General features: G+C 45.6%; 1 protein-coding gene, 1 non-coding gene and 1 pseudogene across 2 annotated transcripts; all 3 read right to left on the reverse strand.

Moving 5' to 3' along the window:
• Positions 1–28,451: 28,451 nt before the first annotated feature.
• Positions 28,452–29,627, reverse strand: LOC136458246 (uncharacterized). Its single transcript, XM_066458224.1, has one exon. The coding sequence runs from the start codon at positions 29,625–29,627 to the stop codon at positions 28,452–28,454; it is 1,176 nt and encodes a 391-aa protein (XP_066314321.1).
• Positions 29,628–31,334: 1,707 nt separating this feature from the next.
• LOC136486309 (uncharacterized) lies at positions 31,335–34,852 on the reverse strand (annotated as a pseudogene).
• A 35,054-nt stretch (positions 34,853–69,906) lies between these two features.
• On the reverse strand, positions 69,907–70,015 carry LOC136511790 (small nucleolar RNA R71). Its single transcript, XR_010772853.1, has one exon. It is a non-coding gene; the product is annotated as a small nucleolar RNA R71 (small nucleolar RNA).
• Between the last annotated feature and the right edge of the window lie 2,074 nt (positions 70,016–72,089).

Here is a 72,089-nt window from a genome sequence, read left to right on the forward strand (position 1 = left end):
TATATCTCTATTTCTACTAATGATTTAATGTGTATTTGAAGCAAAGAGCATTTAACTACCCTTATGTTAAGTCTATTCTAAAGCTACAAAAATTACAGTGAGCACAAAATAATACCATGAAGCTACTGTAAAATTTTTGAAGCTAAAGCTATCACCATTTTGCCACAAAAATTTCTACAATATTTAACCTAATAATATTAAGCACTCTCAAATGATTTAATAGCTCCTGATATCGATAAGTATATATATGAACTAAATATACTAACAGATAGAGCACAATTTTAGAAACTTAATAAAATTGGTTTCATAATTTTTGGATACCTACATTATTTTATATTAATTACCAATGGTTCAACTTAGAATTAAAATAAAAATCTATTTCTATTCTCCACGAAAAAGCTAAACTGATTTTGGCCCAACGCGGCCCACGCGGCGCAACACGCGTGCGAGCGCGCAGTGGCTCACAAACGAGGCGTGGCCCACGTGCGGAGGTGGCCCGCGGCAAGGAAGCCTATGTGCGCTGGCACTCTTGCAAAAACGCCCTCATGTTATCTAAAAATTATGCGAACACTACACATACTATTTCTATAGGCAATGACTTTGCAATGGAACCCTCAAATCTTCTCCTCTTTACAACGGCAAGGCCCTCGACCATCCCCTCGCGGGCCAGCACAGCGAGCGATGACACTGGCGCTTACGCCGGCCACACAGGACCCACGCTGACCTATCTACGAGGCCGACGCTCACCTAGGGTTCGACGCAAGACGATGGGCGGCGGTTGCACGAGCTAGGACACCATAGAAGGACCTCTCCACGACGGTGGGCATCCTGCAGCAATGGCGATGGCATTTAGGTGAGCCACAGCAACAACAAGGTGGTAGGGGTAGCGGGTGAGCAATGACAACTCACCAGTGACCTTACCGAGAAGCCAGCTCGGCCGGAGATGAACCGAGCGAGGCTAGCCACATGCGTGTTGTGAGGTGAATGGCGGACCGCAAAGGCACGACCACGTTAGAGGCGAGGAGACAACACTAGAGCTACGATTAGTGTGCGCATGATGAAGAGGGAGCCAAGGTGAGCTAGTGGTGTAGAGGAATTGGCACAGGGTGAAGTGGTGGAGACTGGCGACGGCATGGGCGGTGGCGGGCCTTATCGGCACGGCAGCGGGCCTTATCGGCACGGCGGCGGGCAAAGCTCCAAAATTGGAGCTCGGTGTGACGCGAGTCAAGGTGGGGTGGGGTCAGCTAGAGAGGGGACATGAAGGGAAAGACGCGGGCACGAGGCATTGGTGAGAGGTGCTCGCTCTTTGGCTTCACCATGACGTGACACGACGGCGGTGGAAAGCAGAGAGAGAAGAGGGAAAGAGAGAAATGGAGCGTGACAGTGGGCTTGGCTCGTCCTTGCCTTGGCGGGATGTGAGCGGCGGGATCGGGAGGCCCATGCGCCAACACTAGCCGATAGGTGCGCATGCGTTCGATCGACATGGCCCACGTGCGGACCGCACCCAACCGGGCCAGGGAGGGGCGTCGCAATGCAGCGCGTGTATTGGAGCAACACAATGTCAGCGGTAGCATCATGATGTGAGGCAGCAGTGGTGGACGCGACGGCAGTGCAGTACGGGATGAAGCAGGCAGCAGCCGAGCCATGGCCAGGCCAGAGGCAGGCATGGCTGGCTGCCCATGGCTGCGAGTGCACACGCACACGCATGCATGACCAACACGGCGATGCCGAGTGCCCAGGTGCGGTGATCGTGGCCACGTGACCAACCAGCCCGAGACAGTGACGCACATGAATTTTAAAGCATTCATCACGACCAAACTGTCACTACTAAACCTAAACCGTCTTCACCATGTACAAGATGGCACATGAGACTACCAAATCAAGCTATAACACTACACCACTCCTTAACCCAATCTCTCACAATAAATTGCCAAACATAGCAGTGTCTAACTATCGACAGACTTGAAAATTTCTAAGTTTTTGAGCTGAATTTGATTTCCATTTGCGATTTCTAAGCTAGTGGACATATTAGCTATAGTTATATCATTTTTCGACCGCAAGTATTTCACTATCATCTATAAAGTTTGTACTTCAAACTTTATTTAAGTATCACATACATGTTCTATAGCATTTTTGCTTAATAAAAATTGGTTTTAAACCCTAAGTGATATAACATGACTATCGACTCAACTTTCGTTTCGCATTTTAGTTGATCGTTTCGAGTTACAGAAATGGATCTACACACTTTATCGCATTCATTAACACATAAACATAATGCTCATGACATGTTTTAGTAAATGATTTATGGTGTAACACCGAGGGTGTTACAAAGGTAGTACATGTGCTTACCTAGAATGGTTAGCTAATGAAGTAATCATGACTGCTAATTAAACTTGATCTTAAGGACGTACTTCTAGTAATGCTTTTCGCAAACAAAAGGAAAATAGCATACCCATATTGCGTATCATACCCCTTGGAGTCGAGAAACTATTCCCACTAGTTGGGTAAGTCTTGTGAGTACATTGTGTACTCAGGTTTTATTTTACCCGATTGCAGGCACAGCTTGAGGAGTAACTCTTGTGTGGAGGATTCTTCTGGTGGGCACAGATGAATCCTTGTATCGTTTCTGCTAGATGTTTATTTTTATTTTGCTATTTAATTATCGCACTCTGAACCCTGGTATTGTAATAAATAATTTCCAAGAACTCTTGTTGTATGAAATGGACTAAGTATTGTAAGCTCGTACTCATTATTGGATTTTGGGGGTAAAACGTGGATTGATTCGAGTTCTCCCGTGGGGTGTGCTCAATGGAACTATCTGATGTAGCTAACTTTCGGGGTGTTTAGTGTCTAGTGGAAGACGAGCGCCTCCAAAAGCGTATTATTTCAGGCGGTTCTGCCATAGGACAACACCTTGTGCTAGTTTGAGCTCAAAGGGGTTTTCATAAGGGCACCCCCAATAGTATGAGGTAGTTACTAGCTGAAAGCCCTAGTTTGGTTTTGGATAATTGATGAAACCTAGGGACTAATTCTTGTACTAAGTATGTAGACATGAAAGGATGGTCCCATGCCAAGTGGTGGAGCGAAAGGATGATCATGGTGGATGATGATGACCAAAAGATGATCAAGTGCTCACCTTGGAAAAGAAGAAAGAGAAACAAAAACCAAGGAGATCAAGGCAAAGGTATAAGATAGGTTTTTGTTTTGGCACCTAAGACACCATAAAGGGTGTAAGTGCATTTAGGATCAATAACTGTACTATAAAGAGGGGAAATCTTTGGCTAATCGGTTATCGAGTGCCACTAGGTGACATGATTCTTGCATATACATTTAGAAACCTAGTGTGCTAACTTTGACCCTTGTAAAATGCTTTAAAAAATGCTAACACACGTGCACACAAGTTCTACACTTTGTGGTTAGCAAGTTGGAAGCAAGGGTGAAGCAGTTGAGGACTTAGAAAAAGAAAAACTGGTGAAAGTCCTTGACCGGACGCTAGCCGCGTGGTGACCGTACTCACCCCGGTGTGCCTAGTCATTTATAGGCGGTGGTGCTGTGTTGGCCGAGAGGGGCAAGGAGCGACTGGACGTTGGATTTATAGCACCGGTGTGTCAGGTCACTTTTTGAGAGGTGGCGGTTTGGCGTGATCAGACCCGCAGGGACCACGTTAGGTGGACACTCACATATGCTGACGTCAGCCTTGCCAACACGCCTAGAATTGAGAGTGTTGATTGGATGCTAGGGTGCGTCAGGTCACCCTGGACCTAACATGTTCTGTTAGTGTTTCGAGTTGACACAGACTAGTAGTTTCTAATATTGCACGTCTGGCTCGGATGGTGTGCTAAGAGGACATGAGGTTTATACTGGTTTGGGTAGAATGTCCCTATGTCCAGTTCGTTGCTACTGCTCATGTTACTAGCACTAGAAGTTCATAGTAGGGGTTACAAACGGTCGAGAGAGGGACATGTCCCAAGTCTTTGGTGAGAGGAGCGAATGGGTGCCGAGAGCTCGGTCGCTTCCCTACTGGGTGCTTGTGTGTTCTGATTGGTTCGGAGTTCTATGGGTTCAAGTCCCCTTCATGGGATGCCCTACTTAACCTTTTATAGGCCAAGGGAAAGCATGGGTTACAATGGTGGGAAAAGAGGAGAATGAGAAGGAGAAGTCCTCTAGGATCACCGGGTCCTTCTTTTCCTTCATGTGGGTCTCGTCGACTCTATAGATGTCAATAGAGACAGCTCCATGTCGTGGCCCTATATATCACTGGCGCCATGCGTAGGCATCATCTCCTAGTCATGGCACTCCACTCTATCCTAGCAGACATTGTGGTGAACTGATATGCCTGTCAGCCCTCGTACGAGGGTTAGGCAGAACAGCACCAGTACACCTGATGTTGTTCCTAATATGAATTCCTAGGTATGGCCCATCATGGCCATGTGTTATATCAAGGCGTGTCGGTCACCTCCCTAGTGTCAGAGCTTTGACCCAGGCCCATTCGCTTGGATTTGGAGTGGTCGGACGAGATGGATCCCCTAGCCTCGGGGTTGGTCGAGGCCGAGTCCTCCCCCTAGAGGCTGGGCAAGGCGGAGCACAAACCCAAGGGTTGGGCGAAGGGGAGCCTGCCCTTAGAGGTTGGGTGAGGTGGAGCTAGCCTTTTAGGTTGGGCGAGGCGGAGCCAGCCCTCAGAGGTCGGGTGAGGCGGAGCCCATGACCTCGATGTTGGGCGAGGCAGAGCCCGCCCTCAGAGGTTGGGCGAGGCGGAGCCCGTAGCCTCGGTGTCCGGTGAGGTAGAGCCTGCCCTCCGAGGTCAGGCAAGGCAGAGCATAACCCCAAGGGTCGGGTGAGGCAAAGCCTACCCCATAGGTCAGGTGATGGGGAGCCCGCCTTCAGAGGCCGGGCGAGGTAGAGCTAGCCCTTAGAGGTCAGGCGAGATGGAGCCCCATGGCCTCGGTGTTGGGTGAGGCAGAGCCTGCCCTCGGAGGCCGGGCAAGGTGGAGCCCACCCTCAAAGGTCGGGCTAGGTGGAGCCCATAGCCTCGGGGTTAGGCGAGGCAGAGCGCAAACCCAAGGGTCGGGTGAGATGGAGCCTACCCTTAGAGGCCAGGCGAGGCGGTGCCAGCCCTCAGAGGTCAGGCGAGGCAGAGCACAAACCCAAGGGTAGGCGGTGCTTGCACACCTAGGGTCAGTTGGAGCTATTATCGTGCTCTTGATTGCTCGGATGAATCAATGATGATGGTTATTAGCTCCTCCTCTTCGGGTACCCTAGTATTGGTCCCCGATAGTAGCCCCTGAGCCTACGGAGGAGTAGAATACTCCTTTAGAGACTTTTCTGAATGGGAGGACTCTGAGGGCCTCGGCCTTCTTTTGTTGCCCACAGCATGACCTAGGGGCGGTGATTCCCTTTCCTTGAGCCCCCTCCCATAGCAGGGACCCGGTCAAGGATTGGTTCATCTTTGTGATTGTCTCCCCTCAAGTATTCTTTTCGATAAAAATAGAGGGGCCGAGCCGTGCCATGATTTTCCTCTAAGGATGAATCATGGCACCTGGTGAGCTGTTAATGGGCTAGTCTAAGTGGGGCCTCAGCATCCCATTCATGGGGATCCGAATTGGGTTAGCTTGGTGACTAACCCCATTTTCTTAGCGGTCAATCCATATAGTTCTTGGGTCCATTCAACCAGTCCCAAGGGCTAAGTGCCTTTCTTCAAAAAAATGATGGATCATAACCGGCCGAGACTCGAACATAGGCTAGGATGCCCATGGTGCTCATGCGCCTAGGTACTGGCCGCTAGTGGGCCCATCCCTTTCCACCTCTCACCCTAAAGGCACCTGGAGTGGTTGTCGAACCCATCGTTGGGCTGACCTACGAACTCCTGGGCCTAGTCGGGCCTAGTCATGATGAGTCATGGCCCATCTAGAGAGGCAAAATGTTCGGCGAGTTTTCCGAGGGAACAGACAGAGATTGCGTGCGCACGTCCCATGATAGGACATTATGGTAGATCATGGCAGGCATGGAGATCTAGGCGGTTGGTTGGTTTCCTTGCATCCATCGCCCTTATAAAAGCAAAGGGTTTGCCCCCTAAATTCCATACCTTGCATCCTTGCCTCTGCAGCCATGACTACCACCGCTAATTGCTCAGGTTTCCTATCTCCGCATCTCCGCCGCCATTGAGCTCGCATCCACATGCCCGCATCTCTAATGGATCCGTGGTGCCGCTCTGACATCACCTTCCAATGCATGGATGGCCTCGTCCATCATGGTCTTCTCCGCGCACAGACCGTGGCCAAAGAGTGGCTGCTGCCCAGCGAGGAGGACGTGCCGTCACCGCCTGATGGCTATGTGTTGTCATTCGCCCACTTCCATGAGTGTGGGTTTGTGACCCCCACCCACAGATTTCTTCGAGGGCTGCTGCACTACTACAAGATCGAAGTGCAGCATCTCAATCCCAATGGGATCCAGCATATGGTGGCGTTCGTCGCCCTGTGTGAGGGGTTCCTGGGGATTAGCCCCCACTTCGATTTGTGGAGGTACTTTTCACCGTCACCCTCTAGAAGAAGAGGGAAAAGAGAAGCAGACAGGAGCTGCACATGTCGATGGGGTGCGCTGGCATCTAGCTCTGGAACAATTAGGTCGGCGAGTACTTATCGATGCGGCTATCAACGTCCAACTAGGGGTGGCATTCATAGTGGTTCTACCTCAAGAACGACGCCATCGCCCCTATGCCTGATCGAAGAGGCCCTGGAGTCATGGAGGAAGTGGGGCATCCCAGAGAAGGACAAGAAGAAGATCTAAGACCACATCACCGCCATCCACATCCTCAAAGAGAATGGCTTGAAGGGGTTAGGCATCATCGGGGCCTACCACTCAAGGAGGGTGGTGCCGTTGATGACACGTGTGCTCTCACTATACACGATGGTGCCCAAGGCATCATTCGATGGAATGGTGCTCACCGAGGGGGGCGCTCCCCAACTCTAAGATCGCGCAATGCATCAAGGAGGCAATGGAGCTCTCATGGGACGACATGGGTACCCCCCTCGATTTTGTCTACCCGGTGCTGGGACATCCTCCGATGTGGCTAGAACCAGGCCACGCCATGTTCATAAGTTTACCTTTTTCATGCCTTCTTTTCAATAGATTTCCTGACCTCTTGATACTAACTTTAAGAGGGGTGAGACCAGCCGAGGGACCTCATCTTAATGGATCACCCAGTGCCATTGCTAAGGGATTCATCTGTGAGGGCAGCAAATCATGCCAAGGGTGAGCGGCTGAGGAAGGCAAAGGAGGACAAGAAGAGGAAGAGCCAGTAGAAGCTGTAGGCATGGGAATGGGGGGAGGACACCAATAGCGATGATGAAGATGACGATGGCAATGATGACAAGGTAGCCAATGATGTCTAGTGGGATATCCTAGAGAACGAGGATGTGTTGATAGGTATTGGTTCATCCTTTTAGGAGTCGGGACCCTTCCCATTCCATGGAGGGGAGGGTACGTTCGGGGAGTCGGTAGAGGCGAGGCATACTGTTGGCCTCCCTTAGGAGTCAACATGGGTAGGTGGCTCTACTACCATGCCTAAGATGTCGGCGGAGGCAGGAGGCTCCACCGTCATGCCCCAAGAGTCAAGGGGAGTGAGCCCCTCTGCCTAGGAGGAGGGTGTGGGCTCAAAGTGGCCTCGTTCCGATGAGGCAGAGCAAAGGTTAGGGGGTTAGGCCCCTAAACGCATCTACTGCCCGACGACGCTGAGGTGAGTTATCAGTTCCTCTATTTTTCGTATTTTAGTCAGATTTCATCATGACTTATGCTTGTCATCCCTTGCAGCGTCGGCAGGCAACACAATCCTTTGGCGCTGGCGCCAAAGAAGAACATCGCCCTCCAATTGAGGCAGCAACCGCTGGCTAGTGTCGTGCCCATTTTGGGCGGGCGAGGCACCAGTGCTACTGTGTCGTGGGCCAGTTGGATGCTGCCCATGGTGGTGCCCATGCCCTCGGTGGGACTGGTAGACTCAGGGGCTCAAAGGGTAGCTTCGGAGGTCACGGGGCAGACAGTGATGGTTGTGATACCACTACTGACGATGGGGTAGATGGGGCTACCGATCGTGCTCATGGCGCCGACCGTGGCGAGCGCGACATAGCCGATCATGACCCTACCAACGCAGGTGGAGGTGGCGGCGACCGTGACAGATGGGTCACAACCAGGTACAACCACAGAGGCGCCTAAGGCACCGACACGACCCACGCCATTGGTGGCCCAAGCGACGGCGCCTGGTGTGGGCTGAACGGAGGGGGACGCAGCCGATGGGTCCCCGGGAGTCGTGGTGTTGTAGAGAGGTCCGTGTTCACACCGCAAACCCATTTCATCGTCGGAGGGGGTCCCTTGGTGGGGACGTCATGGCGAGAGGGGTCAGCAGCACTTAGGACTAGTGGGGAGTCATCTCTAGCCCTGACGTCGGTATGCAGCGACTCACCCACGTAGGGTGAGCCCCTGCTTCGGTGGACAAATCCGTAGGATCTGGCATCAACGCTCTTCACCCTTGACACCGCCGCCGGGAGTATGGAGCGGGAGAGCCTCGACTTGGGGATCGTGACCGTGCTAGAAGCCTTGAACCATGCTAGGGGTGCCTTACGCGACGTTGTCGTTCCCTCCGGCCAGGTATTTACCTAATCCTGCTTCTTGCCCTTTTCTTTTTTTATATACTTTTTGTATTCTAACCATCGTTTCCCTATAGTCCCTCATAGCTCGCAGCTGGGGGAAGTCCTGGTTCCTTTGTCAATAGAATGAGACCTAGGACCACCTTGTTGAGGTGGTGTGGCTATGTAGGGAGGTGATCGCTCAGCTTGTTGTCGCCGAGCAAAGCATGGCCAAGCTGACTCCCCTCGTCAAGGAAGTAGACAGTCTTTAGTCGTGGGTGGCCGAGGCCTATCGGGATGCTGACAAGGCCAAGAAGGTGTTCAAGGCCTTGTTGGCGAGGTCGTGGAGGAGGTTGCCCAGGTTAGGAAGGAGCAGGATGAGCTACTCCAGAAGGATGCCGAGACCCACCAGTGGATCCTTGACCTTCTGGCCGAGGTTGAGAAGGAAAGGGAGCTGAAGCTAGGGGCTGAGGAGAAGCTCGCAGCCCTAGAGAAGAGGGTGAGCCTTGATGCCGCGGTGGTCACTCGGTTGCGCAAGGAGCAGGATGAGCTGCTCTAAACCACAGAGAGGCTCCACTCGTAACACGGCGTGGCTCGCGAGGAGCGTGACTAGGCCTTTTGAGAGCATGACCAGGCCTACCTGTAGTGCGATGATGCGCAGCAGAAGGTCGGCTCCCTCTAGGCTGAGTTGGAAACGCGATGACCCAGAAGCTGGAGGCCGAATGCGTTTCTATCGGGCTAGCCGTGGACCTCGTCTAGGCGAGGAGGAGTCTTTAGGTGGAGATCGACAAGCTCGAGTCCTAAGTGCTACCCTCAGAGTGGTCTACGATGACCTTGAGGTGGTGCGGCCGGAGGGGACCAGTTCACTCGCGGCCCGTGCCGTCGAGATCACAACACAGGTCCGCCAGCTTGAGAGGAATGCCCTTCATGCCAGGGTCAATCAATCCTTCACGATTGCTCGTTCTCACTATGGGGACAGCTCGATCTAGAGATGATGAGACACGGCTTTGCACCTGGCTATGAAGTCCATGAGCTAGAGGAGATGGAAGCGGCGGTGGCTCCCGTTTCGCAGGACCTAGCGGATTGGATTGAAGGCATAGTTCTCCCCCAGAGGGGATAGTTAGTTCAATAGGTCGGTCAATTATTCTTGTAATTAGACACTTGTGTATCATTTAAACAAACTTGTTATTTTGTTTTGGTGCGAACGGATTTGTGTTTCCTCCCTTTTTATGGGTGAAAAGGGGTTCATGGGTGTTTACACCAAAATTTGGGGAGAAGAACGCGGGAACTCGAAGCTTCCAAAATTGTGTTGATCAATGACTCGATTGCATGAAGATCGATATCAGCTGATTTAGAGGAGGCACTAGAATCAACTCTCTTTGAATGACGTCTGCAGATAACGATAATGTGCTATGGTTGGCGTCGAGAAATACATATTGGACTCTACAAAAAGGGAAAGATTAGGGTCCAAGTTATCTTAAGTTAGGAATGTTCTCTTATATACCAAAGATTGTACTGAATCGTACTTGAATAGGATTCATGTTTAGGCTCTGGGTATAAATACTGAACCTCGGCTATTGTAAAAGATACAATCAATCAAATGCAAGTCATTTACTTTTTTCGGCTCCGGCCAACCCTTAAAAGTAGGAGTAGAGTAGATCTCATTGAGTTCTTCAGCGAGCAGGGCTGCATCGGTCCGGCTGACCTTCGGCTTGTCTATAAGTACCGTCATGGCTTATACTTCTATTCGTATGGCTGCATCGATCTGGTCAACCTCCACTGCAACTCTAGTATAAGCTAGTTAACGACTCTTGTCTAGTTCAAGTATGGCTACATCGATTCGGTTGACCTCCACTGCTCGAACTAGATTAAGATCAAGTTATCAGCTCTACCTAAGAGTGACAATCTTTGGTAGATTCATTAAGTTACCGATCTTGCTGATGTTTTTCATTGTCATTAGTTTGCAGCAACATCAATCTGCCCGATCAAGATCGATTTAGATCGGCCTCATATCCTTTAGGTCCATCGTTCATTTTGTTACAACACAATATTGTTTACCTTGAGCGACGGTTTATGTTTCATCGGCCGTTTTTACTTCGATCTTGATCGCGCATAGTACGCGGTTAAGGCATGAATAATCTTGAAGAGGTTTGCTGGCTACTTAAATCTAGTTTATAGTTCACCATTATGGCTGTAATGATCCGGTCTATCCTCACTGATGGCACTATAGATTGGAGGATGGTAGTTATTAGATTTGTTCCGGATTAGGCGTGACCTTAGCTATTTCCTATGCCTGTATCGGCTAAATAGCCGATTGCCTATGCGTTAACGCCTACAGTGTGCGTCCATGATTCTATTAAGTGTGAGGTGAGCGTTGATGAGGGGACCCTGAGCGTTTACACATTTTTGTGCCGACAATGGGTTCTGACCCTTCCATTTGTTGAGACCATAGAGCTCGAGGTGTAGGAGGGAAACTCTGATGACGTTGGTAAGCAAGAGTGCCATAGCCACCGGGGCGTAGGTTTCTCACAGTCTGACCAGCCTTGCTTAGTCATTCATTTCCGCAGGCCTTGCTACTAGGTTTAACATGAGGGAGGGTGTCGGGTGCGGCGACTATTTTAGAAAGGGTGTATGTATACCCTTATCAACCCCCAAGTGAGACTCGACCCCTTGCCATTGCTGGGGTTAGGTGTCACTAAAGATCAAGGAGAGGATAGCGAAATTAATAGGAGAAAGCGCCTCTTGTTTTCATGTGTACCCCCTCCCTAGGATCTGAACCATTGTTCTACGACCGCACATTTAGTCTCCTTGCAAGTTAAACTTTCCTCGAGCCCCCGTATGTAGTAGGGGTCCGGTCGAGGGCTGGCTCATCTTTGTGATTGTTGCCTGTTTGTGGTTTCCACAACCGGAGGGGTTGAGCTTACATCACTTGCCTCGATGGCTCGAGTGATGTGCTCGGTGAACTCGCTATCAGGCATGTTCAAGTGGAATCTGGGTCCATCGTTCATGACAAGGTTGGCATAGCCCTCATGTGGCATTCCACTACTCCTTAACTCGCCTCCCAATAGATGCCCATGTTGCTTCGGAGAGCAACTCGGGTGGTCCGCTGACCTCTCCTCAATGGAGATTCTGTGGGCTCAGCTCAAGGTTAGGATCGAATGAGAAGGTCGAGATGACCCTATCCACTTCTGAGCGGGTCGGGCAAAGGCCACTGGGGCTCATCTGCATTTTCTCCCCTATCCCTATTCGAAGCGAGGTGGCCTTGAGCCCTTCGCGGGCCAGCCTTCAAACCCCGGTCAGGTGGATTCCTAAGTTTGAGTTGGGCGGCTGGAGCCCTCGAGCCCCATGGGGCTCAGTGGTGGTCGGCCGTGTTTCATGCATCACCCTATCTACGGTTTTTCCAACCAGAGGGGCTGAGCTAATGACACTTACCTCGATGGCTCAAGTGTCACGCTCGACAAGCTCGCTAACGGGCATGTCCAAGTGGAATCCAGGTCTATCATTCACTAACAAGGTCAACACGACCCTCATATGGCAATCCACTACTCCTTAACCCGCCTCCTAGTAGATGCCTGTGTCACTCTGGAGAGCGACTCAAGTGGCCCGCTAACTCAAGTGGCCCGCCTCCTAGTAGATGCCTGTGTCCTCCTAGTCGATGGAGATTCTATGGGCTTGGCTTGAGGTTAGGATCAAATGAGAAAGGTCAAGATATCCCTGTCCGCTTCTGAGAGGGGTCGGGCAAGGGCCACTGGGGCTCATCTCCATTTTTTCTCCCCTGGCTCTGTTTGACGCGAGGTGGCCTCGAGCCCTTCGTGGGCTAGCCTTTGAACCTCAGTCGATCGCCGCTCATGTCGAATGAGACAACTACCACTTCGTGACACGACACAAAGTGTTGTGATGCAATAATTGCATATGCAATGCTTGGATGTATGAGATGATTGTATGGATGAATGTCTGAATGAATGTATGAATGCATGCATGAGAATGGATGAATGAATGCCCATGTACTGGAGAAGTAAAGTGGGGGTTGGTAAAGTTACTTCGATGGCTCGAGTGATGGGTTCGGGGAGCTCTTACCAGATATGTCCATGTGGGGTCCGGGTCCATCATTCATGATGGAGTTGGTGTGACCTGCATGGGACATCCCATTGCTACCTACTCATCTCTCGGCAGCGGCCGGAGCCGTCTGATCGACTTTGGGTGACCTACCGGCCTCTCCTCGATGGAGATTCCGTAAGTGGGCCCCTCCAAACCCTTCCTGAGAAGGCAAAGGCTAAAGCTTAGGGTGTGGGGACAAAAACTCTGATCACGCTGGTGAGCAAAAATGTCGTAGCCACTAGGGCGTAGTGATGTAGACTAGGCCCGATCTTCCGAAAGGTATGATAGCGTCAATTGTTGGAGACTCGATGTTCATGATCTAGGATTCGAACCAAGACTGATTCAGACCCCCACAACTATTACACCACTGCTCCGTTGGTTATCAACCACGCGAACGCAATTGACCTCGCCGAGAAGGCTTTCCTACAAGCGAATCGAGAACACAAGCAAGAACGAGATAAACACAATCTGAAAGTGCAAATAAATATAAGGCTTATGATAATGAGAAAGAGTTCAAGTCTTTATTCGAAAGGACTAATCGCCACAGGCGAACAAGATCAAGAACTGGGGCCCTGGTTCACAGCAAGCGGCCTTGGCGGCGACAGTTGCAGCAAAACTACGTCTGTTTCACAAGAAAATCAAGAACTAAACAAAACCCCAACCCTAAGGAGAGAGACGGCTGCTATTTATAGAGTCTTGGGTGTCACCCCCCTGGGCCCCTGGACACGCCCTCTAATGGGCCCAAACACGATACACGGTCCGACAGACCAAAAGACGGTGTCGTAGCACCCTGGTAGATTCTGGATGCTGACTTGTTTCGATGATTCCTGTTGATTCTAAAGAGCTTTTGATGTCAAACCACTTGGATTGGCTTCCTTATCAAATTAGATTTCCATCCATATGTGGATCATCGAAAACAGAGTCTGGATGCGTCCTGGGTGACTAGTTTAAGACAGACTGGTCCTGGAGGCCGAGATGGACTCGAACTTGATTTGGGCCTCCACCTTGGTGACTCGAACCGGATGAGCTTTAGGCCTCCTTCTTGCTTAGGACACCCTCACTGATCTCCTTGGTCTCCATATGGTTCTCCAGACATGGTCATATGTATGGAGGTCATGTCCTCATCACGTAGGTTTCTTGCGGTCCGACCAGTTTTACTCAGAGTTTGTTTCCGTGCACCTTGATTGTAGTTTTTAGCACGAGGAAGGGATCGGGCATCGAGAATTTCTACCGAATAGACACTCTTGCCATCCCTTGAGCGAGACCTAACCCCTTGCCGTTGCTAGGGTTGGGGGCTCAATAGCAAAAGTAATGCACGTAAAGTACGGGTGACCCATCTCTCGGCAGCGGCCCGAATCGTTTGATCGACTTGGGTGACCCACTGGCACAGGACTTACCTCGATGGCATGAGTGGTGGGTTTAGGGAGCTCTTTCCGAATATGTTCAAGCGGAATCCAGGTCCATCGTTCATAACGGGGTCAACATAACCCACGTGGGGCATCCTACTGCTCCCAACCCGTCCCTCGACCGTGGCTAAGCCATCCGATCAACTTGTATTGCCCCGTCGGGACAGGACTTACCTGCGGAGATAGAGGATGAGAGCATCCCGCACAAGAATTTAGTTAGGCAGATAAGTCAGGAGGCGAACTTGTAATAAATGGACAAGCTCTTAGATTTTGGTATGGCCAAAAAGTGTTTTAGCCCTTCTCCCCCTTTAGTATAAAAAGGTTAGTGCATTCTGACCCCTTCCATCATTAAGGCTGTAAAGCCCGGGGTATGGGTGAACAAACTCTGATCACACTGGTGAGCAAAAATGTCGTAGCCGTCGAGGCGTAGGTTTCTTGCAGTCCGACCAGTTTTACTCAGCGTTCGTTTCTGCAACCCTAGCTTCTAGGTCTCAACGTGAGAGAGGGTCGGGCACAAAGAATGTTTGCCAAGTGGATAGACTCTTAAATGTGTACCAACTCTTTCCGCGGCTAAGGCCAAAAAGCCTGAGGTGCAGAAAAAACTCTAATCACGCTGGTGAGCAAAGACGTCGTAGCCGCCGAGGCATAGGTTTCTCGTAGTCCGACCAGTTTTACTCAGCGTTTGTTTCTACAAACTTTGCTTCTGGGTCTTAATCATGAGAAAGAGTTAGACGTAGAGACTGTCTACTGGATAGATAAGCTCTTATTAGCCCTCGAGTGAGGCCTGACCCTATACCCTTGCTAGGGTCAGACATCACCTAAAGATCAGGGAGTTGATAGCAAAACTGATAAGAGGAAGTGTGCGTATATTATGGGTAAAAGCGACATAGCTGCTTGATGTTCCAGGCACTGATGAAAACTTCACCATCGATGGCCTTGAGCTTGTAGGCGCTTGGTTGGAGCACCTCCATGATGACGTATGGTCCCTCCCACGGTGGAGAGAGCTTGTGGCGGTTCTTGTTGCTCTGGACTAAGCGGAGCACCCGGTCCCCAAAGTTGAAGGCTCAACCCCGCACTCGATGGCTGTGGTACTGGCGCAACGCTTGCTAGTACTTGGCCGAGCGGTGCAGGGCGACATTGCATGCTTCATCTAGCTAGGCTCCTTCCTGTGCTCCCCCTTGTTGGAGCCTCCAAACAAGAACTAGTTCAAGAGGTCGCAGTCCTTGTATAGGTCCTCGATAGGGAAAGGATGGTTGCGGCATGGCCCTTCAAGCAGCTTCTCGAAGTGGTTTGGGGTTCCCTTAGCGGGCTTCCGACTCCCTTTGCAGTCGACGGTGGCCACGAGCAAGCCCTTGCGCCGCTGCCTGTTCTTCTTCTTTCTAGGACGGTTGGAGGCGCCTTCACTGGCGTCTTCGTCCTGCTTCGCCCTACCTTTGAGGTGGTCGAAGATTGCTCCGACCACCTCCTCGCCTGAGGTGTGGCTGGTTGTGATGTCGAGGAGCTCCTTGGTGGTTCATGGACCCTTACGTTCTAGCTTGTGAACCAGGGACTCGTAGGCGGTCCCAGATAGGAAGGCTCCTATGATGTTGTCATCGATGATGTTGGGCAGCTCATTGCTCTGTGGGAGAAGCACCGGATGTATCCACAGAGGGTTTCTCTAGCCTTCTATTGGTAGTTTTTGAGATCCCATGGGTTCCTAGGACGCTTGTACGTGCCCTAGAAGTTTCCCACGAAGATCTTTTTTAGGTTCGCCCAACTTTGGATTCTGTTGGGTGGAAGGTATTCCAACCATAATTGCGCTAAATCGGCTAGGAATAGTGGAAGGTTGCGGATAATGAAATTGTCATTATCCGCTCCACCGGCTTGGCAAGCAAGTCGATAATCCTCAGGCCACAGTCCAGGGTTCGTATCCCTAGAGTATTTTAGGATGTTGACTGGTGGTCGGTACCATGGCGGGAAGGTAGCGTTGAGGACATGTCGACCAAAGGCCTAAGGTCTTGGCAGGCTAGGGCTTGAGCTTCGGTCCTCGTCGCTGTCATAGCATCCACCATGACAAGGGTGGTAGCCATGGCTAGCTCCCTCCCTTGGATCATCATGGACACGGTTGTGGCTGAGATACTGATGTATCGAGACCGTGGTGCGCAACCTGCCACCTTGTGGCGCCTAGTGCACTGACACGTCTTTGTCAGGTCGCTCTAAGGGTGTGCGCTAGCTAGTGTCGAGCTCATGTCGCCAAGACAGCGAGCTCTTGGCTTGCTGTGCCACTGCATGCCCATGTAGCATGCGTATCTCGTGATGGGCCCGATGGTCTTCGGGCGTTGCGGGCCCCGAAAGCCCTCGGAGCAAGGCTGCCGCATCGGCGATGTTCTAGCTCACCCGGGCGAAGTGTAGAAGTGCTTCATCATCATCGATGATCCTCCTATTCACATCGCGGGCCATGGCGCATGCACACCCACCATCTCCATGGCACTCGATCTCTCGATCGAGCTTCACACATTCCTACTCGAGCTGGAGTCGTGCTTCCTTGAGCTCTTGGTGTCAGGTCTTCAGCTGATCCACCCACAGGTGAGGCGGGGCCCCTGCATCCCCCCCCCCCCGACCTCATCATCGAGGTCGTTCATTAGGGTAGCCTCTTCCTCGTGGATGCTTTTGACCTATCCCTCGGGGTACCCACCATGAAACACTCACGAGAGGGGTGATGGCTCCCCCTGCTGGAGTCAGAGCTAGAGGGTGACTCCAATTCTCCCACGAGTAGGTCATGGAAAGACTCCATGACTTATTCGGTCATCCCCATGAACTCATCGTTCATGGGGGATGGAGGCGTGCGTTGTGCCATAGGGTGGTCAACGGTATCCGCGGCGTTGCGGAGATCGAACGGGAGCGCTGTCGTAATGCTCCAAAGGAGGTATTTTGAGGAGAGAGTCTCTCCCCTAGCAAGCTGTGCAATGACATTGGTGAACGAGAAGGTGCGGTGGCACAGGTCCTCCTAGGACGGTCAGGGTCCCAGCAAGGCGCCGAGCTGGCGCTCTAACCTCCCATAATCGAAGCCGAGGAGCTGGCCACTCTCAGGGGAATGGGCCTCCGATGCGTGTAGCCACAGCTCCTCCAATGCCTCAGCGATCACGCTAAGGCCGGTGGAGTGGAGAGGTTGGACGGCGGCGGGAGCCTGCGCTAACTCTCCTTCTATCATGATGATGAACTCCAGATCCCCGAAGCACACGTGCGCGCCCAGGACCTAGCTAACATTGTGACTAGCCATCCGAGGCCTGGTGTGGGTGTCAAGACACGCAAAAGGCTCCTACCTGGCGCACCAACTGTCGGTGTTTCAAGTTGCCACCGACTAGTAAATTTCTAATATTGCATGTCTAGCTCAGATGGTGTGCTAAGAGGACATGAGGTTTATACTAGTTCGGGCAAAATGTCCCTATGTCCAGTTTGTTGCTGCTACATGTGTTACTAGCACTATAAGTTTGTAGTAGGGGTCACAAATGGTCGAGAGAGGGACATGTCCTAAGTATCTGGTGAGAGGAGTGAACGGGTGCCAAGAGCTCAGTCACTTCCTGACTATGTGCTTGTGTGTTCTGATTGGTTCAGGGTTCGATGGGTTTGAGTCCCCTTCATGGGACGTCCTACTTTCCCTTTTATAGGCCAAGTGAAAGCATGTGTTACAATGGAGGGAAAAGAGGAGAATGAGAAGGAGAAGTCCTCTAGGATCACCGGGTCCTTCTTTTCCATCACGCGGGTCCTGCCAACCCTATAGACATCAATAGAGACAGCTCCACATCGTGGCAATGTCCATCACTGGCGCCATGCACAGGCGTTGTCTCTCGGTCGTGGTGCTCCACTCTGTCCTGGTGGACGTCGTGGTGAACTAACACGCCTATCAGCCCTCATACGAGGGATAGGTAGGACAACACCGGTACACCTGATGTTGTTCCTAATGTGAATTCCTAGGTATGGCCCGTCATAGCCATGGGTTATATCGGGGTGTGTCGGTCACCTCCCTAGTGTTAGAGCATTGACCCATGCCCATTCGCTTGGACTTGGAGTGGTTGGTGGCGGTATGGGTCTCTGTCAGGCGAGACGGATCCCCTGGTCTCGGGGTCGGTCGAGGCAAAGTCCTCCCCTAGAGGCCAGGTGAGGTAGAGCGCAAACCCAAGGGTCGAGCAAGATGGAGCCCACCCTTAGAGGCCGAGCGAAGCGAAGCTAGCCCTTAGAGGTCGGGTGAGGTAGAGCCAGCCCTCAGAGGTCGGACGAGGTGGAGCCCGAGGCCTCGGTGTCGGGAGAGGCGGAGCCCATGACCTCGGTGTTGGGTGAAGCAGAGTCCGCCCTCTAAGGTCAGGCGAGACGGTGCTCAACCCCAAGGGCCAGGCAAGGTGGAGCCCACCCTCAGAGGCCGGGCGAGGCGGAGCCAGCCCTCAGAGGTCGGGAGAGGCAGAGCCCGTGGCCTTGGTGTCAGGTGAGGCGGAGCCTGCCCTCAAAGGTCGGGCGAGGCAGAGCGCAAGGGTCAGGCGAGGTGAAGCCCGCCCTCAAAGGCCGGGTGTGGTGGAGCCAGCCCTCAAAGGTCAGGCGAGACGGAGCGCAAACCCAAGGGTTAGGTGAGGCAGAGCTTGCGCACCTGGGGGTCAGTCGGTTGGAGCTGTAGTCGCGCTCTTGACTACTCAGATGAATTAATGCTGATGGTTATTAGCTCCTTCTCTTCAGGTACCCTAGTATTGGCCCTCGACACGTTGGTAGGTAATTTTTGGCTCTGGAACCTTACTATAAATGATCGAATGCTGTGGTGTTGAGAGTCTGGTTACTTGAGCGCTGAGTCCGATCATGACTTAACTGTTCGCGCATTTTGAAAATAGCTGTTGTGGCTGTGGATTTCTTGTTTGTCTTGGTGGTTGCCGCCACCTAATGGCTTGGAGCAACAGAGGATGATTGGCATGAGTTGGTGATTGTTCGTGACCATCTCCCGGTGATTGTGAGGGGTCTTGTACCTTCCCCGACGGAGAGCCGAAAGGTAACTCTAGTGGATTGCTCGTGTCATTGAGTTACCTCACTTTTGAGTAGGTTCTTGCTGTGTCCAATTGTGTGGACGAGGTTTGTGCAACACCTCTTAGCCGCCGAACCACCAAGTGTTGGTCGACACAATGGGGAATAGCATGCCGGCAAGCACATCAACCTCGGGAGAAAAATTGGTTGTCTCTTGCCCTTTGGTATTCTCCCAGTAATTGAATTGGTATTCATCTTGTGATTGGTTCACTCCTCTACGCGGTGGTATAATTACGCCACTTACTCATTTATATTCTCCCAAACTAGTTGTAGCAAGTTTTTTAGTGTAGCTAGAATTGAGAGCTTGCTTTATATTTTAAGTTCTTCTAGTGGAGTTTTTAAGTGTAGCAAGTGTGAGAGCTCTTAGTGAGTAGCGACTTAGCAAATTATGTGCTTGGTGATCACAGCAACTAGAATTGTTGGATAGGTGGCTTGCAACCCTTGTAGAGCTAGAGCAAGTTTGCATTTTACTATTTGTCATACTAATCAAATTACTCTAGTGATCTTTTAGACTTTTAAATAGGCTATTCACCACCCTCTAGCCATATTAGAACCTTTCAGTAATTTTATATACACATTTGGGGGTTTTTTAATTATCTTTCATAAATGGTAAATGTGGTTAATTTAGACAAAAAAAATTAGGGGGTATTCTTAAATTATCTTTCAACATTATTGGGTAACATAGATGTAAGTTGAGGGGGTTATTTTAAATTTTCTTTCATAATGATAAATGTGAGATTGGAAGTGATTCAAAGTGCATTTGCTTGAGTGATTACATCTAGTGGCACTTGGGAGAGATTTTCTTGTTTCTCTTGGTGGTTGCCGTCACCTAGACGGCTTGGAGCAGCGGAGGAGCCTTGGCACGTGTTGGTGATTGTTCGTGGCTGGCTCCGGTGATTGTGAGGGGTCTTGTACATCTCCCGGCAAAGAGCCGAAGGTAGCTCTAGTAATTGCTCTTTGTCATTGAGTTGTCTCACTTGTGGGTAGGTTCTTGAGGTGTCCAATTGTGTGGACGAGGTTCGTGCAACACCTCTTAGCCACCGAACCACCAAGTGTTGGTCAACACAACGGGGACTAGCGTGCCAGCAAGCACGTGAACCTCGAGAGAAAAATCTTATCTCTTGTGTGATTGGATTTCTACCAGTGATTGGATTGACTACATTGTGATTGGTTCGATTCCTCTACTCGGTAGTATAATCTTCATATCCCCTTCTTTACATTGTTGCAAATTAGGTGCCAAACTCTTTAGTGTAGCTAGTATTTGAGAGCTTGTTAGTTCAGTTAGTATGGCTCTTTAGTTAGTCTTTGAGAGCACACTAGCTTAGTAAGTAGTGACTTAGCTCTTGTATGTGCCTAGTGATCATAGAACTAGAATTGTTGTGATAGGTGGCTTACAACATTTGTAGAGCTAGAGCAAAATTGCATTACGCCATTTGTTGTACTAATCAATTGCTCTAGTGTCATGTAGATTTTTTAAATAGGTTATTCACCTCCTCTCTAGCCATATTAGAACCTTTCACTAGCTCTAAGATAATTTCTTAAATCGTATTGGCTTTTAGCACATAGCTCATACATGAATGGCTCCACGTGACATCCTCCCATAATAATATTAAAATATGTGTATGAGACTAGCTTTTATCAAGAGATAGCTTTTCTCCTTTTTATATTAAAATACGAAATAATATGCTTAGTGCTAGCTCATAAAACACCATTTTGGAGCTGCCCTAAGGTTTGGCAAGAGTGATCGATCAGAGATGTACAGGTCCTTAGATAAAAAGAAAGGACTCACACATGCGATTGACGGCATCGGTCGGCAAACTAGTGAGTGAAGGAGGGGCTTCAAACTCACAACCCAATCCAAGAGCACAAATTTTGTATCGAGCTAGGGCATGTGTTAAATGTTTTCAGACCTAATCTTGCAATGCACAATTCTCATAGTGTAGCAGAGATCTAACAGTGAAGCACACATGCGTGCCCTTAAGAGCAAATATAATAAGAGGTTGTAAGCATGCTATATGCTGAGGTGGAGGAGAGAGGGGAGGAAAGATAAGAGAAGTATGTTGTAAGCTTACAACCAACTTATGTATAAAAACCAAGAATTTTGGTAAGACGGATAAGTAGGCTAACTATTATATGAGTGGGCTGATAGGGTTTGACTGTAAGTTTTTCGACAGCCAACAGCTAACTGTATTATTAGCCTTGCTCTAAGCTAAGGGTATATATTACTTACCTTTACCTACCTAAGATGATATAGGGAAAACCGGCCATGCGTCGAAATTCACGGAGGAACAACAGGGAAGAAAACGTAATCCACCTCTTTCCCAAAGAACTTGAGTCCTGTTCCCAAGTTAAACGGAACCTTAGCACACGCTGTTAAACCAAGATTCTTTTCCCCCCCTCCCTTGAACAACATGTGGTGGTGGACTGGTGGGCGGGGGGACCATGCCGTCAGATAGTCATTATCATCATCATTCCAGCGATGGACGATCGACCGGCGTGGTGGGTCCCGGCCGGCACTCGATCGATTGATGGACAGAAACCGGCTCAGTCCCATGGCGCCCTTCTCAGTTCTCACCACCAACCTGGTCGACCGGTTGCCGGCTCCTTTGGGCAACCTCGCCTCGACACAGCCCTAGCAGCAGCAGCTGACCGCTGGCTGCCGTCCTGGAGAGCTTCGCCTTGCCTTGCCTGCCAGTCTCAGGTCCATACGTACACACACACAGGCACAGACGCACGCACATGTCCGTGGAAAAGTGCCGCGACGCTCGCCTCTGGCCTCTGCATGCACGTACGTAACGTACGACGTCGTCATGGATCCGGCAGCCGCGCCGTCGCAGCTTGCCCGAGGCATCATGCATCTCCTTTTCAGACAGCTAGCAGCGCAAAGGGGCTGGCGGGCCGGCCGGCGACGAGCGGCGCCTCTCAGTTACAGTGACGCGCGCGCGCGGCAGTTGGCTACGGCCAGAGCTAGCTTCTCTGATCTGGATCGCCGATCGAACTCGCCGCGCGCGGCGGGGAGACGCATGAGATCCCACACCACACCACACGGATGGATGGATGCCGCACGTGGTCGTCGTCGCAGGCCACCGGCCGCTCCGATCCTTTTGGTTCCTGCCGCGCGCGTGGCTGTGTCTGTGTGAATGGTCAGGCATCAGGGAGGTACTGCCTGCCTGTGTAGGGCTACAGTGCAGCTACGCCGTAGGGGGGTATCCCGTGGGTGGAGAAGAATATGTTGTGTGTGATGGGGTCCTCGAGTGCTACATACTCCGGCGTAAAGGCGACAGCAACGTTCTTGATGCTGAGCCCTTGGATCCATCTAGATTTATTTGATCGTCTAAAATTAATGGGGCAAGGGCAAGTACACGGAACGGCGGAATGCGCTTATATTATCTGGACTAGGTAGTTTGACTTTGCGTTGCTACGGGATAGCTAATAATTTATACTAAAAATATACGGATCGCACGATAAGATAGCAATACTGTAAAAATTAAATATTAACATTAAAGTGATAGTTATTCCAAAAGGCAAAGTCTGTGAAATTAACAATCATGGAGAGCGCGGCATCACAGGCTTACAAACTCTACTTTATAGACCTTTCCGTGGTGCGCCTAAGATAATGTTTTATATCGGCAGAAAGAAATCTCCGATATCCATTTATTTCGTGCGCCAATAAATCCACGAATAAGTTCCGCCGCATCTCCATACCATCATGTACACATGCTCGAGTCTATATGCCAATATTAGTGCCTGTCGCATGGGTAATACTGCGTCTCTTGAAAAATCTTCCACAAAAACTTAAAACAAAGTGTTATACTCACCATATAAATATGTGTGGCTTTTGGTCTATTCCACATAGACATATACTATAGAATAAGATATCCACTTAAGTGTCTGTGGTAAGATTCACGATCAGCGATATATAGAAATAGTTAAATCGTAGGTATTATTATTGCAAGCCATAGTGACTCTGAGTTAGTTACCCATCTATGTCCTCGGCAATGTTTCCTTCCCGTCTGAATTTTCATTTGAAGACATCCCCATTTCATCCAGGAATATGTACATTCACTGTGTCCGTGTACTGCAAGGTAAATCCAAGAGTGTACCTGGCATACATCAGCGCTGGTGTGTCTTTCGAACCATTTGTGCTCTTTCGGGCCTGTCTCCTCCAATATGAAATCTATCTGTTTCCACAATCCACCTCGCTATTTGTTCATAGAAGAACGAATCAATCAGCATTTCTAAAATATAAAATATGTACAAATAGCTGTGTTAGGAAATACCCATAATTTTATTGAGGTCAGCACGTATGAACATCTCGCCCAAAGAGTTCTAGCACCTAGACCTCACGTTTTTCGACGTTTATAACAGAAGGTACCAATGTGTATTTATAACATTTATTGAAAGGAACACCTATCAAATCAAACAATAAACATTTTGCCAGGCATAAAAAATTAACAATGAAAGACCAATATATCATTTAAAAAATGCTACAATGTCACGCTTCAAGTAAGCTAGCACCCTTTGAACTAAACCAGGACGTTGTGAAGTGCCACGGTTAGGGTAATTGGCTTCAATAGTCTCATCCTTTTCTCTATCTCGCTTCATGATTGCAACTAAGCACGCAGTTTCAAGATAGACCGTACCTCCTAGCCTCTTTTTCAAACCCTCCTGGGCCTTCAACAGTTTAATATAAACATCTATGACCACCTCATGGATTCCTCCCGCTCCATGCGCTCCATGGTCTGGCAACTGCAAAGACACACGTACGGTACAGGTAGACAAATTAAATTTGTAAGTAATGCGACTCATGCATGGGTGAACTGCAGACACGTACATGCCACGGAGGCTACAGAGGTCCTCCATCGGGTGTGGCGAGGTCGTGGCGACAAGCCCGGCGATCTCGATGACTATTTCATACGGGAGCACCAGTTGCGTCCGCCGCACCACCCGCGAGGAACCTCTCCAGACGGAATTCGTCTAGGTCTGTCCATACCTTGTTGTTCCTCCCAATCTTGTGTATGTCCATTATGACACTCGCTGGCATGCTGTCGGTGGATGCCAGTGTTCGAGCGATCGCCGCGTCCATGGCATTGACATCGCGTTTGTGAGATACTATTTGTGCAATATTTAATTGAATAAGAAATGTATTGTATGTGTTAGTAATGTCATGTTACCTTGCTTATGGCGTTAGAACCTCCTTAAATACAATATTCTTCGTGAAAGTTCCATCCACTATTGTGGTCTTCTTATCCTTATCTTTTTTATTTGACGCATTCTTATTATTTTCCCTCGGCATTCTTTTTATCATTTATCGACAGAATATCGTCGGTAGTCCATCGAGGGGTATCTCGTGATGGTAGATTTGTCAGTGGGGGTGCGCATAATCAGGAACCGGATGGTGACACAAGGCGCAGAGACAACAATTTAGATAGGTTCGGGCCGTCTGATCAACGTAATACCCTACGTCCTGTGTCTTTGGTGTATTGTATTGAGATGTAGTAGATAGATCTATCCACTAGGGGACCCCTGCCTCTCCTTATATACTCTGGAGGGATAGGGTTACAAGTAAAGTATCCTATTTGGTACTATACAATAGCTTGCGGTGCACGCCGAGCAACGCCGTGCACGCCTTGATTTTGTGGGCCAGGCCACCTTTGATGGTGCAGCCCATGTCTTGTCTTGTGGATACCGGGGGCCATACCCCCATAGCTAGTCCCTGAGACTGATAGAAGGTGACGTAGTCGCATGGTGCCAGGGTCAGAAAGTAGAAGGCCAGCCGAGCAGGTAGCCAGTCTCCGGGCGTAGCCTCGAGATGAGAACAAGCACATTCACCGTAAGGTGAAGTGTGCCCACTTAGTCCCTGAGCCTGCTGGAAGATGAAGAATGAATCTTGTAGCAGGGTCAAAGAAAAAGAAGTCTAAAAGCTTGCTGACGTCATTTGACATGCACGTATCAAGACCCCAGACGTGCTGCCCAAGATCAGCACCCTGATCCGAACAACATGGAGCAGCCTAATAGCACACCGACGAGACGTAGCAAGATCCAACCACCAAGGGAGGACCGAGGAGCCCCCGACGTCGCTGGCGATGACCAAGCATCGACGAGCGAGGAGTCCCCGACGTCGCTGGCGATGACCGAGCACCAAGGAGCGAGGAGTCCCTGGCATCACTGGCGATGACCGAGCATCGAGGAGCGAGGAGTCCCCGGCGTCACTGGCGATGACCGAGCACCGAGGAGCGAGGAGTCCTCGGCGTCGCTGGCGATGACCGAGCACCGAGGTGCGAGGAATCCCCAGCGTCGCTGGCGATGACCGAGCACCGAGGAGCAAGGAGTCCCTGGCATCGCTGGCGATGACCGAGCACCGAGGAGCGAGGAGTCCTCGGCGTCGCTGGCGATGACCGAGCACCGAGGAGTGAGGAGTCCCTGGCGTCACTAGCGATGACCGAGCACCGAGAAGCGAGGAGTCCCCTACATCGCTGGCGATGACCGAGCACCGAGGAGCAAGGAGTCCCTGGCGTCGCTAGCGATGACCGAGCACCGAGGAGCGAGGAGTCCCCGGCATCGCTGGCGACGACCGAGCACCGAGGAGCGAGGAGTCCCCGGCATCGCTGGCGACGATCGAGCACTGAGGAGCGAGGAGTCCCCAGCATCACTGGTGATGTCCAAGCATCGAGGAGCGAGGAGTCCTCGGCGTCGCGGGCGATGTCCGAGCACCGAGGAGCGAGGAGTCCTTAGCATTGCTGGCGATGTCTAAGCACCGAGGAGCGAGGAGTCCCCGGCGTCGCTGGCGATGTCTGAGCATCGACGAGCGAGGAGTCCTCGGCGTCACTGGCGATGACTGAGCACCGAGGAGTCCTCGGCGTAGGTGGCGATGTCCGAGCACCGAGGAGTCCCCGACGAACCTGGCCATGTCCGAGCGTCGAGGAGCGAGGAGTCCCCGGCGTCGCTGGCGATGTCCGAGCACTGAGGAGCGAGGAGTTCCCAGCGTTGCTGGCGATGACTAAGCACTAAGGAGCAAGGAGTCCCCGACATCGCTGGTGATGACCGAGCACCGAGGAGCGAGGAGTCCCCAACGTCGTTGGCGATGACCGAGCACCGAGGAGTCCCCGGTGTAGGCGGCGATGTCCGAGCACTGAGGAGTCCCTAGTGTAGGTGGAAAGGTCCGAGCACCGACGTAGCTGACGACGTCCGCGCAGTGAAGTGTGCCCACTTAGTCCTCGAGCACGAAGTATTCGTGCGCCGAGGAGTAACCGGCGTAGCTGGCGATGAAGCATGAGCAACGAACAATCTGGTCAACTGGTCGGCGGCAAAGTGAGCATTAAGTAGAAGCGACCAACGAATAGTCCGATCAACTGGTCGGCAACGGAGTCCATGAACAAAGCGGTCTGACCAGTTGATTAGTGGAGAAGTCTGAGCACCAGGTGGTCTGATCACCTGGACGATGATCCTACAATACAAACATGCAGAACGGGTAGTACACGATGTAAAAATAAATGAACTCTGGAGAAAAATCAGCAATGGTGATGAAACAGCGTATGCAGTTCGGCGATCAGTTGGCGTGAAGATATATTTATATTTAATATAAATCGCCTGAACAGTTAGTGTGTAGCTGAGTCTCCAACCCTAGCTAGCCATTAACCATAACGCAGAGCGCATAGCTCGTGCACGTGTAGGAGGAATAGGCATGACCAAGGAGCCACTGCCGACCACCCATAACGCAGAGCGCGGAGCCCATAGCACGTGTAGGGAGGAGCCAGAGACAGAGCCGTCTCTAGAGGCGTTCGAGCATCAACATGACTGTTCGAGGGTGCAAAAAATCATTTGGAGAGCAAATATGGAGAAAACAGGTCGAAGAAACATTATGGCGATATACGGAGATTGGAGAATATTTAGAAAAATATTAAAGCATGACTTAGCTTTGGACGGAGCGTCTAGTCGGTGGCGTATGGCATTATCTGGTCGGCGATGCAGGCAGCCCGCTTAGCGGCTTGCTTGACTGCTCGGATGGCTCGCTTGGCGGCTCGATGCAGTCGGACAGCTTGTTGCATGGTGGTGTAGATTAGATCCGAATCGTAGTTGGTAGGAGCAGCTCTATGCATGTATATGCACATACATGAGCACATGCAAATCTTTGTTTGCATGGCTAATGCATATTGCCTTCTTTGGTGATTGCTTGGAGCCTCTTGCGTGTATGCAGAAACTTCGTCGTCAAGGCCTTTTCTGATCTGTAGCCTGGCCCCTTCCTTAGCCGCACGCTATGGCGACATGAGGACCCAGGACTAAGTCTAATCTTGCATACTAGTCAGAGCTAGGCTCTCTGCCTAGTCATGGTGCTTGCCGATGGCGTTGTTGATGATTTGACTGAGTGCTTCACGAACAGGACGAGGCGATCACACCAATCCCTAGCGCTCTGCGTACCGAAGCACGTGAGAAGCTGAATCGTCGCAGATGATGACGATGAGGAGATTCCCATACAGAATCAAAGGTCGATCTTTGAGAACTTAACGTTGATCTTGAGGTACGCCATCTGGCTCACTGGAGGATTAGGCACACACCCCTACCTAGCGCGCCAACTGTCCATCGAGGGGTATCCCGCGATGGTAGATTTGTCGATGGGGGTGCACATAATCAGGAACCAGATGGTGACACAAGGCGCAGAGACAATGATTTAGACATGTTTGGGCCGTCTGATCGACGTAATACCCTACGTCCTATGTCTTTGGTGTATTGTATTGAGATGTAGTAGATAGATCTATCCACTAGGGGACCCCTGCCTCTCCTTATATACTCTGGAGGGGTAGGGTACCAAGTAAAGTATCCTATTTGATACTATACAATAGCTTGCGACGCACACCGAGCAGCGCCGTGCATGCCTTGATCTTGTGGGCCGGGCCACCTCTAATGGTGCGGCCTATGTCTTGTCTTGTGGATACCGGGGGCCATACCCCCACAGCATTTTTCTTCTCCATCTTTTTGGCCTCCTCCTCCTGTGCATCCGCATCAGGCGGGAGGGCAATGATCTTAATATTCATTCTTGACATGACTCTAGAGATCGCAACGTACAACTGACCGTGAGAGAACACCAGTGCGGGTAGGTACACACCCACGTTCAGGATAGTTTGGCCCTGTGACTTGTTGACCATCATGGCAAAGCTCAGCCTGATAGAAAATTACTTCCTCTTAAACTGGAACGGGAACATCTCATCATTAGACGGGCATAACGATATTCAAGGAAGGAATACCCGCTTCCTAGCATGCTGCCCCACCACAATTTTTGCATCGATTGTATTTCTTAGGAACCCCACACCACCGGCCTTGTACCATTGCATAGCCCATTGGTAGGGTCAATATTCCTAAGCAATATGACATGACACCTGAGCTTGAGCTTCAAGACGTGTGGAGGCAGCCCATTGGGGGTCAGACTATTAAGGAACTCCAATAGATAATAGTTATGTGGATCATCTACCGTGGAGTCAAAACTGTGATACACCATCTCACCGCCCTGGAACATATCAATCATTTTCATATTGATCATGTCAACCCAATCGTTACATGTAGATAAAATCGCTCTCGTGGTGATGTAGCCTTTGTCTGCCATATTTGCATTTAGATCTGGAAAGATGATGCCGATCAATCTATGAAGATCTTTCTCGGCATCGCCAGAGTACGGGACACAAATCTCATCTAGAATACATACATTGCCATCTTCGTTAACCTCTTCCGTTCCACCACCAATGCGCAATAGATAATCTGCAAACCTCGAGTCACTCTGAGCCCTCATGTTGCGGACGAGCTTTAGGTGGCGCATGGATTCCCAAAGATACGACCTTCGTAGAGAAGCACCAACTATTTGAGCCATGGATCCTTTTCGCACAACAAGGAGGACCTGTCTAAAATCCCCACCAAGGACAACAGTCTTCCCACCAAATGGTAGGTCTGACCAGCCCATTATATCCCATAGGCTATTGTCTAGTGCTTCCACATTTTGCCTCTTTGTCATAGATGCCTCGTCCCAAATTACGAGAGCTGCTTGCTGCAGCAACTTGGCTGTACCACTCTGTTTTGTGAAGCTACAACAACCACCCTCTTCAATAGTGAGGGGTATCTTGAAACATGAGTGGGCCATCCTCCCACCTAGCATTATGGATGCTGCGACTCCAGATGTAGCTGTAGCCACGACAAGCTTGTCCTGGCTACGTAGTTTTGCGAGAAGTGCCCTATACAAAAAGGTCTTTCTCGTCCTGCCAGGTCCATCCATAAAGAACATCCCACCTTGTTTGCTGTAGATAGTGGCCATTATCTCATCATAGGCAGACCTTTGCTTGGCGTTGAGTGAGTCGCACAATAGCACATCTTCGGGATTCTGCTCGACACTAGCTTCCTCAAATATCTCATAAGGAATATGGCTAGCATCGTCGTATGAGTGAACAATATCAGGAAGAGGAAATGACCTTATGTCCTTCCCCATAGACTGCATCATGTTTCTAATGTCTATCAAAACCATCTGTTGCACCAGATCCAGGGATGGATTATTGCGGCTGTAGTCCTCTGACTTTGCATCATAGTGTTTTTTCCACAACCATATCACATCATTCGGCTCACAGAATACCAATATTGTTACAAATAGCCTTCGCAGAGAGGAAGGCATCTGAAAGAAAGTAGCTTCACTTAGACATTTATCTAGTGTATTGTCTTCTTCGATTAGACCCCTCCTTTCTGTAGCTTCACGAAACAAAGGCAGTGGCATGCCATCAACTGTCCTAAGGTGTTCGTATGAGGTAGCACCAGCAACATTGTTTAAGAGAATACGAAGAAAGTAGCATTCTCCCTCAGCAGGATGGGCCGAGATGACTTGCCAACTTGGAAAACGGAGTTTTTCCTTTTCTGCCAGAATTTACCATCAGACTGCCAGGTAAAATGCTCTGGGAAGTCCCGATACAAGATTTGGCGGGCTTCCTCATGCATCCTATTTGCCTCGAAGTATGCTTTCAGCATTGACTCTTCTACACCTGGCCTATTAACGATCTATTCGACCTTGTCCCATTTATGAAATGCCACCATGTGCATGTTGGGTAGATGAAGCTGCAACTACTGTACTGGTGGATGGTTCTTGCTCAAGTCAAAGCCATATATCCTCCATAGTGCTTCTAGAGGCGTCACCCACTAGGCGTCTCTATACTGCTTGATCTCATCAACATTACCTTTCTCGTCTGCTTTGTCCGTCTCCCTCATCACCATCGACACCCTATCGTGTCCCTTGTATATGTACTTGAACATATACTTTACTGATTTGATGCTCCCACAGGCCTCAACATTTATATGGCAGTTGAAGGTATGTAGTAGGCAAGGGTTGTAAGGAACGACCCATTGATTGTCTAGGTAATGGCCTCGAACTTTTTGCGTACAACCATCATTGCGTCGCCGATAGATGGGGTACGAATCCTTTTCCTATGACGTGGCCTCACAGAATGGGCACGGGTAATGGTTTTTGCATGACCCGTGGCCCACCGTGCACGGACAGTATAGATTAAGCGTCCCACAAGGACCATGCATCATATGCTTCGTGACCATCTTGTATAGTTGAGGGTACTTTTTCTTATTTGGTAGCTCTACAGTGATGATCATGTCATATTGCTCGGGACATGTGAGTTTGTACTTCCGTTCCATTATTAGCAAGAAGTGTGCATGCGACAAGCCCCTCTTCTAGATCTCCACTACATATACATAGGCCTTCACCTTCCCAAGTATGTCTTTCTCCATCAACATTTTTCTCATCGCCTCTAACTTTGCTCTGAAGACTCATGTGACGAGATCTAGGCGGTCATGTGGTGTCTGGCATGGATAAAGTTCATTCTTGATCTCATCCCAGTTAGGGTTGCATGTCATTGTGAGGAAGATATCAGGTTTACCATAATTTCACACCAGACCCATTTCATCCATGTACCGGCGCCTCATATCATGGGGTCCTTCGATGAATGAAGAAGACAGGACAGTACGCCTTCTGACATTCTTAGTAGATCCTTCACCCGAATGCATGCTGTTCACCAGGCCTTGGTATAGGTCAGCCCTCAAAGTATCTTGATCATTCCTCATGTAGTCTAAACATGAGCTCTCAATCTTGATGTAGGTGCTGACGATGAATTGCTGGAAAAGACGCCGGCCATGGAGTATTGGATTAAATATCCCTGGCCACATCTAGAACTTGTAGCAGTTGTAGTCGCTCACGGAGACACATGTATTTGCAACAGGTTCTACAAGGATACATTGTTCGAATTAGTATCATGAGTTAACAGAAAAGAGTTTATATTGCATTTTGAAAAGAGTTCAAGTTACCTCCATCATCATCATCACCATTCTTAGCACGCTTTTTGCGGATTGCTCGAGCTTGATCAACTTGAGCCATAGTCACACCCACTTTTGGAATGCAGTTGTGCCACCCGAGCTCACCCATTAGAAAGAACACCAGGTATGACAGTGGGTCGTAGCATGCATTATATGAGCGGATGCCGTGTATAGACTGATCCTTCGCTTGCAGGAGAACACTATGCTCGAATTGGCCATGATGCTCACTCCCCTCAACCCAGACGGTGGACACCTCTAATGTCAATGGCACGTTATATGTTCTCTGGTCAAGCCGTTGGTCAAGGTTCAACTCGACTCGGTAATCCTCGAGGTTTTCAATGTGTCCCATACTCCTTAGTTGCTGAGAGTAGGGATTCCCATTAAAGATACTAACCAATTGCTCTATAACTTCTCTATCTTTTTGGGTGCATTGCTCACGACACTTGCTCATCCGATGCTCGAGGGACGGATCATTGTCATAAAAATAAAGCTCGAGGTGTCTCTTTTTGACACCATCCTCTTTACCAAATGATCGTATGTTATGGTAAATCTGGCCATGGGCACAGAATGTGTAGACACCATAGATTCGCATGTTAGTGGTCACACGATCTAGGTGGCAGTACAGAGAAGTGAAAGAGAAGTGGTCGTTGAAATATCTGATGTTTGCACGAAAGTGCCTAGCATTCGCGTCCGAGCTTGACCACAACCTCTTGAGCTCTGGTGGTGCCTCAGGAGTTGAAAGATGAATCTTTCCACCCCGACAACAGAATTCGGGCGGTTCACCCTCGAATTTCTTTGCGTTGCAGTGCTCGTAGTTCGGCACCGATGGTAGCATGTGCGACTCTAACAAGACATTAGCGTAAAACCTACCTTATGGATCTAGGACATCAGGCTCACTATTCTCTTCCTCATCCATGTCGAGATTGTGCTCGATGTCGGTTCCCTCCTCATCATCTTCTGACAAAATATTGATGTGTTACACGTTGAAAGAAAGTTTGTGAAAGAATGTTTTGACTATTACACGATGTACCTTGTCCGACAAAAAAGTACGCCTCATCCTCTTCCTCGTCCTCCTCAAATATGACATCCTCATCATAGTCTGTGCAACATAGCCACATATATGATGAGAGAAACATAATGGCATACCAAAAAACAAAAAAGGATAAATTTAATAAAGAAAATACCATCCTCAACCATAGAGTCAAGGGTATGAGCTTGTGCACCGTTTGGAGGCATTGAAGAGGTACCATCAACTACAGACGGTTGTGTCTATGTACCTGTGCAATTATTAGGTCGTGGAACTAGAGTTTCCTAGGTGACACCACCTGTAGTAACAAAAGGTATGAGTTTTTGGAATAGAAGAGCGAAGGTGAAAGTACTGACAATATATACTGATCATGGCTAATTACCATTGTAAACCACACTCGGTTGAGTCAGGTCGTTCGAATCATTGCACTTTCTATCCGCACACCCTCTAGCCCTTCTTCCAATGTTTGCTTCAAAAGCCCGATTGTGACGGGATAGAAGGGCATTTCTCTCTCCAATGGTCACTCGATGCCTATGTATGGTCTGTGCCATAGCCATTTTAGGGCTTTGGACTTCTGGATTTTGAACTACAGACGACGCGATGTCAACAGTTGTGCCCCTCAATTTAGGTATTTCATATCATGTGAAGGCGTTTCAGGAGATTGAGGTGAAGAAGGGAAAATAAGCTGAGGGTTAAAGTGAGGGCTCTCCATGGCTAATGAGTCTGGATGGAAATTGTTTGCTTGGTGTTCATTCACCATCCTATTATAGTTTTTCTTCATCCCTTTTCGCTTCTCCTTCTCTTGTGGAGTCATTTGTAGTTTTCTTGCTGCATTTTTTGCCGCATACAAGTCACGCCGCCTCTTGTTTATTAGCGCCTTTTATTTAGGAGACAGTGTAGTCCGTCGTGCTCTATCTAGTTTGCTCTTATGCTCTTTTGGACACGTGACAATATTATTGGTGGAATTAGATGCATTTGCAGCACCTATATATTGATAAAAAAGTACGGTCTCAAATAAATTATAGAAGGGCACATATTGCAAGAATATTAATTCCTTATTACATTGTCATGAATGACATTTGGGTTGCCCGCTACATTTTTTCTTCTCAAATAGATAACATTAATGAAAAAAACAATGTATTTGGGTTTAGATCAGGTGATGCATCAGTCAAGTCAATTATGCCACTTTGATCTATATATCTATCAGAGCAGTCATCTACATATATATAATAACATGATATTAACCTTGGCCTCGGCATCATACAAACACAACAAAAAATAATTAGTATTAGGAACAAAAGAAATCAAAATGGTACATGTGTTATCTTTATCAATCTGCATGAGTTCGTATGAGTTGTTTCGATGTAGCCAGTCGCTATCTTCATAGCCATCAGTGTTTTCTGTGGTTGATTCAACTCTAACTGGTACACCATAATTACACAACAAATAAGCAAACTAATGACTGATGCAAGTAGGTGGTATCATTCATACACAACAAAAAAAACTTTTCTTAATTTGTAAAGTTTAGTCCATCTGATTTTTTCCTAATTTGCACAAAACTTTTAGCTCAATGTATATACATTTACAACATATACATCACTATACATTAAATAAACTAAAAATGGTAATACTGAATTTAGAAACAGAAAATTAGAATGTGGTGGACCTCTCGACCCAGCAGCTAGTGTTGTTTCTGCCTTTCTCAGAAGATACTTTTCTCTATGTTTTTTTTCATCCCTTTCTTCTTGAGTCATTGCTGCATGTCGTGCTTTTTATCTTTCCCTTTTACGCTGCGCACATTCATCAACTTGTGCTTGTGAATTTGATGTTGTCTGGCCCGCTGTTTGAAAATAAGTTGATAGATATTTACTTAATCACCACAAATAATACAAGTGAAAGCGTCTATGGACATGTGTATAAACAATTACCTCCATTGATGGTGTTTGTCAAGTCTGCAAATGGTGTATGACCTTCATTATTTTGCATAGGTTCCATTATGATGAAACTGAACACAAAATTAATCCCTAGTTTCAATCAGAATTTAATCTCTCAAAGTGGTCGAAGTTAGCAAGCATAATACATGTACATAAATGTAATTAGATCAGATCCGAATACAAATAACCAATTATCTTAAGTTAGGGTTGGGTCCTCAGTTTAGTAAACTATCGTCACTTGTGTCAGTTGTACCCAAGTGGCGATCAACAGGACAAAAGTTATCTGTGTATCTTGATTCCTTCAATTTCCTCACCTCTAAGTTTGATAGACAGCAAAAAGCTTGTCATTGAACAGAATTATGATGTGTACCTACAAATGGTTGTATGTGCTTGATTTTTTAGAAGGAAATCTTGAGAGACCAATAGCAGGAGTTGCCTAACCTGAACATCAAAGGCATATACAAATTTAGAGTAGTTCATATTTGTGGCTGCAGCTACTGGTTGTCAAAGGCATATACAAATTCAGAGTAGTTCATATTTGAATGCACAGAAAATATACAATAGCACAAAGGGACCATATTAATGATCATCTGTTGAGTTCACATAGTGGACATGCCAAAATCCCATGGTGACAGTGTGGGTGAGTGGAGTCAACCAGCCCAGGGTCGACCACACAGGTTGGGGCAAAATCAAATGAGGGCCTTTGAGATGGTAAACAGGCAATCACTTTAACCATATTTGGGCTCAAAGCACAATGACCATACATGAAGAGGAAGCTGAAGAAAATAGCAGGGCGTGAAAATTAAAGCACATGACAGGCAATATTTAGTCAAATGGGAGATGTAATCGAGCACTATTAGGCAAGTAGATCAATGGACTGTACAATGGCACTATATATATGGATTGAGGGCTAGATTGTTTTTTAAGTCGGAATCCTACAGTGAACAACTTGATGATGACAGTTAAATAGTTGTCAGAAAGCATATAACAGCAACCTAGTGTTCTACAACTATGTTGATTCAGGTTCCCTGCAAAACTCTAAGTTTACTACTATCCAGAACTACATACAAGTTTGTGATATTATGATGGCTGACTAATTCTGTAATTCATCAAAACAAATATATTGATTGAGAAACAGTAGTGCGAGTCATGTGTGCGACCATCATCCCTGATGCCGACGTCAAGATCGGGGAGATGACCAAGTAGGAAGCGGGAGAAACGGAACACGGTGAAAGCAATTCGCATCTAACTGAATCCTCTCTACTTCTGAATCCAATTGCTGGACCGTGAATGGTTAAGAAATTACCTGGTCAGGCAGACTCTGATTTCAGACATTGCTTGGCTGAAGCCCTGCAATCATGCTTGTGTGAATGACATGGGCAGGCAGTGGTTTGATTTTTTTAGTTCCTACGAGTACCAGTAAAGAACAAAAGCATGTGTCATTATTTATATAAGAGAAGTTTTAAAATATAGTTGGACAGTTGTGCAGTTCAGTCATTCTATCTTAAAGGAAATAATATCAGCATGGCTTGCAGTCTCACGAGAAAGGAGTATAGGACTAATTTATATTTATAAAAATTCTGAGATATTGACAACACCAACATACTAACAACATCAAATTGTGATGGCTACTGACCTATTGTAATAGGCATAATTACTAAACAATTGCAGCACTTATGGTGATTGGGGAGATACATCAGAACGTGTTAGCATTTTAGTAGTCTATTAAATTATTTGACTGAAAACTTCACGACTTAGCTGCCTTCTTTTCCTGACAATTTGGACATGAAATTTAGTGAACATTGACAATGTCTGTTGTTACCTTATTCTCACCGGAGCTCCAAATCATTGCCGTTGGTACTGTTTCAACTGTCTCTACCCTACTGATAACAAATTGCAGGCACCTACAAATGCAAGCAGAAATGTAGATTCTAAACCAAGAATATCAGAACACATGGAAGCAAGCAGAACACCAGATTGATGCAATCATGATTCATGAAAGAGCATGATGAGTTCTAGCTTAATATAAAACAAGGCACAAACTATTTAGCACATTGTGATTGCCAAAAAAATAGAAAAAAATATTCTTGTACCTCAATCAATCTATAATGACCTATCCATCGAGACCTAAAAAACGTACATATTAATTTTTTAAAATAATTAAGGTATATGAACCATGGATGTCATTAATTCAGAACTGAAATGATATATAGCTATATAAAATTGTATTGTCTTTGTTCTACTTTGTTTTTAAAAAGTATTATATACTCTCAGTTTAGTTTTCTAAGCACTAATAATGAAATCATTTAGATTTGTTCCGTTCAATTGAATAACCAAACAAAAATAGCGATAATTCTTTAACTGATTTAATCAAACCCTAATTATGATGTATTTTTATATAGCTATATATCATTTCAGTGCTCACACCAGGCAGCTTTGCTTCGGTGTAAAGCAGACAGCCCCAAAATAAATAAGAACGGTTTGGTCCCAAATTAGTATGAACAGTTAACTAATTATCGAACTAAATAATTTAGTTGAGGGATATCAAACATGGATATGTACCTTAATTAATTAAAACCATATTCAATTATTTAAAAACTGCAATCATGCCATGTATATAGTATCAGGTTTTTTCACAGAGAAAGGAATGGTAAGGAGATAGACCTGGACTGCAGGTAGCCTTGGCCAATGCTGTCGTGACCAGCCCTGAACGACTTGTGCTAGCTGCTGATGCACCGTTGTCGACGGCAGGTTCATGGACGGCGAGGCTTGCGTTGGAGATGGCGTGAGGCCTGAGCGAGCAGTGATGAACTAGAACCACAGAGCCTGCAAATCTGGGACCTTAATATATTAGAAATCACATGGCTGGCGTTGATCCTCACGGAGACAAAGAGGCAGAAAAGAACAATTAATTAAATTAAGCAGTATATGAACTTTCGGTATATAGTTAAAACAAGATTGAAGATCACGGTATACCTTAGGCCAATCGTGGGAGGACCAACGATTGGCTATGGAACAGTGATGCAGTCCACTGGACAAGGGATCTGAGGAGGGTCAGGCGGTCATGGTGATGCGTGGTACTCGTCACCTCCTGCCGCCGAGAGAAATCACCGTGTATTGGATAGACGGAGGTCGCCGCCAGTGGCTGGCCGTATCATCGACATGGGATGATCAGGGCAGCAGTCACTCACAGGCCCTTGGTGAATGGTTGTCTGCTGCAGGTGGCCCCTTATCAAGGCTGGAAGTGGGAGGTGAAGCAATTATCGGTGTTGAGCTCGGGCGGCAAATGAGGAATGACGACAGATGGGGGTGGAGAGGTTCTTAAAGAAAAGAAAAGAAAAGAAAAGATGAAAAGGGTGTCCACGGTTTCGGAGCAGTTGATTTTGCATGCGGGCATGCGGCTGATTTGTGAGGGGCGCTGATCTTGCGTGGTGCCGATTTTGCATGGTGGTGCCTGCAGCTGATCGTGAGAAACAGAAAAGGAGAGGAAATCAGAAATATCCGGAGGAGGCGTGGATCCTAATGGGGAGAGGTAGACCCAAAACAAATGTCGTACCAAAAAGTGTCCACGCTTTGTTCTTTTTAGTTGTAGGAGAAGGAGATTGCAACGTGCATGTGTGTGAATAATGAAACAGTTGGATGGATATTAGACCTATAAGGACCAGACCAGCTAGATGTTAGGCATGTTCGGCTGGTATTAAAGCTGGCTGATAAGACGGCTGAAGCTGATTTGTTGTGAGAGAAAAATACTGTTGAAAGCTCTGGCTTCTAGCGTATAGCTTTTGCTTGTGTGTGTGTAAAAGCTGGTATGTTTGGGTCAGGACTTTTGGGTGATCTTTTTCAGCCTAGCTGACCTCAGAGAGGCAGCTCGTGAGATTGTATGTTACGCGACTAATCTCGCCAGATCCTCAACGGTCACCCTGCTGTACACTAACCTCACTACTCAGCTGTGTTAGTTCACACCTGCCCCATAGCAGACATGCATGAAGTGTGCCAAATTAAATGCCTAAACTGCTTATTGGCCCTGTTCGCTTGTCTTAAATTTGGCTTGTTCGGCTTATTTTTTCAGCCGGAACAGTGTTTTTCTCTCACAACAATTCAGCCGGAACAGTGTTTTTCAGCCAGTTTCAGTCAAAGTTCAGACCAGCGAACGGGGCCATTGTGTTCTTGTGCATAGTGTAGGGCAGGCCATTAGTATTATACATTTCTATACTACTTAGACACATTTTTAACCTATGTCATTATTCTGTCACACACGATATATACGTGAATGTTCTTTATATGAACGCAACTACACACATCTTAATCTTATAAACACTTCTAGAAGATTGATAAAGTCAATTACAGGTGCCTCATTTTATATCATTGATGTAAATAGCCTGCTATAGCACGGCTATAACTTTTACAAGGATCTACCGCTATGCCATTGCTGCTAATGGTGCTTTAGCTGCACTAAATATTGCTATTTGGCTTAGCCGTGAAATATTTAAACACCGCTAATCGTGACCATGGCAATTATTCATTCATTACTCTAAAAGAGTATAAGCTATGCATATCCATCGTGCTCTTTACTTAATAAACCATTGAATAATTATTAAACTGTTGAATGTTAGTGTTAAATGAATATGAATATTGGTTGTAGCCATGAGTATTGTCTGATTTAGTGAATGTTAAGTAATTGACGTGGGACATGCCTAGAGACGGTACATATATTTGAGTATTTGTGTTTATTAAATTGTTCTTAGTTAAATGTTTTAATACATAATAAGTTAAGAATTTTTCATGTTTTCTATAAAAACGCTAAATTAAATAGTCTCTGCTATAGCTTTTAGAGGAGAACATCACTAAATACCATAGCCCACTATTTATAACATTGTTTTATATACATACAAAAAATTGATCAAGTGTGTGCGCCAGTCTTACCCATCTTTCTATGTAGGAAAAATGGCACCAATGGTCAAAGTTGACAGCATCATAAATACCACCCTTGCTTGCACAAGGAAAAGAAGGTAGGAGTACTATATAGTATAGTGTTTTCATAAATATGTTTGTAATACCTTTTATTGTTCATGAAAGATACATGTTCTTCCTTTTGGAGGCTAGCTAGCGGTGAGTATCGGCCATAGAAGCATTATGCATTGGTGGGGTGCATACGAGTTAGTAGGGAACTGTGTAACCTGCAGGTCGTCCTAGCTAGTAGCTACCTTAGGACGTGTACTAGCTAGCACGTATGTTTTCTTACCATACACAGTCAATCTTCTCTTACCCCGTAGAGATCAGTTGGTTAGGCTTTCGTGGTGGAATCTGCCCACCCAGGTTCAAATCTGCGACTTTGCACATGTGCTTGTGTTTTTCTGGATTTATTTCAGGATTTAACGACGCTATGCTTTCAGTGGTAGGCGACGTCCCCGTTGACAGCGAGGCGCATGTGGTGACTTCGTGAATCTCGAGAATTGCCAGCTCAGCTGAAAGGTCCTTGTTTGGTTTTGAAAATTGAGTGATAACCTTAGGTTGACTAATATATGTTTTAGTGAGATACAGATGTGATTAGTCCACAGGAACACTTATGTTAGCAGCACATGCCATGGAGGTGGAAATGGCTTGGATATGTTGCAATGCTCACACATATGATGAAGGAGCTCATTGCATATAAGACATGACATGGAGTCATGTGACTAAGGTGGAGAAGATCAAGACAAGACTTGGCTTGATGGGTCGATTGCAAGTGTGAAGGGCAAGTTGGAGGCTTTGGAGCGATGGAACGTGTGGCAGTGAAGCTTGAGCAAGACTTGGCGCCGATGGACTAAGGCAACGGTGAAAAGCAAGTAAGGTCAAGATCGATGAACCAACAAGGTCACGTGATGATATGAAATGGATCATGTCATTTGTGATATGGTTGGTGCATGTGTTGCATCAACATCGGAGGAGATGAAATAGAATGTGCAAGGCAAAGGTATAACATATAGGGCATTTCATTTCACCGGTCATTGGTGTGTATTAAAGTTTATGACCGGATTTAGGATAGATGGCCGTACTATCAAGAGGGGCAAACTTGTTTGTATATCGGTCATCTAGTGCCACTCGAGTGATCTAACTTTGCATCATTGCTAGGATCGAGTGGCATGGCAAGTTGAGTGGCTAACTCCTTTGGAAAAATGTTTGTGAAATGCTAACACACTTGCGCATGATGGTGTACACTTGGTGGTGTTGGCACATTTGCAAAGGAGAAGTTGGTAAAAAATAGTTGAAAGCGCTGGTCATGGGGTGACCGGACGCATCCGACATTGGGACTAGACGCGTCCGGTATTTACCTTGGCTCGGGCTATCGGCAGTGACCGGACGCGTCCGATATCTATACCGAACGTGTCTGGTATTCTGGCCACGAGTGATCAGCTGAGGCGCGTGACCAGACTCTGGTTCGAGGAGGTGATCGGACGCGGAGCAATCACTGTTCATGTGTCAGGTCATGGTGATGTGGCACGGGGAAATTGATCCAGAGAGGATCGGACGCAGGGGCGCATCCGGTCGAGTGTACCGGACGCGTCCGATCGTTGTTTCCTATCTCTGGACCCTTACTGGAATCGATCGTACTCTGGCTGGCTCAATGTAGGGTCGCCCAAGGGGGCGTCCGGTCTCAGTGCTGAGCAAGGTGGCGCGTAGGCGATCAGACTCCGTGTGGAAGCATCCAGTCATGGACCTGTGCGTCTGTTCCTCTAGTATCAACACGTGTCAGGGCTAGCCATTGGGCGCCAATGGCTAAATTTGTTTGAAAGGGATACGTGGAGGTCGATTTGTGACCGAACACAGCCACCAGACGCGTCCGGTAGCCACACTGGACACGTCCGGTCAGTGCGCAAAATGCCCAGTGAAGCGATAACGGCTAGTTTAGCCCGTGGGGCTATAAATATAAGTGTTGGCCGGCCTTTGGCTGGGGCTGAGCACCCTTGAGCCTTGGTGGCTTGTGCAGGTATGCTTGGGAGCCCTCTAACTCACTTGTGCTTGATAGTGATCATCTGATCGAGTGAGTGAGCGATTCTAGTGCGATTGCATCATAAGGTTGCATGGCACTAGGTAATCGTGTTGTAAGCCGGTGGTGCTCGTTACTCTTGGAGATTGCCACCTCCTAGATGGCTTGGTGGCTTGTGACTCCATTGAAGCACTCGAGAAGACTGTACGGTGCTCCAGAGGAGGATTTGTGAGAGGGATTGTGCTCACCCTGGGGGATCGCGAAGAGCAACTCTAGTCGAGCGTGTCATTGAGCTACCCTCACTTTTGGGGTAGGTTCTTGCGGTCCCCGACGTGCGGGCTTGGCGGGTGATGCTAATTAATCGTTGAACCACCAAGTGAGCAGTCAACACAACAGGGACGTAGCTTGGTGGCAACCAAGTGAACCTCGGGAGAAAATCACCATGTCAACATTGTCTTCATCATCTTCTCGGTGGTTTGCATTCCACGCAACTCAAGCCTATATTTACATTTCATACATTGTGCTTGTGTAGTTGCTATTGTGACTAGTTTAGCTTTAGTAACTCTCTAGTTGCCTTCTTGCTTGTCTAGCATAGAAGTAGCTCCTTTGCGTGGCTAATTTGGTTTCAGTAACCTTGTTAGTCACATTGCTTAGTTTGTGTAGCTAAGTAATTTGCACTCTCTAATTTGGCTAGTGTAGCCTTGTTATTGAGCATTGCTAGTGAGCTTAGGGGCTTTGTGCACTTTGCATCACTAGTTGTGTAGGACCTCTCCCGGTTGCTTGAAGTACTAGTTGCATAGTGTCGGGTTCATAAATCCAGGGTCCCTCGTGGACCGACTTCCCAACAAAGGCTCGGCCCAAGCAGACAATGCACAACTCATGGGCTAGCCCAAGTATCAGAACAATAGGCCAGAAGGGTGATCCAATCACTGATCGGAAGGCCTGGCCAAGGAGGAACGACGCCTATTTTCTGACTCCGGCCCTCCTCTCCGACTGGAGCGCTCACTTCGTGAAGGGACCGTGATGCCTAAGAGGGGGGTGAATAAGGCAACTTAAAAATTCTAACTCTAAACTATGGCCTCTTTTTCTAACCCTAGCAAAACCTATGCAACTGATAAACTAACTAGATGTGCAACTATGGTTTTGCTAGTGTGTTGCTATCTCTACCACAAACGTAGTAAAGTAATCAATGTAAGTGCGGAAGCTAAAGAGCAAGGTAGAGATATGCAAACTTCCGTCGACGACTCCGGTATTTTTACCGAGGTATCGAGAAGCACGCAAGCTTCCCCCTAGTCCTCGTTGGAGCCCCTTGCAAGGAATCCCTCGCAAGGGCCAAGCTCCTGGTCAGGTAACTCCATGGATAGCCTCGGGCCTTCTCCACGCGCAAGTGGGTCTCCGACGTGCCTCTTGGCAAGCCTCTCCCGGATGCTCCCGCCGTCTTCACTATCAAGCTTTCGGCCAAAACGCCGCGGGCCTTGTTCCCTCTGGTACACGGTGGTGGCCACACCACAAACGTGGTTGGTGTGATCTTGCAAGACTTCAAGCCCCTCCGATGTACAACAATGGTGCTCGCAAGCACCGAGTGGTAAGAGGTATGCAAACCTCACTAAACACTAGGTCTAAACCTAGAGCAAGCACATAAGCGGTGGTCTAATCAACCTAAGCACTTCGCAAAGCACCTACGCTAATCACCTGATGAATCACTAAGCACTATGCAAGTGGAGATCACTTAAATGGTGTATCAACACCCTTGGTATGTTTCCTTAGCTCCACTCTTCTCAAATGGCCTGTTGGGGGTTGTATTTATAAGCCCCACTGAGAAAGTAGCCATTGGGGTCGAATTCCTGCGAAACTGCTACTAACCGAACGCTGAATCGTCCTGACTAGACACGTCCGGTCGTCCCGACCGTTGAGCCAGCAATATACTGATCGGACGCTGGCCAGCATTCGGTCGCCTGCCACCAGACGCGTCCGGTCATAGATTTGCCGCTCTAGAACCTTACTGTACTCGATCGGACGCTGCTTCGCTACTTCCGGTCGGTTTCACCGCCCGCATCTGGTCGTCCTGACTGCAGAGCCATCGGTCCAGCGTCCGATTGTCCCGACTGCCGAGCCACCGGTCCAGCGTCCGGTCATCTCGACTGCCGAGCCACCAACGTCCGGTCTAGCGTCCGGTCGCCTCTGCAAGCTCGTTTCTTCGCGATCTTGTGTACGGCTTGGTTCCAATCTTTGTGCTTGGACTTTGCTTGATATCTTGGGTCTTCTCTTGTGCTTCTAAGGTCTTTCTTAAGGTGTTGATCATCGGATCACCACGTCGCCTTCATCCAAGTCACGGCTTGCATCCAATTGAACTACAAAATAAACACTTGCAAATCCATTAGTCCAATTTGGTTGTGTTGGTCATCAAACACCAAAATCCAAAGTAAATGGGCCAAGGGTCCATTTTCCTTACAATCTCCCCCTTTTTGGTGATTGATGACAACACGACCAAAACAAGCAAATGATAAGAATTTGGAGATTAAAAACTACCTACTTGCTAGGATGCAATGCAAAGGGCAAGGTTTTATGATACTAATTGACATATACCAATTAAAACTTTACTTAAAAGCTTGTCTTGCCCTTGCAAATGTCCCCATGTGATATTATGGATTAAAGCCTAGCTTTCTAAAAAAATCTCCCATTGCTTAGACTAATCCATAATTCACTTTCCTCTCTTTCTCGAACCATTACTACTTGTAACTAAATGCTTGTCTTTGGTCCTTCAAATTCTCCCCCTTTGGCATCAAACACCCAAAAAGGAATACATTAGTAGCACAAGGGAGGGTCAAACTTTGTGAACCAAATGAAGGATTTGATTAGCATGGAATAGGTCACAAAACTTGACAATCACATTATATAGACTAAGCTCCCCCTAAATTTATGCATACATATGATAAAAAGCAAAGCATGTGCATAATTAGCAATTTATTGCACAAGAGAGGTTAATCTATATAATGCATGGAGAAAGCAAATAAATATCAAAGTGAGATCAACATGGTGATATCGGTTGAAATACCATATGTGAAAATCAAATTGATTTCTACCAATTGAAGTATAATGCTTTCCTCTGGGGACTCCATTTTCCTTGCAATGAGACTACTACACACAAGATAAGCTTGAAAAGGTGTTAGTCTCAAAGCATCCAACTTGTAGATTAAGCCCCCCCTAAATTTGTGCACACAAGTGTTGAATACTTGTAAAATTTGTGCACATTGATTTAAGTATCAAAATACCACTTGAAAGATGATATTTGGGAGAGATTATCTACAATTTGGACTTTGGCACATATTAGATAACTAATTGTAAATCAAGCTATGTGCCGTGCTTCTAAACAATTTTAAACCATGTAGGTTTGCTCCAAGGGTTGATAATGAAACCGAGCAAGCCTACCATATGATATACCTATTGAATGCATGACAAAAGATTTAAGCATGTAAATGCAAACATAGGCATGAAAGATAACTAGATGCTTTAATAGTATATCAATTGAAAAACAATACCAATTGAAATGAATACTAATTGAAAGTAATGACATCTAGTTACCTGATATGGGAAGGGGAATTTGGGTTCATAGTATTCACTAACCTACTTGGCAATTTCTTTATCCATCATGATGCACCCCATGAAATGCACCCAAACTTTGCCAAGTCTCCAAATTCCCCGTAGTCCAACGGACTTCTCACTTCCCTTTTGGGATCCAAACCTTCTTGGTGCTCTTCATGTTTGAAATGATTTCCTTTGGCACCCAAAAGCATTTGACCCCATTGTTGGCTTGATTGTTCACCTTGATGGCCACCACCTTATCATTTTTCTTCTTCTTCAAGAGATAAGGTGTGGAGGCCTTCTTGTCCACCTTGTTGGTGTAGGTGTTGGAGAGCTTGCTTGTTTGCTTTTTCTCCTTCTTCTTTGCTCCTCCCCCATTCTTTACCTTGCACTCATAGGACTTGTGACCTTCCTTGTGGCACACATAACAGACCACGGTTTGTCCTTCATCAAGCTTCTTCACTCCCTTGACGGTGTTATCTTGATGAAGATGGGTTTGCTTCGCCTTGCCTTTCACTTGAGTCAAGTCCTTGGTGAGGCGAGCTACTTCTTGCTTGAGTTGCTCATTCTCCTTTGTAACCTCTTGTGTGCATGTATCTACAACAACTTTCTCAACACAGACTTGGTTGCACAAAGGTGAGTCTAAACATAAATCATTACAAGAAGTAGAGGCATCCTTTTTAGACATGTTAAAGATAGAACTTTTCTTTTTAGATGCCTTGCTGGGGGTTATGCTAATGGCTTCAAGATTAGCAACTTTATTAGTTAGCTCATCACAATGTTTGCACATGGTTTCCATTTTAGCAAGCAAACTATTATATGCTTCTTGTGAGCTAGCTAACTTTTCTTTTAATTTTTCATTTTTCTTTAAGAGTTGCTCATCATTGATTGTGCATGCATTTGTTGTTGCACTAGTCTCAAGTTTCTCAATTTTAGTAGATAGTTCAACATTGAGATTAGCAAAGTTCTCATATTGTTCAAGCAAGATTTTGTATGCTTTTTGTGAACTATCTAGCTTTTCTTTTAAACTTTTGAGCTTCTTTTGTTGACTAGTGCAAGCTTTAGCATAATTAAGATTTTCTTGCACAAGTTCATGATAAGAAGGCATATCATCATCACTATCACTCTCACTCTCACTGGAGGAAGAGCTTTCGTTACCTCGTGCCATAAGGCACACACGAGAAGAGCTTGATAATGAGTGCTTGCGGCCTTGCCTCTTGTGATGGGGTTCTTCTTCACTTGAAGAATCATCCCAAGATCTTATTTATGTGAGGGCTTGGTTCTTGCATGCCTTCTTCTTTGTCTTGGGTGTGGGCTTGTTTGGACAAACTCCCACAAAGTGCCCCAACTCGCCGCATCCATAGCATCCTCTCTTTCTTTGCTCATTTCTTTGATTTGTGAAAATGAAATCTTCAATTTGGATGGGCACACCCTTGACATTGAGCCTTTGGATCATCTTCTCCACCTTGTTGATCACTTTGATTGATTCTTCATCAAGATCGGAGGTGGAGGAGGAAGATTGATCATCACTTGAATCTTCATCATCATCATCGTCGTCCTCATCTTCTTCTTCATCTTTACTTGAGGAACTTGAGCTTGAGCTTGTCTCAACTTGCTTGCCCTTCATCTTCTTTTTCTCGCTACAAGCGAGAGCTTTGCCTTTGCTTGATGAAGAAGCTTCTTCTTGACCCATCTTACGTGACATTTCAAATGCCACTAACTTGCCAATGGCTATGCCCGGGGTCATAGCTCATTGATAATTAGATTCAAACGAGAATACATATCACGAACAAGCTCATCATCATTCATAGTAAAGGAATCATAGTTTTGCTTTGCTAGACAATGTTTTTGCTCACGGACATTGCTTGTGCCGTCATGGAGCTCTTGGAGTTTTAACCAAATTTCATGTGCCATATTTAAAGTGAATACTTGGTTAAAAACATCCATACTAAGTGATTCAAACAAGCAATTTTTAGCTCTAGCATTGAAGTGCATTTCTTTTTCATCACTCTTTGTGGGGTTTTTGGGATTCTTGATGGGTATCATCCCATCATGAGTGACTCTCCATACACCCAAATCAACCGCCTCAAGGTGGCAAGCCATTCTAGCTTTATAGTATGGGAAGTTAGTGCCATCAAATTGTGGAGGCCTAGCGGTATCCATCCCAACCACTCTACAATAGCGTCGGCTCAACGGCGGTTAAGCCAAAGGTCCAAATATGAGCCAACCGGCTCTGATACCAATTGAAGGGACCATGACGTCTAAGAGGGGGGTGAATTAGGCAACTTAAAAATTCTAACTCTAAACTATGGCCTCTTTTTCTAACCCTAGCAAAACATATGCAACTGATAAACTAACTAGATGTGCAACTATGGTTTTGCTAGTGTGTTGCTATCTCTACCACAAACATAGTAAAGTAATCAATGTAAATGCGGAAGCTAAAGAGCAAGGTAGAGATATGCAAACTCCCGTCGACGACTCCGGTATTTTTACCAAGGTATCGAGAAGCACACAAGCTTCCCCCTAGTCCTCGTTGGAGCCCCTTGCAAGGAATCCCTCGCAAGGGCCAAGCTCCTGGTCGGGTAACTCCGTGGATAGCCTCAGGCCTTCCCCACGCGCAAGTGGGTCTCCGATGTGCCTCTTGGCAAGCCTCTCCTGGATGCTCCCACTGTCTTCACTATCAAGCTTCTGGCCGAAACGCCGCGGGCCTTGTTCCCTCCGGTACATGGTGGTGGCCACACCACAAACATGGTTGGTGTGATCTCGCAAGACTTCAAGACACTCTGATGTACAACAATGGTGCTCGCAACCACCGAGTGGTAAGAGGTATACAAACCTCACTAAACGCTAGGCCTAAACCTAGAGCAAGCACATAAGCGGTGGTCTAATCAACCTAAGCACTTCGCAAAGCACCTACGCTAATCACCTGATGAATCACTAAGCACTATGCAAGTGAAGATCACTTAAATGGTGTATCAACACCCTTGGTATGTTTCCTTAGCTCCACTCTTCTCAAATGGCCAGTTGGGGGTTGTATTTATAAGCGCCACTGAGAAAGTAGCCGTTGGGGTCGAATTCCCGCGAAACTGCTACTGACCAGACGCTGAATCGTCCTAACCGGACGCGTCCGGTCATCCTGACCGTTGAGCTGGCAATATACTGATCGGACGCTGGCCAGCGTCCGGTCACCTGCCACCGGACACGTCCGGTCATAGATTTGCCGCTCTTGAACCTTACTGTACTCAATCAGACGCTGCTTCCCTACTTCTGATCGGTTTCACCGCCCGCGTCCGGTCGTCCCGACTGCAGAGCCACCGGTCTAGCGTTCGATTGTCCCGACTGCCGAGCCACCAGTCCAGCGTCTGGTCATCCCGACTGCCGAGCCACCAGCGTCCGGTCTAGCGTCCGGTCGCCTCTGTGAGCTCGTTTCTTCATGATCTTGCGTACGGCTTGGTTCCAATCTTCGTGCTTAGACTTTGCTTGATATCTTGGGTCTTCTCTTGTGCTTCTAAGGTCTTTCTTAAGGTGTTGATCATTGGATCACCATGTCGCCTTCGTCCAAGTCATGGCTTGCATCCTATTGAACTACAAAATAAACACTTGCAAATCCATTAGTCCAATTTGGTTGTGTTGGTCATCAAACACCAAAATCCAAAGTAAATGGTCCAAGGGTCCATTTTCCTTACACTTCGATCTCCAACCCACCTCTGGATGGCCTCTCCAACTAGAAGGCCTAGCCAAGACACTACTTTTGACTCCAACCCCACATCTCCGATCGGGGGTACGCAAAAACCCTGCTCATCGCTCTTCTCCGACTGGCGCAACCAGAGCCGACTTAGACCGACCGACAGGGGACACCCACCCGGAAAGGACCAGGGAATGAACAGAGAAAGCAAGGCAAGGCACCCAAGTCGAACCATGATACCAGGGACCGTACCCTATACACCAGTAGAAATAGTACTCTGCAACCGCCCTAACACAAACAATGTTGTAGGCGCCGACATTTTTCCTACAGTATTGTGGGCACCATTAACTCCCATACGGTAAGGCTCCCCCACATGCCTCTGGGCATTGACAGTGTTGTGGGCGCCAACATTTACCATACCGAGTGAACATGGTAAAACCCCTCACATGCCTCTGGGCATCAACAGTGTAGCAGGTACCAACATCTGCCATACTCGAACAAAACAACGCAGCCACCCACGTGCATCCAACATCCAATAGTGTTGTGGGCACCCACCATCATCCTATACCCGCTGGTGTGGGCAGCAAGGTTTAGAAGCATACGTACTCTCTTCCTCTCACTTGTATGGCCATCCCCTTCATCTATAAAAGAGGATGCACTCTGTCCCAAGAGACTCAGTTAATCTAGATCCATTCAAGTGATTCCAGATTCATTAGATCAATCAAGCTCACTAGTTCACAACCATAGAACTGCCAGGTTCGGACCCCAAGCACACGCTTGAACACTTAGCTCATAGCAGAGCTCCTATCGGTCTCGGCCCTTCTGACAGGAGTCCGACCAGACCTCTTGTACCCCCCATCTTTCTCCTTCTCGTTTGTAACCCCACTACAAACTTCGAGCACCTAGGCTCAGCAATAAAGTCACCAACCGACTCAAACTGGACGTAGGGCATGTTGCCTGAACCAGTATAAACCCTGTGTTATTGTGTGCTATGCCACCTCCGATCACAATGTACGACAATCTACAAATATTTACTTGTTGGTCACTTTCTGCACCGACACATAGGTTTGTGTGACCTTGCAAGCTAGAATTGTTTAGGTGAGCTCTACCTAGTCCCACACCTTTGTTGCCTAATTAGGATCTATATAAGGTGCTTGTAAACTTAGATAGAGGGGTGTAGTCTTGGCTAGATCGAGAGTTTTAATTCCGCATTTGTTTCGATTAGCCGACACGTTTAATTTTTAGAAAGGACTATTCAGCCCCCCTCTAGTTTGCCATCTTAACCCTACACGTGGTATCGAAGCTAGGTCTCTCATTTATGGTCTTCACCAACCTGAGAGGATGGCGTCTAGTGGGCTAGATGATTGTGAGACACATATTTTTATGGCACAAACTTTGCACATTGGAAAAATCACATGCTTGATCATTTTTGTGCAATGGGACCTAAGTTTTGGTAGATTGTCACAAGTGGTCTCACACATGTCTTGGACCATAAAAATCTAACCAAAGCTCAAAAGGTTCTCTTTGAACTTGATGTCGATGCTTATTTATATCTAATGGATGCTTTGAGCTTTGAGTTGTTTTACAAGGTGAACCACAAAGGAACCACTCATGAGTTGTGGGAATCAATCAAGCACACCTTTGGTGACTCCTCCACATGGGATGATGGCAAGTTCAAGGAGGATGAGCCTAAGGAAGATGCGCATGAGTGTATTGAGCATGACCACAATTTGGTGATTGTGGAAGATTGCTCCACCTCATGGTCAAGTGATGATGATGATGATCATACCAATAGATCACTTGACAAGATTGATAATGATGATGCCTCAAGTGATGCCAATGATGATGTTACTCCATGCACACTTGATGGTAATGATGATGGATCATGCCCGGATGGCATTGCTTCTACAAGCTCTCCATCACCACATTGCTTCATGTCACAAGGTGACACAAAGGTACAAAATACTAATGTGGTTGATCATGTTGATTCATTTGATGAGCTTGTTAGTAGACTTGCTAGCATGACCACTTTAGAAAATGAGAAAGTTAAAACATTGAAATTGGAAAATGAAAACTCATTTCTAAAGAACTCATATGAAGAACATAAGCACTTACTTGATGTTCTTAAATCTTCACATGGTGAGCTAAAATTGACTCATGAGACACTACTTGCATCTCATGAAGAATTACTAGAACAACATGCTTCTCTTATTAAAGCTTTTCAAAGAAACTTAAAAAGAATGAGAGCTCATCACATGAGTCAAGTGATCAATTGCAACATGTGACTAACTCTTATGATGTAGGGAAGAAGCATGTATCCACCTCTTGTGATGATTTATTAGAAATACCATGCTCTTCACATATAGATGCTTGTTCTACTTCCTTGTTTTGTGAGACTAACCTTCTGAAGGAGAACAATGAGCTCAAGAATAAAGTGAAGAAATTGAGCAACAAGTTAGAGAGGTGCTACAACTCAAAAGTCACCTTTGAGCACATGTTGAAGACTCAAAGAAACTTCGATGACAAGAGTGGGCTTGGCTTCAAAAGGAAGATGACAAAGGGTGAAAGAAAAAGGGCAAATAAGATGAAGCAACTACAATTGAAGTTGTCTCACTCCATGTGCTACCGATGCCATAAAGCTGGACACCATGCAAATGGATGCCCAAACATTGATAAGCTCAAGAAGATGAAGGAAGAAGAGAGGCTCAAGCATGTGAAGTGCTTCAAGTGCCGCATTTAGGGTCATCTTACCTCTGTGTGCCCAACCAAGCAATTGGTGAAGCAACAAGAAGAGCCTCAACCAAAGCCATAAGATGAGCAAGAGAAGACACCCCAAGAGAAAGTCAAGATCAACCATAAAGATGGTGGTGACTTGATGAAGAAGAAGAAGAAGACAAGGAGGGGTGGAAAGGCAAGGCATCCAATGCGAATTCAAGATGCTAAGATGATGAGCAAGAATGAAGATAAGAAGAAGGTGTATGCTCACATCAAGTGCTTCAAGTGTGGAGATATGGGACACTTTGCCTTGAAGTGTCCTACCAAGCTTGAGAAGAAGGTTCAAGCAATTCATGAGAGGCAAGGCAATGGGAAGCACCACTTGAGCAAGGAAGAGAAGGCTCAATTAAAGAGAAAGTGCTACTCATGCCGAGAAAGGAGACACATGGCTCATTCATATCCCCTAGGTAACTCTCCTAAGCCCATTTTAATTGATGATGATTCTAGGCTTAGGAAGGATGGCAATGGTACCTCTTTAGTTGTTATTGCAAAACATCCCGCTACTCATACTAAGGCCATGCCTAAGTATATTGCTCCTAACTTGAGAGGACCTAAACTTGTTTGGGTACCATCAAAAGGTGGATGATTATTTGTAGATACCATGGCATTTGAGGCTTGATTCAATGGGTTTCTTATTGTTCATCATGTGTTGAATCAAGTTATGAAGCTTAGTGTACATCTAAACCCAATGCCAAGTGAAAGTTAGTGAAGTCCAAGAGCTACAACATACAAGTGCCATTGTCAAGTTGTGGATGATTTATTGGAATATTTGATGGCATGCAATTATTAGAGTTGAAGCTTACAAATTGGATGATCATGAACAACCAAGGTATATCTCTTGTTGATCATTTCATTTGGGTGCATATGAGTTGATTGAATTGGATAAATATGCAATGTTGCTTGCTATGAGATGTTTGAATGGATAAAAGCTTAGTAATCAAGTTTGGACTGATTTGTGTTGGATAAATTCATGAGATGACTTTAGTAAGTGGATTGAATGGATATATGCCTTGTGAAAGTATTCAAACAAGTTGATTTCAAGTTTGGTTCAATTTGATGAAGAATAGCTCAACAGTTGAAATCTATCCAATATTTGAAAATCTGAGTGAGTTGTGATCTTAGCCTTGTTTGAATGATCAAAACTTATTGAATTGGCATGAAAATTTGTCTACATTCTCTAGACTTATGGTATGACATGTTGTAGAAATTTCATGTGAAGTGGATAAGAGATTCTTCAGTTTTGGAGTAGATCTTATCAGCTATAGTGCTGCAGTTTTTAGCATGTAGCAGTGGTGGAAGAATTGAAATCTGGTACCAATATAGAAGTCCAATGTAGCTGAAATTTTTATAGCTGCTATATAACTTAGTGATTCATATCTCCACATAATTCCGTGGCATTTGGGTTTGTATATTGGGAGATATGTATTTTTCTCTAAAGGGTAAAGAATCTGCCAGAAAAGTGACAATTATTGGATTGATCAAGAGTCACTTTGATTGAAAGGTCATCAAGTTAGAAATATGTTTATAAGTGTTTGAGGGACCTAAGTTTGGTTTTGGATTGATCTAGAGGCATGACAAGCAAAGAGTACAAGGCCATTTGATTGTGGAGTGTACTTGGCACTTAATTGATACTCAATTGAAGATCAAGACCAAGCTCAAGATGAAAATGTAGTTTAAGTTCTAGTGATTATTGGAGATAATTTGGTAGAAAGAAAAGGACTTAAACAAGTAGAAAGAAAAGGACTTAAAGAAGGTTTCATGGTTACTCATCAAGTTAAGTCCATTACTTGGATCAATCAATCAAGTTAATTCAATTGAGTATCAAGAATGGTTCTTTGGAGAGAGGTCACTTCTCCCTAGTGTAGGTGCTTGCCGCCCCATGTGTAGGTAAATCAAGTGTGGTGCTTGGAAGGCTAACATGGAAGTGATGATCCGAGGAACATTTGAGATACTTAGTGAAGCAATAAAAAGGATTGATCAAGAAAAGCAAGCAACACCCAAAAGAGAGCTAGTCATGGAAATTCAAGTGGTATTCACACTCATAGTTCTCTCATACAAGCATTGATCAAAGGATGAAGTAAGCCAACCGCAACTTGTTGACACCGTTTTTTGCACGTGTCGAAATGATCAGAGTAGGCTAATCGGCAGGAGGAAAGTTACTGTATACGCTGACAGCCGATGAAAATCAGCTTGTAAAGATGGTTGCCGATGAATGGTGGTGATCGATGGAAAAGTTGATTTAGACTCGGGCGTTGCCGATAAGATTGGAAATGTTATTGTCGATGCCGATGAAGGAAGGCTTGAAGACTACTGCCGATGAAACAGGAAGTATGCCGATGGAAAGGAGGTCGGTGAGATTTCCATCGTAATTGAGGCGGACAGGGAAATAGATAGGAGTTGATTTCCTTTTCTATATTTGTTAGAGTATGATTCATGTAAAGAGTCACGTGTTTCCTTAGATATGGACTTGATGTCCTAGTTGTATTTGGTTATGTCTTTTTAGATCAGGGTATAAATATAGATTGAGGGGTAATGTAATAGATATATCAATCAATATCAAAACCAATTTTTACTCCTATTTGCATCTACTTACTTTTCGGCGACTTCGTCAATTTGCATATTTTTCCTTTTTACGAGTTCTCATTGATTCAGCGAGCTGCATCGCTTCAGTGCGACCTTCGGCGACTCTCAAGTTCCGCGTGAGTACCTCTTGGCCGTGACTTCCGGGCGTATCACTATTGTTAGGACCAAAGTGCTCGTATCTTCATCCTTGTCGATTAACAGGTCAAATCGACTGGCACGCTTTGGATATCGATTCGGGTATTAGCCCTTTGTGTTTGCAGATCCACTTTTGCATCAACACATCTTTTGGCACGCCCGGTGGGACCAATCAATCCAATCAATATGTTCAATCCCGAGATCGATTCAGGAACATTATCGCGGTATCAGAAGAAGATCTTAAGGAAGAGCAGAGGCAGGCTATGGAAAAGGCTGTAGAAGAATACAAGCAGCTTTGTCTGAGATCGTTTAGCCTGAACAAGAGTGGACAAGTCATCTAGAAGCAAGATTTGCCGTTGCCTCGGCAGGTTACCTTTGACTCCAATCCTGGTAAACTTCAAGAGATGGTTAATTCTGCAGTAAATCATGCTTTGATTAATCATTCCAATGTGCTGTCCAATACTATTCATAATGCTGTGGTTCGAACTCTCAAAGAAGGACAAGCGGCACCGCATTACATTGGGCCTACCTATCACCAACCAGAGCCGGCATCTGTCAATACTCCATCGGCTCCCTCGGTCGTTGTGGGTACAGAAGTTATTTCTCCTCCAGTATCGGCAGGCTTACCTAATATTCAATCTACACCGATACGATCAGATCTAGTACTACTAGGAGGACGAGTTCAGCTTAATACAGATCTATCGGCATCAGCTATGTCAGGCCCTGTGTCTCAGAATAGCCAGATTCCTGCTAATTGGTGGGGATATGGTATGCCTCCGAAGTCATCTGCTTTCAATCCTGGGTTACCTCAAGTGTTTGATGCAGTAGGAAAAGCTCCTATACCATCGGCTGTTTCGCCGATGGCTCAAGTGCCTCAATATGCCACAACAACTACTGTGCAACCAACTCCAGGAGGTTTCCAGATGCCTTTGGTTCAAACACCCAATTCAAGTCCATCGGCAAGCTTACTGCCGATGCAGCAGAAAGCCCCTACTATGAGTCAAACTGGGGTTCAGTTCATGCCTCAAGCTGGTTATAATTATCCAACAATGTCAGCAAATTACCAGCCATCGGTAAGTTTTGTACCGATAAGTTCTAATAATGGTTGGTCAGGACAGTTACCTGTTCAACATACAGTTCAGCAAAATCAGTAGGTTGCAGGGGTTCAACAAGGTCATATGCAAGCTGGTTTCTAGAATCAAGCATCGGTAGCTCAGCCGATGAATCCTTTCCAGCAGGTTAATGGACCACAAGTAACGGCAAATATGCCGATTGCTGGAGATCGTGGGCCACAAAGATATGTGGAGGGATATCAGCAGGCACCTCCTGTAGAAATTCAGCCAGTTCGTCAGCAGGAGGCTGATGCTTTGTGGGCCGATAAGATAGCAGAAATTATGAGGGATCAGTTTGGGATAAAGCCCAAGGTCAATACTTATTCTTATCGGACTCCATACCCTCCTGCATATGATTTAATTCCTCTCCCAAATCGGTACAAGGTACCAGATTTCACTAAATTCTCTGGGCAAGATGATACATCAACAATAGAATACGTCAATCGCTTCATTATTCAATGTGGAGAGGCAGCTAGCAGAGATGAATTAAGAGTTTGATTATTTTCATCATCTTTGTCTGGATCGGCATTTACATGGTTCATTTCATTACCACCAAATTCTATTATTACTTGGGCTGATCTAGAAAAACAATTTCATAAGTATTTCTTTGCTGGAATCCATGAAAAGAAGCTTACCGATTTAGTAAAATTGAGACAGCATAATGATGAATCGGTAGAAAGCTTTGTGCAAAGGCTACGAGATGTAAAAAATAAGTGCTACAGCCTGGTGCTGGATGATCGGCAGCTTGCCGATCTGGCTTTCCAAGGGTTATTGCCACATATTAAAGACAGATATGCTTCTCAGGAGTTTGAAAGCCTCAGTCATCTTGTGCAAAGGATCTCTGATCAAGATACTAGGGTTTTTGAACCTAAAAAGAATTGGAGTAAAAAAGTATCATTTGTTGAAGAAGTAGGAGATTCTGATTCTGATGAAGAACCAGTTATCGGCTTAGCTGAGTGGGTTAAGAATAAAAAGCCGATATCTTGTCCCTTTGGTCAGAAAGAGCCAGAAAAGTTTACCTTTGATATCACCAAGGCCAACAAGATATTTGATCTTCTGCTTTAGGAGGGCCAAATTAAGCTGTCACCCAATCATGTGATCCCATCGGCAGAAGAGTTGAAGAAGATCTTGTACTGCAAATGGCACAATGCAACTTCACACAGTACAAATGAGTGCAAGGTATTCAGGCAACAGTTACAATCGGCTATTGAATCTGGGAGAATTAAGTTTGGTACTTCCAAGGCCCAGAAGCCGATGAAAATTGATCAACACCCTTTTCCAGCAAATATGTTGGAGGCCAAAGGGAAGACCAAGGTATTGACATCAGAGGCTACTGAGAAAAATGCATTAGTGGATCCCCAACATCGGATAACTACCGATGATGCAAAAAGTAAGGGTTTGCTGGGAGAAAGCAGTAGTTCCAAAAATCCTCCTCGACCTGGCATTATGATTACTCATCGAAGGCAGCAGGAGGGTTGGCGTTAGCGTAATGACCGATATCGACAACAGCAAGAAGTGAGACGTCAGGAAGAATGGAATCGGCATAAAGATCATTGGAGGTGCCCGTTTTTCATCCATTGCTGGGAAGAAGGTATAAAATTGCCAACTGTTGAAAATTGCCCTGAGTGCAATGGTTATTATGGGGTCAATCGGTCAGAAAGGAGGTTTCAACCTGGCAATCTGGGTTTATTTATCAATGAGCCAATCAGAGGCAGAGCATCAGTGCATGATCGGCTGGGGGGCAGACTTAGTGTACATGAAAGGCTTAGTAAACGCGCTGGATATTTTCCAAGGAATCAAGAGGAGCTTGAGGAAATGGCAAACGCAAGAGTTCCTGATGAGGAAATATTCTACAGGGACCCTAATATACGCCATGTAGAATCAACTAGGACTTGTTATCAGCCGGTTTGGAAAACCAAGTTTTCTCGATGGTGCCCGGAGGGTCTGACAAAGACACAGAGAAGGAGGATGCAACGTGAACGTCAGGAGGATTTATACCAAGAGGAAAATTCCTCCAATGAGAGGTCCGGTCATCAGCAGTGGCAGGTAAAACACAAAAATAAGGGTCCATCGGCAGATGTTAATATGGTATTCATGTTGCCGATGGAGTTTTTGGCACTATCTGATAATGAGGAAGAAGTTGTTCTCTCTGATCAAGTAGCTCAGTTGACACTAGATCCAATGATGGCTGTTTTTGAGAAACCTATCGATGACGAGAGACAGCATCTTAAGGCTTTGTTTGTGAAAGGCAGAGTTGATGGGCAGCCTGTATCTAAGATACTTATCGACGGAGGGGCTGCGATTAATATTATGCCTTATGTGATGTATCAGAAACTTGGTAAGGGAGATCAAGACTTGACCAAAACCGATATGATGCTGAAGGATTTTGAAGGCAATGTGTCACCGGCTAAAGGGGCAGTATGCGTTGAATTGACCATCGGCAGCAAAACCTTGCCGACGACGTTCTTTGTTATTAATGGCAAGGGTGCATATAATCTACTTCTAGGGAGGGATTGGATTCATGCTAATTGTTGTGTTCCTTCTATAATGCATCAATGCCTCGTACTCTGGATTGGGGATAAGATTGAGGTTGTCCCTGGTGATTCTTCTTATATCATCGCATCGGCAGAATCAGATACTTATGAGCGAACTAAATGCATATCAGGAGAAGTTTGGGAAAAAGAGTTCCTTAGAGTTGCTGATTATGAAATTCCACCGATCCAAGCAGTCGGTTCTGAAGAAGAGTTTTAATAGATAGGTTTGCCGATGATGGAAAATTAGGTCAAGGGTTCACATCGGCAGATGATTTAGTAGAAGTAGATATTGGTAATGGCGATAGGCCAAGACCTACTTTTATTAGTGCTAAGTTAGATTCCAAGTGTAAGCAGCAAATAACTGATTTGTTAAAAGAGTATAAAGATTGTTTTGCTTGGGATTATACTGAGATGCCTGGATTAGACCGATCGATAGTTGAACATCGGTTACCTATCAAATCTGGATTTCGGCCACATCAGCAGCCAGCGCGCCGATGCAACCCTAATATACTTCCTGACATTAAGGCCGAAATAACTAAATTAATTGAGGCAAAGTTTATTCGGCAGTGTCGATATGCAGAGTGGATCTCTAATGTGGTTCCTATTTATAAGAAAAATGCAAAACTTCATGTTTGTATTGATTTCAGGAATCTCAACAAAGCCACACCAATGGATGGCTATCCAATGCCGATTGCTAATTTGTTGATTGATGCTGTAGCCGGACATCAAATTATTAGCTTCATGGAAGGTAATGCAGGTTACAATCAAATATTCATGGCTGAAGAAGATATTCCCAAGACTGCTTTCAGATGTCCAGGTCATGTAGGGTTGTTTGAGTGGATAGTCATGACGTTTGGTTTGAAAAATGCCGGCGCTACTTATCAAAGAGCTATGAACTTTATTTTTCATGAATACATCGGCACATTAGTGGAGATCTACATTGATGATGTAGTGATTAAATCTAGAGATATCACAAAACATCTAGCCGATCTACGAAAGATACTGGAGTGCACAAGGAAGCATGGATTGAAGACGAATCCTAATAAATGTGCATTTGGTGTATCGGCAGGTCAATTTTTAGGTTTTATGGTGCATCAGCGGGGCATCGAAATCAGTAGGAAGTCTATCGATGCAATTAACAAGGTGGTTGCTCCTGCCAATAAAACTGAATTGCAATCTTTGATCGGAAAGATTAATTTCATTAGAAGATTCATATCTAATCTGTCGGGTAAGATCAAGGCTTTCAGTCCATTACTTAAATTGAAAGCCGATCAGGAATTTGTATGGGGAGCTGAGCAGCAGTTAGCCCTTGATGAAATTAAGAAATATTTAACAAATCCTCCAGTGCTAGTTCCACCTCAACGTGGGAAACCTTTCAGGTTGTATTTGTCAACTGATGATACTGTTATCGGTTCAGCTCTTATTCAAGAATTTGAAGGGAAAGAATGTGTTATTTATTATTTGAGCAGAAGATTAGTGGATGCTGAGACAAGGTATTCGGCCATCGAAAAATTATATCTGTGTTTATACTTTTCTTGTGTCAAATTAAGACATTATTTGTTATCTGCCGAATATACGGTCATATGCAAAGACGACGTAGTCAAGTATATGCTGTCGATGCCGATATTAAGTGGTAGAATCGGCAAGTGGATTTTAGCATTATCAGAATTTGAACTACGTTACGAATCGACTAAGGCAGTTAAGGGGCAGGTTATGGCTGATTTTGTCACTCAGCATTGTAATACAGTGGACTCTCTGGAGGTTGCTTCTTGGACACTTTTCTTCGATGGGTCCACATGTGGTGAAGGAGCAGGTATTGGCATTGTGTTGATTTCACCTCGAGGAAGGAAGTATGAATTTTCATTGCCGATTGTTGCTACATCGATAAACAATCAGGCTGAATACCAAGCCTTGATAAAAGGGTTAGAATTGCTGAAGGAGATACGTGCCAATGCTGTTGAAATCTTTGGTGATTCTATGCTAGTTATAAATCAATTGGCTGAGATTTATGAATGCCGAAGTGAAGTTTTAATTTCATATTATGAAAGATGTTTGCAATTGTTGAAAGGGTTTAGAGATTTTTGTCTTGAACATATTTCTCGACTGCATAATGAAGAGGCTAATCGACTAGCTCAGCATGCTTCTGGGTATCAGCCTATTCGAGAAGTGCTAACATCGGCAGTCGATATCGATGACTGGAGAAAGGAGATTGTCGATTATTTAAAGGATCCATGTAAAAAGGTTGAAAGACGTATAAGGTTCCAAGCTACCAAGTATGTGCTCCTCAATGATGAATTATATTACCGAACTACAGATGGAGTTTTACTCAGATGTGTTAGCAGTGATGAATCGAAAAGCTTGATGGGTGAAATTCATGAAGGAGTGTGTGGAGCGCATCAATCGGCTTTCAAGATGAAGTGGATGATCAGAAGGAATGGATACTATTGGCCGACTATTCTTGAAGATTGTTTTAAATATTTTAAAGGATGTCAGGAGTGTCAAAAGTTTGGTAATATTCAAAGAGCACCTGCATCGGCTATGAACCCTATAATTAAACATTGGCCGTTCCGGGGATGGGCTATCGATCTCATCGGTCAGATTTATCCGCCATCGAGCAAAGGACATAAATTTATTCTGGTTGCTACCGATTATTTCACAAAATGGGTTGAAGCAATTCCTTTAAAAAAGGTGACATCGGCTAATATGATCGATTTTGTGAAAGAGCATATTGTTTACCGATTTGGTATTCCTCAAACTATCACTACCGATCAAGGTACTATGTTTACATCGGGAGAATTTGATGAGTTTGCTATAGGTATGGGAATTAAAGTTTTAAATTCTTCTCCATATTATGCTCAAGCCAATGGTTAGGCTGAGGCTTCTAACAAAGGGATCATCAAACTCATTAAGCGCAAAATTAAAGAAAATCCTAAGAGGTGGCATACAGTATTAAATAAAGCCTTGTGGTCATATCAGATGTCATGTCATGGTGCAACCAAAGTAACGCCTTATCAGTTGGTATATGGACACGACGCAGTATTACCTTGGGAAATTAAAACTGGCTCTAGGCGAATACGTTTTCAAAATCAGCTGACAGCCGATGATTATGATACTCTTATGAAGGATGAGTTGGAAGATGTGGCGGGTCATCGGTTAAGGGCCTTAGTTAGCATCGAAGAAAATAAGAAAAGAGTAGCTAGATGGTATGACAAGAAGGTGAAGGTAAAGGAGTTTGCCGATGGAGATCTGGTCTGGAAATTGATTTTACCGATTGGGACTAAAAGTTCAAAGTTTGGAAAGTAGTCTCCTAATTGGGAAGGTCCATATTGGATAAATCAGTCTGTTCCTGGTAACGCATATATTCTAGAAACCCTCGAAGGGGTTGTGTTTCCCAGAGCATTAAATGGAAAATATTTAAAGAAATATTACCCTAGTATTTGGATGGATGCATAAAAGTATAAGTGCCGATAACAGTCCTATCGGCTAGAATTATACAAGGATGTCGATGTCTCATAAAGTGCCGATGCAATAGACAAGATTTACAAGTTTAACAAGGATTGGATAGCCAATATCGCACGCAGGCGAATCTGGTCGGCTTCCTTCATTTCTTTGATGTCTTCATCGGCAGCACCCTCCACAGGCTTGAGTTTTTCTTCATGGCCAAGGCTTTGCGAGCCTAGATGTCTCTTTCTTGCTGAAGGGCCTTGATGGCATCGGGTAGCTGGCTTTCTTCTTGTTGGGCATGAGTTAAGGATGCCTCGACTTCTTTCAATTCAGCCAATAGAGCCGTCCTCTTTGCCGATAAATCTAAGATTTTCTGCTTAAGTTCAGCGCCCGAAGTCTGCAAGTTGTCGATGCCCTTGTGCTTCTCATCGGCAATCTGTTTCAGTTGTAGCATCTCTTCTTTGAGTTGAGCCTGAGCTGCTCTATCGGCAATGCGTTGAGTAGCCCGTTGATATTGCAGTTGGCGGCTTTCTAAATGGGCTGCTGGGAAAAGTGCTTCTTCAACATCGGCAGGGACCTGGCCATGGATTGTTTTGAAAATTACCTTTGCGGGGTCCAAGTCATCTACCAGTTGGGCGGTATCCTGCTGTAACAAGTCTAGGAGAGCTTCCAACTTGGACTTAATTTCTGCCGATATTGTTCCCAGTGCAAGGGAAGAACTTGCTTCCTCTCCATCATCATCAGAAACATCAATGGCAAAGGAAAATAGGCTGTTTGGGGAGTCTTGTTCCTGAGAAAAAGAGGTCAGTTAAGGATAAGTATGAATATTATAAATCGACTAGGTCAATTGGCTTACCTGTTTCAAGGCATTTTCCTGTACTTGGCTGGAGGAAGCAGCCTGGAGTATGCCGTGTGGAGGATCGGCTGAGCTTGCCGATGGGATATCCTCTGTGGCCTCATCGGTGGTTGGCCCTTGGGGTATGATGGCCGATGGTATGTCCTGTACAGGAGGATTGACTGTTTGCTCAGTTGCATCGGCTGATTTTGGCCGGCTTGCAGACGTTGGGGCAGGTGTGGGGATCGGCATGGACTTTTGTTGTTTTGGCTGTGCCTCGGCATCTATTAAGGCTTTGCGCTTTGCTTGGGCCTCAGCAACGGTTGGCTGGGGGGCATCGACACTTGTTGGTTGTGGAGCTTGAACATCTGGTACGCTTGCCGATGTACCCATTTGTTGCTGCAAAACAAGTGTAAGGTATGATATTTAATAGATAAAATGTGAGAATCAAAGGAATACCTCTGAAGGTTTGTCAGAGGTAGTGGTGCTTGATGTTGGAGGAATTGCCGATGACGATCCAGCAGTGGCTCTTACACCCTGATGATTAATGTTAATACAGTTTGTGATCGGCATGAGTAGAAATAAACAGGGTTGTTACCTTGAATGCCTTGATCAGGATTGTAGCAGCAGCCAATGGAGTGGCCCTAGCTATAGCCAATTTGGACTTGGAGGTAATAGTCTTGGCATGGGTCTTCTGGTGAGTCAAAGCAGCTAAGGTGGGGGCGTTGTAGCCGATCGGTGATATCGGGGAAACAGGCCGAAGATCGAAGGGTTTCCCACTTTTGCTCATAGATGGTGCTGGGTTGTTAACCTGTTACGAGAAAGTTAGTTACCGATATATGAAAGGAAAAAGCATAAGGGAGTTAAAAGAAACTTACTGCATCATTGGGAATGGCGTATTCAGGGTCGATCATGTGCCGATATGTGTGAGCAGATGTTGCAAACAGTTGTTCCCTCCACTCTCGCCACCATTGCTTATATGATTCAGTGATGAAAGATACTGGTGTCCAGTTGGATAGATCGACATCTGTAGTATTGGCATCGGGGGAGAGTTGCACTACCCTGCTCCAATCTGTTCCGCAGGTGATTGTTTCTCTGGGTTTGACCACATCGGCAAAACAAAGTTTGATTGGCAATTGCCCAAAAGCCAATTGACGGGATACTGCCAATGGGTTGTAAAATTCATACGTGATATTGGTGTTTTTCCTGCTACCGAATGTGTTTACTGGGATTGCCCTGGGAGTAATAATAGCCATCATGAGTTCATTATCCTGATTCAGAGTGTCATCGGCAAAGTTGAAAAGAAGGGGGGATCTGTTTTCTTCATCAATATAAGGTACCCAGGCCCTATGATCACAAGAAAGACCATTGTACAAGCTTTGGAAGAATCTGCCGATCTGGTCTTCATTGGCCTCTGTTCCAGGGAGGACAATTATGGCTTCACCAAAATTGAGGGGTGAGCGTGTTGCCGATTCCTCGTCCCTAAGCACGTGGTTTTCAGCAATTTCTCGTGGGAATTGTTGGGCAAAAAGTCCCATTGTAAGCGTTTGTGCATATGGGCATTCAGCCACATGTTGATAAACCACCACGGGCCTCCTAAGTTGCCGATGGGTTTGCCAAGCAAAAGTTTTTGAGACACTTGATGAAGAAGATGATAAGTGGAGCTCAAAAGATATCGGCCAAGAGGGAACCTTACACCGTTGGCCAAGAGTTCAGCCGCGGGGAGGAAGGTGTTGGTTGGTCCTACTGATCAACCACAGAAGATAAATTTTTCTAACCACATATTCAAGAATGTGGCATGTTCCCTCTAGTTAACTGTCCCGGTCCTCTGGCATTCTTGAATATATCCTGTCCAACCGCCGATGTTGCGGGTATTCACCCTATATTCAGATTTCCTGCCATAGATGGAGCCTTCATCGGCAGTTGAAATGTCCAAGCCAGTGAGCATGTAGACATCGGCAAGTGTGGGAGTAGCTGGGCCATGTCCAAACAGAAAAATGTTTGTTGTGTCTGACCAGAAGTAAGTAGCTGCAATTATCATTGACTCATTCTTTTGCATATCGGCAATGGATAGCCTAATGCATTGGTCTAGCTTCCGTTCTGCCCAGTGTACTTGCATCGATCTATTGACCCTCAAGTACCAATCTTTCCACCCTTTGGTGGTTTTGGGCCAAGATCGGAATGTATCTTTCCATAAATTCAGAGAGAAATTTTGGGCTCTAAAAGAGATTTTGTTAACTTCTGCATTAATCAGATCAGTTGGATCTGGGTTGCCCATTGGTCCTAGGCATTGGACATGCGGCTGATCGGTTGGAATAACTAATTTGTTGCGAAGTTCCTAAGTTTAGAGGATCCAAAGAACAAAGAAAAGGAGAAAAAATTACCAACTGTATGAACTCACAAAGACCAGAGGAATCGAGGTAAAAAGTAACGGAAGTGGAACGAACCGCAGGGACGTCGAAGTTGATTGCCATTATCTTGAGGTAGATGGGGGCACGAGCTGGAGACTCGAGGTTGACGCTGAGTTCTTGTTGGTTGAGGCCACGTAGTTGTTCGTCGGAGGCGCCGCCGGAAAGAGAATGCCAAAGATTGGAGTATGAGGGTAGAAGACAAGCGTTCCAGAGAGATCTATTTATAAGCCGCTTGGAGTAGGGGTATTCTGGACTTATCTCTATACCGCGTGCATATAGGTCGAGGTGGTTCAGATGGATATGGTAACTGTTTGCACGATAATTAAGGGATTGTACAGATGATTTGATGGCAAGTAATTATGACTTGGAAGAGATCTCGGTACATGATATTTTAATTCTGAAAATGGCGGCATTATTATGTTAAGATCTTGCTGATGGATTATTGTTTCGGTATTTTAACCATAATCAGGGCAAGAGTGGTTGGAAATTGTGCGATATTTACTAAGGTGCGTGAATCAGGACTAGATTTGATTGGATTTGATAACAGATCAAGTTTTGGCTTGGAGGATGAGTTATGGTAATTGGGCGAAGGCAAACATTATCTGGAGTAAATTTCGGAGCATTAATGGTTTTATACTCTGAAATTGGGGGGCATGTGTTGACACCATTTTTTGCACGTGTCGAAATGATCAGAGTAGGCTAATCGGTAGGAGGAAAGTTACTGTATACACTGACAGCCGATGAAAATCAGCTTGTAAAGATGGTTGCCGATGAATGGTGGTGATCGATGGAAAAGTTGATTTAGACTCGGGCGTTGCCGATAAGATTGGAAATGTTATTGTCGATGCCGATGAAGGAAGGCTTGAAGACTACTGCTGATGAAATAGGAAGTATGCCGATGGAAAGGAGGTCGGTGAGATTTCCATCGTAATTGAGGCGGACAGGGAAATAGATAGGAGTTGATTTCCTTTTCTATATTTGTTAGAGTATGATTCATGTAAGGAGTCACATGTTTCCTTAGATATGGACTTGATGTCCTAGTTGTATTTGGTTATGTCTTTTTAGATCAGGGTATAAATATAGATTGAGGGGTAATGTAATAGATATATCAATCAATATCAAAACCAATTTTTACTCATATTTGCATCTACTTACTTTTCGGCGACTTCGTCAATTTGCATATTTTTCCTTTTTATGAGTTCTCATTGATTCGGCGAGCTGCATCGCTTCAGTGCGACCTTCGGCGACTCTTGAGTTCCGCGTGAGTACCTCTTGGCCGTGACTTCCAGGCGTATCGCTGTTGTCAGGACTAAAGTGCTCATATCTTCATCCTTGTCGATTAATAGGTCAAATCGACTGGCACGCTTTGGATATCGATTCGGGTATTAGCCCTTTGTGTTTGCAGATCCACTTTTGCATCAACACAACTCATAATAGTGCACTTGATCATTAGTAGTTCTCATTTCATATGGAGAAGAATGGGTTTCATATTGATGATTGGTCTTCACCAAGTTATTGAATTGGACTTCACATTGCTATTGGAATGATGAATTGGAGTCTATTGACTATCCTCTACTCTAAGATAGCAAAGGTATCATTGTAATGTGCATGATCATTTCATCCCTTACTAGTATGTGGTTAGTACATATAGTACATGTTATAGGATCATGCATGACAAATGAAATTTTAAAATTCATAGCCTACCACTATTGCTTGAATGGTTGATTGATCTAGTGGTGGTATATGAGTTTGTTCATGAGCTAGTGAACCCAAGTACTTGATCTATTTTGGATTGCTAACAAGTGACAAGTACAACATTGGCAAGATAACCCTTGTAAGAGGTGTAAAGAACCTTGTCATTGGTTCAAACCAAACTTGAAAGCTTAGGCAAATTAATTTGGTTCAAGTCAATTTAGAAGCTCATGATAAGAGATAAGAGTACAAGCACAAGACAACAATCCAAATGGATATCTAGTTTGGTTGTTTCAAGTGATATCTAGACTTAATTGATCTATCAAGTGGTATTCACAAGTGGTGTCTAGATCAACTTACAAGTGATATCCTACAAGTGGTACTCATGAAGATAGCAAATGTTCAAGAAATGGTTTTTATTAACAAATCAATCATACACGTGGTATCACATCTCTACATGGTATCATTCATACAAGATGGTGGTTCCACAAGTAATCCTCAACTTTAAGTGATCATCAAATGAAGAATATATTCCTCACTACAAGAGCTCAAGTTTATCAAATGGATGACCCATGCAATGACTTAGGGGGGTGTCTCACCAATTGGTATCAAGGTCACAAGATCCTACACATGGTGTCTAAAGAGCTATACAAGTGGTGTCCATCAAAAATGAAGATTCAAGCCTCAACCATCTACCCCAATGCAACCCTTTGTATCAAGTGATGCACACCTTTTATGGAAATTGATGACAAAGGGGGAGAGATTGGTACAAAGATATGAAATATGCAAGAGGCATTAGGGAGAAGTTGGATTTGGACATGGATATGGACAAAGAGGGAGCAACATTGAGGAATGGAGAAGGATCAAAATTCTTGGACAAGAGAAGCACACAAGTAGGGGGAGCAAGCTCATGAACTTTTGATTGATTGCATTTGATTTGTGCATATTCATGTGCTTGCTTGCATTGCATAAGTTTTTGAAATTTTGATATGCATGCTTGTGTGGTGTATGCTAGTTGTAGAACTTGAATGATGATTTGATAACTAGCATGCATAGGATGGTAGCTAGACTTGTTTTTCTACACGTGGTACTAAAACCTTGCTTATAATGTTGATCTCACAGGGTTTCTATTATTTTTTGTGTCTAGCTACTCATGATGCTAAGGATGGTGTTAAAAGTGCAACTCCGATTGGTATCATGCATCAAAGGTTTATTCTATACACCTTAGCATCATTGGTAGTAATTACTCTTCCACAATTCCAATATATTCATATGTACAAGCTTTAAACCAAACACACTAGCACATATGTTGGGGAGCTAATACTACCATTTCGGGTTTGTGGTACTTGTCCAAAATCCTTTACACATGGTAAAATTGCTTGGGCAAGCAACATGAATCCAAAAGAGCTTAATTTCCATATCTTTGTAGAGTTATCATCAATTACCACAAAGGGGAAGATTGAAAGGTCCTTGTTTGGTTTTGGTAATTGAGTGACAACCTTAGGTGGACTAATATGTGTTTTAGTGAGATACATAGGTGATTAGTCCATAGGAACACTTGTATTAGCAACACATGCCATGGAGGTGGAAATGGCTTGGATATGTTGCAAGGCTCACACATGTGATGAAGGAGCTCATTGCATATGAAACATGACATGGAGTCATGTGTGTTGACGGTCACTAACACCCATTTTTACCATCACCATTCCACGCAAAAGTATGGAAAACTATCATCACATGTGAAGATTTATGTTTAAATTTCACTTAGTTCCACTTGTACTTGGAGAATTATTTGTATACAGGAAATATGGCAAATTTTGGCCAAAATGGTGACAAACATGGACCATAGGAGCAAGTGGACGTGGTAGGGCTACCTAGGCCCACTGGGCAGCGTCGCCCGGTGCCACCTAGGCGTCGCCCGGCCCCACCAGGTGTCCACTTGGAACCTTGCCACGTTAGTGATCCATGGGAGCTCCTCCTCAGCCAATTAGAAGCATTGATCCAAGTTGGTTTGATCAATGGTCATGATGAAGAGGCCATGGATCCATGGGCCCATTGTCATAGGCTTGGAGCTTCACCAACTGACTTCCCATCCGAGTTTCACCACGTGTTGTCCAAATAACCACCATTGGGAGCCAACCAACGCTGTAGGATCAAGAGGCTATGGAATGGAGGGCCAGGCGGCACCCCCCCTAGGCTGCCCGGTGCCCAAGTCACCTCCACCGACCTCCTAGCTTCCTACAAGTACCCCCATGCCTCCCTACACTATAAATAGGGGTGTGGAGCTTGATGGAAGATGTCCCATTTAGTTCTAGTCATTTCCAAGCTCTCCAAGCTTCTCTAGCTTGGCTTTAGCTATAGAGTAGTAGTCTAGTAGTGGAGTAGAGCAAGAACGAAGCTTCACAGAGTCCGGAAGAGTCTTCTAGGTCTGGTATAGCTCCTTTGTAATTCTTTTATTTCTACATTACTTTATTCAGTATTTATTTCAGAACATTATTCTAGTATTGCTTGCTTTACTTTAAGTACTTAGTCATTAGTGTTCATCATTAATGAGCTTAGGTGTTTGTTGTTTAGCATTAGTAGTCTTTCGTTAGTACCGGTTCCACCGTCTGGTTAGGGTGCTTTGAACTCATTTCAACGGAGCTCGGATCGAAGTAGTAAGCATGTAGATTAAGCGTGGTGCTTAGACTATAAATTACCTATGGATATGGCTAGGCCTCCGAATAGTTTGGGGTAGGTGGCAAGTGGTGACAGCCTTGTCCATCCTCTGTATTCCCCCATGATAGGTCTAGTTATTAAATCGTAGGGCTCATGGCAGACCTTGTCTATTTAACTCTCCTAGTTGGTAGGCGGGCTATGCCCCAAAGTACTATCGTATTTCTCCTAGTTATTTGTTTACCCTTAGTTACTAGAAAGATAAATCGCTCGCTATCCCACGTAGCTATATCTGGATAGCTTGTTAATAGTAGTTAGTTTAGGTAGTTTACACTCATCCTTCACTATCATCCACCTACCTAGGATTAACTTGGAACCTACCTTTAGCAAATCCTAGTCCTGTATAGATTCTAGCCTTCCGCCTTTCTTTGGGATAAATTATAAATTCGACACTCGGTACTCATCGAGCAAAGTGCTACGCAATAGTTCTGTGCACTTGTGGAATCCTCCAATAGACATTAAGAAATATCAATAAGCATTTCTAGCGCCATTGCCAGGGAAGGCAACTGGCATCAAATTTATAAGGCTGAATTTGTTAGCTACGTTCTTTTTAGTTATCCTAAGTAGTTTATCCTTTTTTCCTCATATCCTATCACTACCCTACACGATCATGGCCGACAAGTCCATTCGTGATGTTTTTGCACCCTCGGCTGCTAATGTAGCCACTAGACCCAATGTTATCAATGGGGACGCTAACTTTGAGCTTAAGCTAGCGTTAATTACGATGGTTCAAGCTAGTCCATTTTGTGGGAAAGCCCATGAGGATGCGAATGCTCACCTCCAACATTTCTTAGAGATTTGTAGCACATTCACCATTAAGGGAGTGAGTCAAGAGGCTATACGTCTTCGCTTTTTCCCCTTCTCTTTGTTAGGAAAGGCTAGGCATTGGTTTTACTCTAACCGCAATGTTGTAGATACCTAGGATAAGTGTTCCAATGCTTTCCTAGTTAAGTTTTTCCCCATGGGGATGACCAATGCTCTGCGTAATAAAATCTCTAGTTTTAAAAAACTAGTAGATGAGTCAATTCCCGAGGCTTGGGAACGAATGCAAGAGTACATCTCTACATGCCCACACCATGGCATGGAAGACTGGCTTTTGATCCAGAACTTCTACCATAGATTAGTGTCGTTAGATAGGAGCCATTTAGATGCTACTAGTGGTGGTGCATTCTTTTCGCTAAGTGTTGCAGATGTAAAGACACTGATCGAGAAGATGGTCTCCAACCAAGGATGGAGCGACAATCGACTCCAACCCTGTAAACAAGGTATGCATTCAATTAAAGAAATTTACATGCTTGCAGCCAAGATGGATCTACTTGCGAAGCGAGTGGATCATTATGAGAAGGTGAGTGCCCAAGAGACACTCAAAGCCATGGATTCCCTCATGACTTGCGAAGTCTGTGGAGATGTTGGACATTCGGGCAATTCCTATCCCAAAACCCAAGAGGACCTCAACTTCGTCAACACCGACAACGGGTTCTGTCCACAACATCAAGGCTAGAATCAGCGCTCCAACAATCAGGGAGGTAATAATTATTACTCTTCTTCTTGTTTGAATAATTAGGGTAATAACAGTTATACTTTCTTGAAAGATCTTGTTTATAGCAATGATAGAATGACTAAAAAGTTAAATGCTCATGACAAGATGTTGGAAAACATAAATGCTAAATTGGATGAATTTTCTTCTATCTTAAAGAATCAACTTAGTTTCAATAAGATGATACAAACCCAATTAGCTCAAATTGCTGCTGCTATCCCATCCTATGAAAAAGATAGTATTTCTAGTAAACCTGAGGGAACAATAGAAACAACCAACCTTGTTACTGCAAAGTATGGCTATGCTTTAAGTTCTTGGAGTTCCTATTTACTAGATTCCCCATTTACCATTAAGAAAGGTGATCCCGGTATCCCCACAATTACCTACTCCATTGGAACTCATACCTTCCATAATGCCCTCTGTGATCTAGGGTCAAGTATTAACATCATGTCTAAAAAAACTTATGATAAGCTGTTTTATACGCCCCTAGCATCAACTTCAGTTTACTCACAATTGGCTGATCAATCCACCCATTGTCTCAAGGGAGTAGCCACTGATTTATTAGTTAAAGTTAGGAGTGCCTATGTGCCTACTCATTTTATGATCTTAGACATGGGTAACGCTAAGGATACACCTTTAATCCTTGGTCGTCCTTTCCTTAACACTGGAAATGCTTGCATATATGTGGCTTCAAGGCAAATCCAATTCCACTTTGCTGGAAGAAAAGAAATATTTGCTTTTGCCTCTGGACAACCCCTCTTTGATGAGAAACAGGAAAAGAAGAAGCATCCGAAGAGAAACAAGATGAAGAAACTAAAGCCAATTGAAGAACCGGAGAAGCCTATCAAGAAAAAGAAGAATAGAAAGAGATGGCATAAAAAGAAAGATCCTTTCTCAAACTCATCATCCCTAACCCTGATCCTGACAAGGCCTCGGTGGTGGAACAAGAGGAAACGCCTCCGCCCAAGGACGAATGACCTTGAGCCTGACACGAAGGTAAGTTTTCTATTCCTTGCATTCATTTACCGCATTTCCTTAGTTGCATTTCATTTCCAATAAAGTTGCTTTACATTGCATGATAGGTTAGTTGCACTTAGCTACTCTATGTTAATAAATAAAGTTTGTAGTAACTAATGCTTGATAGGATAGATATGCATTAAAGCAACACATATATAAAAAATATTTAATATTAATGAATAAAATTCAATAGCATCCCTGTTGAATAAGTTATCTAGTAGTTATAGGTTTAGCTAGTCAGTTATGCATTTTAGTAGTATTAGTTAGTCAATAAAGAAAAGAATCAAAAGAGCCAGTAGAAGACATTCCAACCTATGCAAAAGGCAACCTTGGGGGAGACATCTCTCCCCGCTCAGGTATGAAAATCTTAAACCCTCTCTTTACATTCATGTTTGCTTTATGTTTCAATATTCATGATCATAGAATGTAGAGGGGAGTGCCTTTAATTTATTTTGAGAGAAACTCTGCTCTAATAAAATGATGATAAAATTGGAGATGATGAATAGTTGCTCTGTGATACTCTGCAAAAGCTTGTCATACAACCTTATACTTCTTAAGTTTTGAGCATAATAAACTTAGAGTTCGTCTTAAGTTGAATGTTTT

The sequence above is a fragment of the Miscanthus floridulus genome, chromosome 1, assembly GCF_019320115.1.
Source record: "Miscanthus floridulus cultivar M001 chromosome 1, ASM1932011v1, whole genome shotgun sequence".
NCBI classification, from domain to species: domain Eukaryota; kingdom Viridiplantae; phylum Streptophyta; class Magnoliopsida; order Poales; family Poaceae; genus Miscanthus; species Miscanthus floridulus.

What these genes read in the sequence shown, in the direction of transcription:
- LOC136458246 (XM_066458224.1), bottom strand. Translation starts at nt 29,627, where the DNA reads ATGGGGAAGGACATAAGGTCATTTCCTCTTCCTGATATTGTTCACTCA.